The 72,089-nt window shown below is 41.5% G+C and overlaps 1 protein-coding gene across 1 annotated transcript; it reads left to right on the top strand.

Annotated features, from left to right (window-relative positions):
* Positions 1-45,833: 45,833 nt before the first annotated feature.
* On the top strand, positions 45,834-49,985 carry pim1 (Pim-1 proto-oncogene, serine/threonine kinase). Its single transcript, XM_073470636.1, has 6 exons — positions 45,834-46,251; positions 46,516-46,622; positions 46,734-46,784; positions 46,954-47,320; positions 47,937-48,113; positions 48,222-49,985. Exons 1-6 carry the CDS (start codon positions 46,173-46,175, stop codon positions 48,434-48,436), a joined length of 996 nt encoding a protein of 331 aa, XP_073326737.1. The 5' UTR covers positions 45,834-46,172; the 3' UTR covers positions 48,437-49,985.
* Positions 49,986-72,089: the final 22,104 nt, after the last annotated feature.

The raw sequence follows: 72,089 nt of genomic DNA, 5'->3' as shown, positions 1-72,089 counted from the left end.
GACCCAACAACTGCACCCGAGCCACAGGTAAGTGTCGCCACGTTTTGATAGTATTTACAGTTGCCTACGAGTATGGTGACGTCAGCTTGAAATTGGCTAACTAGTTAGCTCCACTTCAGTCCGCTATGCAGTGGCGTTTGAAGCGAGTTTAATGTTAATAATATCACGAGGGAGCTTGGTTGTCACAGTAAAAAGTCTGGAAACATGTGCAGACTGGAGACAGAGACTATGCAAACAGTGTCCAAGAGTTTGGAGACTGTGTTGGAGACAAACACAGCTTTCGCTAGCTGTTTTTAGATGTTACCTGTTGCAGGTCAGTGCGGGATGGGAGCCGGGTGGTTGTGTTGGGGAGTGTTGGCTTATTAAGCTTATACAACTAGTTGAACGACAGCATCTCGGCGAGCCATAGCGATACATCCACCGTAAACATTAGCGCATGCTACCGCTAGCGTAAGCGGCATCCTCTCCCTGAGAGGGGCGTGTAGCAGGCAGGGCAGGCGTTGACAGACGGAGCTCATTAGCATTAAAGGTGCAGGCACAGAAACAGCCTGCTCTCAGTAGAGCTCACTTGAGCGACTTTTAGACAGCTGAAGTTCAGGACCAGATGGGTTTGGGTCAGTACATTTCGAATACAGTGTTGTTGGACCTCTGACAGCTGTGTGAAATTGATGAAAAACAGTATAATATGGGACCTTTAACTCTTACATGACACTGTGATAGTGAAACTGTCTATCAAATGGCACATTTGAAACACTTAACCCCAAAACACAATGATTCTAAAAAGCATAAAGGAAAAGTTCACCCAAAAATGAAAATTCAGTTATGATCTACTCACCCTGATGCCGATGGAAAGTCAGGTGAAGACATTTCTGGAGCTTCACAGAAACAACCGAAGTAGAAAAGTACATACAAAAAAAAACATAAAATTGCTCCACACAGCTTTTCCGGCATAATCCAAGTCTGCAGAAACCCTGAGATCCAAAATTGTTATTTACACAAGCAGTCACTTCAGACAAGGTGAACACTAATGCTTTAGCTTAGATTTCAGTGTGACAAAGGGTCTTTTCAAATCAGTTTGGGATCTCAGAGCTTCTGGAGACATTGATCACGCCCAATGAGCTGTATTTAGCCGTTTTATGTTTTTTGGGGGGGTTCCGTCTTGATGTTTTAAAACAAGTCCCCAGCCACTTCAGTTGTTTAGGAGAATGCTACAATGTTGTTTTCAAGCTCCTGAAATGTTTGTGGACTACAAAATTTACCTGACTTTCCATTGGCATGAGGTTGAGTTGATAATAACTGAATTTTCTTTTTTAGGTGATTTTCCTTTAAGCTTTTTAGAATCATTGTGTTTTGGGGTCAACTCTTTCTTGTAGACAGTTTCTCTATTACAGTGTCGTGTAAGACTTCATGTTCGTGCAGACAGCACCATGAGAATCACAGCTCTTTCCTCTAAACTAAAACAGAATCAAAAACAACTTGGACTTGCTGTCTGGGCTTTTTTCATCGCACGGAAGGTCAACAAAGCATGCCATGTGGTCCTGGAAGCCGTCCACTGCAGCTCTTCTCTTCCTGCGTGAGCCTGAATGGGCAAAAGAAAATGCAAGAGCAGCACAGGAAACGAAGCCTGCTGCACAGCTGCTGATTTCACTACATATCAGTTCTGAAATGATTTGTCCCTCATCGCAGTAGAACAGCCTGAATTTACAGCTGTAGCGTGGTGCTGATTGAGTTGGTTTCTCTGCAGCACACTGTCTTCAAAAGTTGAACACAAACTGTTCTTTGAGTGTAATTTTCTGTCCTTTTACTTCTATGGGTACACTGAAGATTGGAGCCAGAGTGTTCTGAGAACAAGCTCACCTCATCAGATTGCAGTTTTGTTTCAAATTTAAAACACCCTAAGTGCTACAAATCACTGCATTAAAAAAAGGGCTGCTGCTGAAACGGTGTCTGAACACTGTACCAAATGGAGAGTAGCAAGTTGCACAGCTGTTTACAGTCGCTCCCGCCCCGACATATTTCTCAGGCAGAGTCACCGACGGCCTATTTGTGCCAAGCCTTTGTAGGCAGAATATTTGTGGTTTTCAGACCGAGTAGCAACACATCGTTTCCATCCCTGCTGGTAGTTTTTAAGTCTGTCTGAAAAACCACGTCTGGCCCTGCGTGTCACATCATCCTGACCTAGATCTATTCCTCCTCTCCCTCCGTCTTCCTGCCTATGAGTGTGTTCATGTGGGGGGGGAATGAGTTCATTCTCCGACCACGAGACAATACCTCACCCTTCCTCTCCAGCCCTCTATCTGAATCACAGACTGGAAAACATCTCCATCTCCCCTCCTCTCCTAATCTGTCCAAAACAAACAGCTGTGGTTTAGTGTAAGTGTGTGTGTGTGTGTGTGTGTGTGTGTGTGTGTGTGTGTGTGTGTGTGTGTGTCTGTGTCTGTGTGCGTCTGTGTGTCTGTGAATTAGCCGATCAGGTCTGTGGTGTTCCGACAGGTTTCCAGTAGCCTGCTGTCAGGTGGGCCATGCAGATATCTTCCTGCAGGGAGAGGCAGAGAGGGACAGTTACAGCTCCACCAGGGTCTCTGTGGACTGAGGGCTGACTGGATAAAAGGTTGGGCTGACACACTGAATAGACAGACTGAGTGACTGGCTCACCAGATGAATGACTGACTTGTTAAAACAGAGTGGGTTGGAAAGGTTGAGGAGTGGCTGAGGTTTGAGTCACATCTGGGCAGTTCAGATCAGAGACATGCAGTAAACATCCAGCTGTTTAGCTGTGTTTATTGTTCCAGATCAGTAAATGCATCAACATCAACGTCGCAGAATAGCATTTTCTCTTACACCCGACCTCAGACAGTATCCAAACTCACACACAGCACTTTGATAAGTTAACAACAATGGTAAACAAACTGGTTGGTCTCTGTATGGATGCTCAGTTCAAGTCATGTGTTCAGTGAGTGTGTTCAGTGCTAATTAGTCAGTGCCAGCATGCTAACACCCTTAACTAAGGCGATGAACATATGCTGTGTCTCCATTCGGGGGCTGCATCCTTCGAAGGACGCGGTCTACGAAGGTTTGGCCTTCCTAGACCACGAAGGTCAAACTGAGCATTAAATGAGATGGTCTCACCAACGTGGAATCTCCTACATACATCACCAGCTTCCCCAAATTTACCCGAGCATCACAAGGCGTGACAAATAATGATATGTTCTATTTGAACTGGGAAGTTTCCGAATTCCCCGTCAGCAATTTCAACTGCAACACCCCCTGAGGTCGAATTTTTCGACTCAGGAAGTCAGACACACCTCACCAACCAACCTTAAAATCCAAGATGGCTGCTCTGCACATCAGCCGCTATGAAAGCTGAAGGATATACCGTTTATTAGCCCCTCTGTCTTATTTGTGTCTCATTAATTGAGTCTTAGACAGAGTACCATCCACTTCTATCTGTATACATGTTGCTTTTGTATGCTGTGTAATGTGTTGTAACTGATATTGCTAACAGTGTCTAACAATGGCTAACCAGCTACGACTTCCACCTTCCGAGGTAAATGGAACACATTATAAGTCTTGGTAACACGCTTCACGGCCACATCATGATTTATTCGCTGTTTATTTTCATTTTTATTGAAAGGCCTTTTCCATCTCAGTGTAAAACATTTTTGAGATATTAAGTTTGTTTTTTGTTTTGTTTTTTCCAAATTTCATGCGTTTCCACTCTGGTTTGTTTATGCGCACACTGAAAATGTAAAAACAGGTGAAATGAAACAGACCCACACTGAAGTCCTCCGTTACCAGTAGCAGATCATTTCAGATCATCAGCCAAAACAAATGGCAAAACAGTTCAATCTTCTCTATGTCCTCTTTCAGTTGGGAGATGACAAAATTCAGCATAATTCAGACCATTTGGGAAACAGTACATCGCAATGAATTGCCCAGTTTGCCAGACACATCCGTTTTGAGCTCAGAAGGTTGAACTTGACTAATGTTATCACAGTGTTTCCATCCATTCATCCAGTCAAGATTATCCTTTGGAAGGTCGTGGAGAACTGGATCAGATACCAGCTGGCGGTGGGCAGGAGGCAGGATACGGCCTGGACAGATCATAGTGTTTCCATGTAAAGCCCAAATTATGGGCATGATTTATACTTAACGGAATTAAATATCTATCTGGTTGCTAAGGGTAAGGGTGGTGTTATTTTATATATTTCTAATACTGGTCAAATCCTGTTAAATGACAGAAACCATTAGTACACATTTCTGTTCCCAGTACTTCCTAATATTATTTAATTTTTCAAAACACTCACTAATTTCCTCACGTGGCTAGTTGTTAAAGAATATTACTCAAGCAGGGGTGATCAGGGCATCTCTGGAGCTCTTTGGCACAAAGGAATAAGATATATAGAATATCTGGTGTTAGAGAAACACACAGTACTTGTTAACAGGATCAGTTCATTGTTCATTTTTGTGTTTTTATGGGATTTATTGACACTAAAGTAAATCAGAGTTTCTCTCACCCAGACTACAATGCAACATGAGTGTATTTTACTGAACATGTGTCAAAGAGTGGTTTGAAAAGCATCATTTCTGAGCGTTGAACCACCATGTGTATGATTGGCATTAACGGAGAGAGGCACTTATCTGCTTGTTACCTGCTTGCTATATGGCCAGTTGGATTGAATTATCACTGTGCTGGGCTGCCTGTTTGTATTCTGCATGGTTGGATAACTGATTTGTTGGCTGACTTGCCGACTGAAAAGCTGAGATAAATGAATCCTCGGTCGGAGCTGGACGGAGGCATCCATGCTCAGCAGGAGGCTGAGATATAGGAGGAGAGAGCAGCGGGGGAGCTGGAACACGTGAGGGAGGAGAAGAGGAAGATAAATGAGGTGCATAAGAGAGTGAGAGAGAGGATAGAGTACTGACAATCCAATATTGTTCTATTAGAAGTGATTAGGTTTTGAAGACGGCTCTGAGATCCAGTGGGATTATGGGTAGAGCTCCAGCTTTGATGCTGACCTCAGATGAACTGAACTGGCTCAGTAACCCATTGGCCCTGTTGACTTTTTTGGGCACAGAGCTCTTCTGACTGAAAACGTGTATTTGTCGTGAGTGATGTTCTGATTAACGGAGCCTTTGATGAAGTTCCACTGTCTTTATCAAGCCACTGTCACTGCACTCATTCTCTCTGATGCTTTATCAGATGTGTTTGGGGGGGAAAACCTGCAGTGTTGATGAAGGATAGATGGAAAGTGGAGCAGCTGTATTGTATCTACCACTGTGAATCATAGTACACAGGGTTTTGAAATCAACAACTCGTTTCCATGGAGCTTCCCACAACTTAAACTTTTAAGAAGCTGCAAGGCTTTGGTTCCAAGTTCTGCCTTGTATTTCCACCGAGACAAATGTTGTACAACCCTGATTCTAATAAGTTAGGACGCTGTGTAAAACATAAATTTTGAAGTTAGGAAGTGTTCCTGAGCCCATGGAGTAATATTCTTTATACAGTCATGTGTTTGATGAAGGTTTTTGCGGATGCTCCTTTCATATATTTTCATTATTGTCATATATTAACATCATATAAAACAAAAAAAAGCAGTTGATGCAGTTGTTACTATTACTACTTATAATTTTCTGTATATTTCTGAGATGGTTTTCCTTAAAGATATGTGAAAGATAGCACTACTTTAAACCCTACAAGTCTTTTCTGTTTTTTTTTTTTTTTAGCCTTTATTTAACCAGGTTAGTCCCATTAAAGTCACACACCTCTTTTTACAAGGGAGACCTGGCCAATGGCAGCAGCACAGGATTACAGCAGCAAATGAAGAGAAAAATCACAACTCAAATAATCACATCAAACATTTGCACACAGACAACCTGGACTCCATTGATTTCGCCGTAGTTTTAAAGCTGTACAATATTCAGAAGTTTAACTTCAGTCTGTAGATTGTTCCATGCAGCAGGTGCAGAAAAGCTTCTTTCTCAAGTCAGTTTGGACTTTGTGACAACAGATCGTAAAATTTAAAAGGAGGATGACTGTGATTTTCATATTTCAAGTTTAAAAGAGAAGGTAAGTAAATAAGAAGTTTGCCAAGAATGGCTTTGTAAATAAAAACATACCAGTGGCTGAGGCGGCGTGCTCCTAAAGCAACGTTTTACTCAAAGTGTGTTTCTTTTGTTCTCCTGTCGCTTTCATTTCTGGGAGAGCTTTAGAGACTCCCAGTCAAGAAAACACTTTACCTCGTCCATGAACATTTGCCCTCGTCTCATAGATAGATTTGCATCTGCAGTGGTGGTTGTTAAATGGTCTGTTCGACACCACAAAGCAATTTTCTTCCTGACATAAGTCATCAGGGTTTGACCGCGGGATCATTTGTGTTTGGTTTTCTTTTAATTGCGTGTGTTTATTCGCCCCAAACAGATCACTGTACATAAGCTGTAAGGTAGCCAGCAATGGCACGCACCAAGAGTGTGTGTGTCTGTGTGTGTTTGAATTCAGGTCAACCTCTCACTAAACTCAGCACTCACCAGAGACTCCAGTTCTCTCTCTTCTTTTTCCCCTTTTTTTCTGTTCATTCATATAATAAAATATATTTCCCCTCCAGCTCCAGTCATCAGTCAGGCCTACATAAGTACAGAACAATGTCAGTCAGGTTAATAAACAGTGAAGATACATCTCCAAATGTTCAAAAGTAATCTCTGAGCTCTCCTCACGTCAGCTAAACAGCTCCAGATCAGAGCAGAATCTGAGACTGACTCCCTCAACCAGAGATGGTCCGCTCTGTTTTGTTTTTAAAGAGGCCCTTGGAGGCAGAAATTACATATTGGGCATTTAACAGAAAATAAACTGCACAGATGTAGCGTTTGGTGCCATAAACTTACAATTGTAAATGTAGCATTGATCTAAGCACATTACTGGGAAATGAAGTTAAACTAGCAGCCTGACGGATACTGTCCATGCAAAGTACATGACAGTGGAAACTAAAGACAAACCTTTGACAAACGCTACATCTTAAGTTACAGGCAGTTAGGTTTGTGTAGAAGAGAAGGCTGGTGTGTGACTGTGACACCTGACACTGTCGTCCCACCTGATTCTTCCTTGGAAGGTTGGCTTCTTCTTAACACGTCTGTGATCTTTCCCTAGTTTAGAGCCTAAATCTAACATGGCAGACCAGATGACACTCAGGTGAGTCATTTCTATAAAGGTCATGTGTGTTTTGAAAGGCACAGTCAGACAATGTCTTCCTCCTGATATCGGCACCAGATCAGGAAACACACATGTGACATTTTAAAAAGGCAGCCTATTGTGTCATTTAGTTTGGAGAACATGTGTACTGAGTGTGATGATATTGCTAAATAATGTGACCTATTTATAAGTGATCAGGTCAGTGGTCAGGCTTTACACAGTTCTTGTTTCTGAAGAAATGACAGCAACATGAGCGGGCTGTTAATGCATATACATACTCAGGGCCGGATTAAATGGACAGTTACTCTGGGCAGACTTTGTTCAGGGCCCCCCTATACACACATCAAAATTATGTAAAAGCCACATGATTGTTAGTATACTCATTTATTATTATAGTACACTCGATTTACACAGTATTCATACGCAATTGGTAGATCACATTAAAAAAAGTATAGCTAACGTTGTGTATGCTTAAAGATCAATAAATAAATATATAAACGTTGAAATAAGGTTTAAGAATGGAGATTTTTATATTTTTATGTTGAATATGCATGTAAATAAGTATGTTAAACATTATAAAGTAGGTTTTTTTTCTTCTGTTTGGGCCACCTAGTGGCAATATGGCCCAAGGCCTTCGTGCCTAGCACCAAGAATGCCTATGCCCAGATCCTGCCCAGTACATACTGATGTCTTTACATGTAATATTTAATATGTGTATGGTTGACTGTTACATCACATGGGTACTGTATGTGATCCTTGGAGCAGGTACTTAAGAGTGCCATTCACGGATAAAAGTCCCTAACAGATAGGCTCTTACATGAAACCAAGCACTGGAAAATCAAAGGTATTTGCAGCTAATGCTTACAACCGAGCCAAACGCTCTCTTTCAATGGCTCTGGCTCTGAGTGGAGAGCTAAATCTGTTCAGGGAATCTGTTCCCGTGGTTCCTGATGCTGTACTGCTGCCATGCTGGCTCCGGTCCCACTACTATCCTCTCCTCTTCCAGGAAGCAGCAGGGAGACGCTGGGCGCCATGGCAACGCCTGTACGCCAGATCTGGAGTCATATTTGCGGTTATTGTTATATCATGTCTGTTTCACAATGGAACATTGGGGACAACAGATTTTGTAATGTTTGTGTGTGTGTGTGTGTGTGTAGGTGTGTGTCAGACGCAGCCAAACACAATTATAATCACAAAGCCCTGACGCCCAGAGCTCATTAGCTATTCAGAAAACATTAAAGTTGTGTCTTCACAACCTGCTGCATTCCTTTGGTCACCTTCTGTAGAGAAAAATATTCAACACTTTGACTTGACCTGACTTATCTTTTACACGTGCGCATTCAAAATCAACATGTGCACGTCTGCACTGTTTTCTAAGTATTTGGTTACATTGAAGTCTCTGCTTCAACGTGCTATTGTGCTCGTCGGTATCACCGTTCCCATAGTCGGGTTCCTGTGTGGTTTATAGTCGCAGGGGTTAATCTGGGTGACTCTGAGGTGGAGTCGCTCATCATGCACCCATCAATTATGCACGTCTCGGAATGTATTGCATCTGTAAAATGTCTCCAGCCGTATACTATTAACCTCATCCAAACTCCGAGGCTCGGGCATCTCGCCACATCAATAAGTCAGCAAACATGCTCGTAGCTTTCTGAAAACATACATGTTTAAATCGACATCGCCTCAGTTCATTTCAAAGCGGCGGGTATGTATAAAAAGTTTGTCTCACAGAGGAATGCATGTATACGATACGGTGGAGTAACTGGAGCAAACATAGCGAGTGGCCTGAACACTCCGGCAGTGAACACGAAAGAGGACTGCTCACTTTACTTTAAAAAAAAAAAAAGGAAGGCGAGCAGATGGTGATGGCAGAAGAAGAGAGGAAGACAAACAGAGAGGTGAATCCACAGCACTAGACGCGCTAGCAGATGGAGACAGAAGAGAGAAAGACGAGTCATTTAGGGACTGCGAGGAGCAGAGGGAGATGAGGAGAGGCAGAGAGCGAGTGAGCAGATGAGTGTGTTAGAAAACCACTCAGCCGCTTTAGACAGCTTGAGAAAATAGACCACAGAAACCCAGAGTGAGGTTCATCTGAGGTAACGGCTGCTGTGTTCATCCATAGAGCTGATAATAAGACAACAACGCAGTGGAAAGCACGGCTGTTAGTTATCTTGATGAATGATCAGCATCTCTAAAATCGCATTGTCGACTGAGTACTGAGTTGTCTCATCATCTGATTTCATTTATTGCAATATGAGTAATAGGTTTTAAAGGGCGGGTTGGTTGTCTTCAGTGGTTTATATCACATTTTCTTAAACAAATTGTTACAGAAATAGTTCAACAGTTTTGGCAATTTGCCTTTTTTTTGCATACTTCCGAAAGTTAGATGAGATAACGGATTCCACACTTTACATTAAATATAAAGCTAGAGCCAGGAGCCAATTAGCTTAGCTGTAGCATAAAGACACTGTCCAAGGGTAGAAAAATCAACATCTATATTATTTTCAAGTGTTTAATTCATACAAAAACAAACTGAAAAAGCTACAAAGTGACTGTTGTCTTGTTGTCACCATGTGGTTGCCGGGCAATCAGGGGAGACCCCAGGGAGTCACAGCACCCGCTCAGGCTTTAAGGTGTGTTCATGCAGAAAGCGTTTCTGTGCCCTGCATTATTCATTGCTTTTATTATCACCAAATAGCCAATATACCAATTACATGTTAGCTGTAAACTAGCTTGACACACTGGCTGTTAACTCTACAAACACTCTGCTTCTTTCTGTTATTTCTTTCCAGTCTCTCAATTTTCTTCACATGCCAGTATGTTTATGAAGCAAGCCCTGGGATTTGCTCACATTTGTCACTTGAGTTGAATATTTTCGGACCCGCAAATTATTTCACATCAAATTGCGTCTTTTCATTTTACCTCTAAGGTTTGCTTTGCATTCTGTCTTTATACACTTAGAGCTTTACACTGTATGTAGGTCTATACACGACGCAAAATGTGAGCAGCAAGTCAGCAGGGCAGCAGCTTCACTCCTTTGTGTCTGCGTCTGCTCAGCATGTGTTCAGGAACAGTACTGAGTGTTGGTCAGCTGTGTTTTGGCCAGCCTGTTTCCACTCCAGCGGCCTGGTCAGTGGCTCTGTCTTGTGTGGTAGTATGAAGAGCGGAGAGGTCTGAGTCAGGGGGAGCTGCATGTCAAAGCTATTCCTTTGCAATAACAGAAGCATGGTGGCCGAAGTAGTTGGCAAATGGCCAGGCTGCTGCTGGTCAAGAAACAGCTTCCAAACGTTACTCAAATTAAATAAAATATACAGAACATCTGACATTTTTAGAGATGTTATAAGTTGAACTTAATAATGGCCCTGCCTTCAGTCTATTTGCTTTAGGCTAAGCTAGGCTAACCATGTCCTGTCTCCAGCTCTGTACTTAAAGCACAGACATGACATTTATATCAGTCTTCTCATTTCATTCAGAAATTTAATAACTATATTGAAAATACTGAAATATAAGTGGAGTCTAATTAAGTGTGATGCTACAAAATTAATAAGAAAGTAGATGCATTTCACTCCAATGCAGACACTCGGACATAATGTGAAACTGTTGTACTTTTCTATACTGTCTGCAGAAATTGAATAAAGAAATTTTGAAAAAAAAAAAAAAAAAGAAAGTAGATTCTAATAAATGACTGGACAATCAATCTCTTGGACACAGCTGCAACAAACTTCCCAGCTGCTCTATACGTTGTTAAAGACACCAGCATCCTGTTTGTCCAGCTTTGGCAACACACACACACACACACACACCACACACATATTTACTAGTGTGAGAAACAGCAGCTGTCTGAACTTTTCTCAGCAGGGATAGTTATCATATCATATAAGAGCAGAGTTATAGAGTTCAGGTCATCACAGAAGTTTTTGCATGGTTGCAGCTGCACTGTCACCAGTGTTTAGAAAAAGGCTGCAGTACTAATGCAGCAGAGATGTGGACTTCTAAGATGTACCCTGCCCTGCCTGTGTGTGTGTGTGTGTGTGTGGTGATGCAGTGTGACTAGATACATTTGCTATGAGCTTTCCAAGGACTCATTTGTTGTTTGCGGGTGTGTGTGTCTGGCAGCTTTTTGTGCGTGAAGTCGGGTCGTCTAATCCATCAGGCAGAGCACAGTCAGAGTGAAAGTGAGAGCTGAATCATTTCAGTTCTTCAGCTTGAGTTTCAGAAAACACAAGCGGCCGGCCTTTGATGGGAAGTTGAGTCGTCTTTATCTGAAACAGCTTTCGCTTAGCTTAAGACTTCATTCCCATTACTGCAGCAAGTTCTGTCTGCTCAGAGGCAGCCAAGTACAGTCGGTGAATAATTAACCTTCCTGTCTGTCATCATGATTGTATCAGGGTATGGAGTGAACGATTCTTGAGAACAACACATCCCCATTCCTAAACGACTGACTCAGTCAACTGACAACAACAAATATCAGTCAGTACAGTCATAGCCTGATTAGGCCATTTAGTTGGACTACAGCCATTGTCCCTGTACACAAGCACCAGGGGAGAATCGATTTATTTGACGGAAGTATGTCTGACTCCACCACAGTAGGTGGCGATATGCACCGTTTCAGCTAGTTGCTACTGGACCTTCATCCGGTTGACCTGTTACGTCACAAACCAAACAAGTTAAGGAGCGGCAAACGGGCTGCACGACGCATGGTGAAAACATGGATGACTTTACAGCGCAGCACATTACATAATATATATTGCATTAATACCTTCGTTGTCGTCTTCTTCTTTTGTTTTTCCTGGCTTCTTGCTACGGATTTATGCCATGGATGACTTACCGGGTCAATGCCCCGCATGCGGACTGTTGTGCATGCGCAGGACTTCCAACCGCATTATCTGGGTGCGTTAGTCCGACATTTTCTAACATCATGTAAACGTACTGACTGTTTCCAAAACAACATGGCCGCTGCAGCGTACCAGCGCAGCCCAGTCTCAAGAATAGAATGTTAGCAGTTAACATCTCTGCAAACCACTGATGCGTTCAAATTTGTAGGTGTCATTTCTACAAAACAAGTCATGTCAGATTCACATTTCACGTTTATGACCTGACTATCATGGTGGTGTAGTTACAATGACAAGGCTGCTAAGGAAGTGACCGCAGTTCAAATCTCTGTTTCGACATTAGTAAGTGTGAAACCGCTGGATGGTTTTGACCACTGCTGGATATTTTTAAGGTGACCTAAGGACAATTACCAGCCATGCATTCACAGTCCACCCATTTGGTCATATTTCTGATGAAGACGGCCTGCTGGGAAAGATAGTTGATGACACTGTGGGTTGTGCCTGTTGTTGTGGCTCAGACCAGGCCTCCAGCCCAAAACGTTGTTATTTGACTCAACAATCAACCCTCTTTCTCCTGAATCACTCACCCCACTTTCCGCGATAAAGTTCATTAACTGTGTTGTAGAACCACAGTATCTCAGCTGTGATTCAAAGGAATTTCGGTCAGACTTGAGTCTGGACTGAGATCAGCTCTGCAGCTGTTTTCATTACTTCACCAAATTCTGGGAAGGGACGAGGGGAATCAGCTGCCAGGGGTCAGCGAGTGTACGGACGAGAGAGGAAATATCAGCAGTACAGTAAAAAGGAGGTCACTGAGTTGGTGGAAGGGGCGAGGCAAACTAGCCAGTCTGTCTCTGTGTTTGTGTGTTTGAATCAGCTGTGTATGGAATCAAGGAGGCCCTAAGTGAGGGTGACACAGAGCAGACCAGCAGTATTAACCAGACATGGCCATGAAACAGGCCCACTGCCTTGGAGATGCTGCGTCTTCCTGGAAAGAATGTGACCTGTAGCAACATGCCTCTAACCGTCCGTCTAGCCTTACTGTTGTGGTTTTGGGATAATCTACTGAAAAAAATCAGTCAGAGGAAAAAAATTCAGCAGAATGTGAAACTTGTTTTCAGGAAGACTGAGCTCCAAGTCAACACAATGGAATAAAAGCTTGGTCACAGTGAAGTGCCACGGTGAAATTCATTTTGTCATCGTTGGAAGAACTGACTGCTAACGAGCTAGCCAGCAAAAAAATGGTAGCGCAAGTTGGCGTCACAAGGCGTCCCTGCTGTTTACGCTTCCCTCAAATTAAGAATTTTACATAATTTCATGAAATGAGTCAAAAGTTGTCCAAGGTAACAAGCTTGCTAACTGACAGTTGGCTCGCCAGATTGCTAAACGGGACAATTAGTTCATAGTTTATAAAAAATAATTATTTTTTTTTCCTTTGCTGTTTGTGGAGCAGTTTACTCTCAGACAGGTTGCTCTGGCTGGTAAATTTCACAGACTCGCAGGTCAAAGTTGATAAATATTGAACTTGATGTGAAAAATGTGCACGGATTCACTTCACTCCCACTAATGACAGCAGCTCCACTGGGATGAACTGATTTCTAGGAGACATTTAATTTATTACTTCATCTTAAAAGTTCTGTGAATTATATCTTATCATCCGACTGGATGTTAGATGAAGTATATGCTAACATTGTTTCTCATTTCTGTTTTTTGGTTTGGGGGGTCTTTAAGTTATTCTTGGGGTATTTTTTTGGATTTAACAATAGAGCGGTGACATTGAATTGAAATTGCATGGTCAACGTCTATGAACTCTGTGCCTCCAAGATCACATTTTCCTCTTTACCTCTTCAAATATCACAGAATGTCATGCTGAGTAGACCTAAAAGGACACATAAGTTCAATGTAGTGCCACTACCCCATGTAAAGGGCAATAAATGTTGTATGGTATTGAAAAACTTTAAAGGGGACGTTGAAAAAGGCCTGCTAGTTGGAGTCGGTGCAAATTTTTGTATGCCTCTCTTTACCATTTGGACAGCAGAGGAATGAGAGAAAAACAAGGGGAGGGAGAGAAGGGGAATGCAACAAAGGTCCCTGTCTGGGTCCGATGTTGCAGTTCATGGTTTTTAAGCTCCCTGGTGCTGCCTGGTGAATGTCTCTGAAGCCTGAGGAATGCACTGACATCATTGTTTAGCATTCTGCCAGGACTGAAGAGTTGGGAGTTGTTGGATGTAAAAGGCTGACTGAATCTCCTCAGTGTACTCCCCATGCAAGGTTAAGGCATTCCCATATGTTTTTATAGCACTGCACAGTGTTGATATAGGAGCACAGAGTGATGACACTTTCCTTGGAAATCCAAATGGCTGTAGGCTGGAGGTTTGAACTGATGAGTTTTTTCTGGTGAAATATCTCCTGTACTTGTTACCATGCAGGGCAGCTGGACTCACTTGATCATGTGATCTCACAATTCCATCTTGCCAGGCTTCAAGCTATGTGCTCGGGGCTGAACACACAGTGCTTCGACAAATCAGTGTCCTATGAGAAACTACTGGCAGCTGCAGGCATGGTTTAGGTGTAGCAACCAGGGAGAAAAGCAACTGTTTGTTTGAAAACTGGAGGAACTGGAGAGAATATTTCATTGAAAGAAGATCAAAGAACGACACTGAAGGCTTTCCTCGATGGAAAAGATGTTTTCGCTGCTCTCTCGACCGACCTCGTTAAGAGTTTGATCTACCAACCAGCTCCGCTGGCAGTAGCTCTCTCCTACGGGTGATCTGTTTGATTGATGGTTCTGTTTTACAAACCATCTGGTGTGTCAGGTTACTGCACTAGGAGGTAATTAGTATATATTAATTACATTAGCCAGGGCAGTGGCAAGGCAATGTCGGCAGGGGTGGACTTAGGATTTTTATAAATCAGGGGTCACGGGTGGCTACACAGTGGGGCTCGGTATTATATGGGGGGTCACGGGTCCCCTGCTAGGAAAATTTGAGTATTAGACACTTAATTTCCTGCATTCTGGTGACTCTTTATGCATGTTAATAACCACAAAGCCAAGCAACCCAACTTGGGGTGGAATTATCTATGAAAAGATAAATATATAAGAGGTGCCAGGCAACGATGTAATTTATTGGGAATAAGTCCCCCCATCCCTAAGATCTTAAGCTTTATCTACCACAGCGTACATAGAACACTATGTGTACACTCTAGATAACGTTAACTTCCAACAATGCTTAGCTTTGCCAGATTGTGCTGGCTAGCTAACTAGTAGTAAGTTCAGCAACAGCAGAGGTTAATGCTCAATTGTCATCTAACATTGTGTTATAACTATAACTTATAGCTTTTGTGGTGTCGCCGGTCAAATTAATGTTAGGATGCTCTGTTTGGCTGCATCCAAATCTCCGGACCTCACTGCTCTTGTGGACTTTGGAATAATCTGGTCCACAAGGGGCCTCAAGCATACTTTCTGCAGACTTCCAGAGAGTCTGCTTGGCGTGCAGACTTTAACAGACTTCACTTATTTAATAGCCCATAATTCAATGTGATATGGACATTACATTAAACAACTTATTACGAACGTGTTACAATTATTTTAATAAAACGTTACTTGAATCATGTTGCCGAGAAATAATATTTTCCCACATCACAATACAGAAATATGTAGACGTACAGGTTATAGAGGTAATCATACGCATTTTATAGTTGGTGTCTTTAGGCCTGTCTATCAGCAGCTTATACTGTATATTAGCCGTGCAGTCTCACACCCTTGCAGATTTGATGTGATGACATCGCAGTACGTACGACTTAAGTCCAATAAGGGTCAGTCCACAAATCCAAACAGCAGCAACACGATGAACGTGGTCGGCATCGTCATATCAAAAGTTTGATATCTGGGAAACACAGTCCATCAACTTCGACTGTGTGTGAGCACCAAGCGTCGATGTTATAAACACAGAGTCCACCTCTCCTCGTCCCGCTGTAGTCCTGCATTCGCCCGTCAAGTGCAACAGTTTGATCTGAGATGTCTTGGTGGAGACAGTTCTCAGTGGGCACAATAGTCTCTGATTTCCTGTTGGTTTTACCAGAGTCCCAATTTGTTGGTGTTTCCTTTTCCTGCCACCAGACATTAGCCAGGAGCAGCCTTAAACCAAACTGGATTAGCACGGCTCCTGTTCCGTCTCTCTTCCTCCTTTGGGCGGTCCAGCCAGTCAGGTTCAGATGGTCGAAAGACCCAGTGGGCCGTGATGGTGTCAAAGTCTGCTGCTTAATCCAAAACAACAAAGCAATAAAGACCGAAAAATGACTTCATGCACTGCCAGTTGCCATTTGTAGTTGCTAAAGAAAAATAGATATTTTTGGATTTTGTTTCTCTTCTTGGATAGGTCACTGATGATGATCAAAAAATGTAGGTAATATCTCTCCACCAAATACTGCCATGAGCTGAACTGCGTGGTGACACCAATTTAGTTCATGAATTTACTCTGCATTACATATTCGACACATTAGTTGCAATCTGGTTGTTTCAGAAATATTACATTATAAACATGTAAATAACTTGTTTATGCCTCTGGCTCGCCTGTTATTTGGGATCTAAAATGATTTTCCTCTCTTATGCATTATAGATGTAGCTTGTGCTACTGTTTAATCAAAGGATTGGCACCGGGGCTCAGAGAGGGACTCATCACTTGCAATCTAGCAAACATGCTAGTGGCGTGAACATGGACATGTTGCAGGGGCTGTCATGCTCTTCCAGGAAACGTCTGCTGACTACAGGCCACCAGAACCAATGCTGCCATATTATAAACAAACAGACGAGGATGTGCAATATCAGTAGCCCGTACCACCCCTCCCACCCTGTGTACACACACAAGCAGGCACTCAAACACGCACAGAAACGAGTATGCAGTAGAGCATGTGCACGTGCATGCGCAGGAATAAACACACACACACACACACACACACACACACACAGAATGCACATGTCTGAGTGGAGGGTTGGGTGTGTGTTGGTTTCTCTGGAAGAGGGAGGGTGAGATAAGAATGGGCCGGGCCTTCCACAGAACAAGTAGGAGGCAGCAGCAACATGACAGCTGAAAGACAGAGAGAGTGCACAGTAAGGGGGGTTGGATGTGAACAAACCCCTGGAGGACCTGGAGTGAATGAGTGTCACTGTTGCTTTGTTTCTGTGGAAACATTCGTACACTGTTTGCTGAGCACATACAGATGAGTCACAGTGATGAAGAGGAAGAGTTTGCCAGCAGGTTCACTGAAGCTTCCTTATGGTTTGTTTAACCTGCTCTCTGTCTCCATTATTGGTCACACTCACACTTTACAGCCACAAGATTTAAATGAGTGCAAAAAAAAAGTAAGCTATGGTTTCGGCTCAATCCCTTTTTTTCCAATTTGGACCCTTACCAGTGGTTGAAATCTCCCCTATGACTTGATTATTATTTATTAATAAGTCAGAAAAGTTTTGTGTGTGCGTGTGTGTGTGTGTGTGTTTGTGTGTGTGTGGCTGAGGGGATAACAGCAAAAATGTCATTATACAATCTTGCATTGCATAAGGACAAATTAAATCAATCTTTTAATCTTGTGTTCCACATCTGCAGGCTGTGGTCATGTCGGCATGCCAGATCTGTGGCACCCACGCTGCAACTCCCTGTCCTTGTTATTCCCTCCTGGAGTCACACCCAGAGAGACGCTGCCAGTGACTCCTTGGTATTACACTGATAACCTTTCACTCGGGTTATTGGGTTCGGACAATATAAATAGGCTTCTTTCAACTGGCTGACAGTTAATGAGGAGGGATTACCCCAGAATCTCCTTTAAGAATGCAGTGAAATAACCTGCAGACTGGTGGATATGCTCTGTGGCATAGGAGATGGAATAGCTTGCTGTGCATCCAATCTAATGCATTCATTAAAGGTGTGATATGGACCAGAGCTTATATCACCTCAGGTGTCACAGTCCCTCCTCTCAGGTATCCAGCAAGTCAGTTAGCAAACAGCTGCGACCTAGCACCCTCGCATTATCATGGCTGCACACATGCTTAGCCCCAATGCATGTAACCCCCACCGTGCCTTACTCATCGTGCACAAGCTCTTCTTTCTCTCTGTTTGCTTTGTTAAAGGTTTTGAGTTTGAATATCTTATTGGAAATGTTGTTGTACCGACTGCTCAATGATGTTAGACTGCAAAACAATCAACAACTTGTCAATTTGCAGGCTGCATCATCTATATCACCATCTACTTCTTGGCCAGGTGCAGTAATTTCCTGAGTCTTATCATCACATTCGTCTCCAGGAAATTACTGCACACAGTCAAAAAATAGTCAGCCACACTTGTGAAACCACATCTAGTTAAACACTTTTTTGTGGGGATGTTTGCACAAACAAAACAAACAAGTCATAAGGTGTCAGCTTTAGATGTGCTGGTGGAGCAATTGAGTTATCTTCAGACGGAGCCAGGTTAGCTGTTTCACCCAGCTCCTCCTGCCCAGTGAAGCTACATTTCTACTGAAAGCATCATAGTAACCATCATCATTAAATGGTAAATTTAAAGTTGATTGAAAAAAAACTTAAAACTTAATAGTTATTTCACCATTAACAAACAGTGAAATTCTTCTCCACCTGTCGAATTCATACTCAAATAGATAGGAGGCAGCATATCACCAGAGTAACGGCCAACTGCTGCCAACTGTAGCTGCCATTAGCTCGTTAGCTCAGTTAGCCATGCAGCTAGCAGTACGGACTGGGAGTTTGGAGCACTGGGGGAGTGTTGGTGTTGAAACTGCTACCACAGGAGCTTGAACCGGAACGAGCTGGGGCTAGCTGGTTAGCATGCTAACTTCAGTTGATACATTCACAATACATAGAAGACATAACTGTTATTTCTTCACATTCTGTTGATAATCTTAAGCTTTTTAAATGTTTTCAACTAAAACTCTTACATATTGCACCTTTAAGCAGGTGTTAAAGTTTAAAAACATCAGTTGGAACTTTATGTCCATCAAAGTAATGTTTATCAGTGACCTACACAGTATTAATTAACCATTTACAAAGTATTATACACGTCATTTGCTACTTTACAATAAACGGTTGCTTGATAAATGGTTAAAGCATTTTATTGTTTATCACAGTGAAATAAACATCAAACAGTGAAATAAACATGATGGTTGTTGTAGTTTTCCCGCTTCATGTTTAACAAACAGATGTGAGAGTGGGACAGATGTTCTGCTCAACAGAAGGATGCTATTATATCTTTTTATGACGAAGCTGGAAAATGCTCTGCTGTTTAGTTTTCAGATCATAATCAGTGCAATACATCTCATGTTTATTATATATTTGCTGACATTATTTTGCATTTTCATTTCAGTATGACTTCTGGACATTTTCTGGGTGTTTTCCATGATATCACAGTCACTTTTTGGGTGAATCTGCTGCTGATATTGGTAATAATGACAAAGAGTAATAACAGAGCCAGATTTAAGATTTAAAATAAGATTGGATCAAGCAAAAAACATCAACGTATAGGACAGAATACGGGAAGACTATTGCTGCAACCATTGTTATGGAATAACTTTCAAACTAAAGTCAGGCTTTCTTCTGGTGTTTTTAAATAGCTGGTGGCTCAGCTGCTCAAAGAAAATACCTGCAGTTGTTTTTTTATGGTGCACATGTGTTGACTTTTGGACGTGACTGTGTATGTAAATATGTATAACTGTTATATATTTTGATTTTCTTTTTATATGTTGTTGCAGCCCCCCCTGGAAAAGAGACCTCAGTCTCAGTGGGTCCTCCCTGCTAAAAGAAAAGACAAACATCGACCACCCTACCCTGATCACCAGGGGGATTGTAACTTCTAACTGAAAGGTGTCCACATTGAAGTGTATAGGAAATACTGTCTTTTAGATTTCTGGTGTTTTGAGTAGACGTCTGGAGGAAACTAACAAGAAGAGGATCCAGCACCCAAAAATCTGTTGAGGTATTCCACCAAAAAACTCATGAACAGGTCTCAACTAGTTCAATGACGATTTGCACTGCATCTGACTTTTACAACACTGTTGTTAGACTTATGTATTTTGTATCGTTTCTCAAGCTTTGCATATGTATTTTCTTTCACTTGAATGGTGACAAACACATGCAAATTTTTTACAATTGCTACAACCCCATGACACACTTTGAATGGCAGCACCTTAATTTCCATAATAAGGCAGAAATGCATAAAGAAACTGCCAATGAAAGCACAGACATACATCTGTGGAAATAAATAGGGGAATGTCAGATTATACATAAATTGATATGTAAATACATAAATACATGTAGGAATGAATACATTAACAAATTAAATTGCAATTGCATGTGTTTGTTTGTTTTTGATATGTTTCAGTCCTCCACATAAATGGACATCTGAGGTGTTTGGCAGAGGGTCACAATGAAACAAAACTGCGTGGCTTGCTAAAGATCATATATATTTTTTGTTGGTCGTATCTGGGTCAGACCCTGACAGTGTTAAAATTCTGGGGTTAACCGACTAAAGGTCCAAAAGGCTTATTTCTATCTCTAAAATTTCAAGCACACTGAATTCCTTGATATTACCACAGCTGGATACAAAAGCTGTGATATTTGTTGTGTTCTTCACCAGTATATCTTAACCTTTACTGAATGAATGTATCCCGCAGTAGTCATGCAGCATCCAATCACGCACGAGTCTATCCTGCAGTTGTTTTCTCACGGTGTGAACTACACCTCTGCTTCCATCTAAATACTTACACAAACAAAAAAGGCTTAAAAGAAACGTGCTTATCCAAACTGCCAAAAAAATGTGCCACACCCTCCCTGCCCTTTGACACCCCACCCATCCCACACACAACAAACACACCCCAGGTGAGGTATGCTCTCATGTAACCCACGGCCTTTGTTTCTCTCTGCGTTCTGTTCACGTGGTGAACGCTGCAGATCTATTGTTAACCGGTGCTTTACTTTCACACTTGCACTCTGACTCAGAAACGGAAAGAGGTGTGTGTGTGTGTGTGTGTGTGTGTGTGTGCTTGCGTGTTTGTGTGTGCGTGGCAGTTGCTGGTTTTGTACTCGTGGCTGTACATGAGTCACATCCTCTTTGTTTTACTATGTTTAAGTGGACGCTCCAGTGAGGTAGAGTGTATTTGTGGGTGTAAATACATGAATTTGAAGCTCTCGTCGAGGTCCACTTCTCTATTCCAGCTTTCTCTACGTCTGAAAAACCATCCGTCTCGTCTGTCCGTCTGTCCGTGCCTCTCTTTCTGCCTGCCTTCCCCTCCTTCACATGTGTTTACTTTATGATTGTGGGAAATTCTCAGTCAGATTTTCCCCAAACGACTCTTCTCATCCTGCAGGTGCTTCGGTTTCCCGGTTTTAAAATCTGCATCTGTGTTCAAAGGCCTTTTCTACATGTTTGTAATGATATTATGTAATTGTGTTCTAGTTATTAATTTCCCTCTTTTATTGGCAGGGATAAAAGTGCACAGCATGTTCTCTCTCTCCTCACTTTATCATGAGCCATCATTTATACCTGCGCCCCTCCAGGCAAAGTGCAAATGATGTGATCATTTTTGACAATGAGGCTTTTGTTCTTACGGCGCCAGGCTTCTCCTATTGGTCTGCACTGTTTCTAACAGGGTCTAAAAGTTGAGATTAGTAAATGTTGAATAAAATATACAAGAAGCTTGTACTGAATTCCTGTCCTTGGTCTGATCCTGTTGAGTAACACCGATTGTTGATACACCTGTGTTTATCTGGTTGGATGCAGATTTGACCTCAATACAAGCATCACTGTCACACCTGATAATACCAACTTCCCTTTAGCAGTACACCGCACCTCATTGCTGAGAAAATGGAAACTAGGTTGAAAGAAATCCCCATTGACAGCTGATTTCCAGTTCCCTTCCCGCAACGTCAGAGTCACTTCCTCATACTGGGCCCTTCTTGGATGGCCAGTGACCAACCAGTGGGGGAGTTGCTGTTGACTGGGAGGCAGCTGCTCTGCATTGTTCCCCTGTGTCACCACCACTTGTTCCCTAATGTGACGCATATGGAAAGAATGTCAGTGTTTCGGATGTGTTTCATATGTCTAATATCAGGGATATAATGACGCTTTGATTTAATAATATATTTCATTTAAATGTTAGAAAACACTATATAGCGTTAGACTCATATTGCAGTGAGTGTGAGAGTGAGTGTGCAGTCACAACAATAACATGTAACTACTTAGTGACATTCTTTAATATTCTACACTTAAAGGCGTTATTAACAACATTCAGCCACTCAGTGCATTGCATTCATGTTACAACACTGCTGTTGTTGAATCATCGCCAGTTTTTGCAATAGCATATACTGCTGATGTTAGCTAATGTTGCTAACTAAAAATGGTTAGCGTTGCTACCATTCGCTAGCAAACATTGAGTAATGTTGGTAAAGCTAGTGAGCAAATGTTAACGTTGCTAATGCTAGCTAGCTTTAATGTTCCTAACTCTAGCTAGCTAGCTAACTTTAGGGCAGTACAATTTGCTGGGTGCCTACTGTAGAACTTAGCCATTCTTACTTTTTTCCCACAAACTGGCAACTACCAACACTGTTGATTGCTGACATAACACAGATGCCACGTGATACCGATGGTTTTATTTTATTAGCTGACAAACCTTGTTAGATGCTGGGACCAACCGTCATATTCTTACACAGAGATAAACACAACGAGCCATATGTGTTTCTAGTAGGTAGAGACCAAAAACAGAGCTAAAAGATCGGGAATATTGGAATGATATTCACCAGGTGGCCAAAAAACACAGCTCCAAACTAATGATTATGTTGCTCTGGATTTGTAAATAATCAACTTAGCTAACAAGTTCACAATATCAACTGTAACAGTGCAATATGTAAGAATTGGCCACCTGTCAAATTCCTACAATTAGGGGGCAGCATACTGCCAGAGTTACCGCTAACAGGGTTTAGTGTTTAGTGTTTACATAGCTCAGCAGCTTTGGACCAGGATGGGCCAGGCTAGCTCATTAACATTAATTTAACATAATGTCAAAACTGCTATTTATTTACATTCCACTGATCATTTTAATTCATTTTGAAACATTTTTAACTAAAATTCATAAATATTGCCCCTTTAAGAATGTCTGTGTTGTGTTTCTTGTTTGTTTTCACTGTCCCCCAGTGGCTCAAAAAATAAGAAACTTCAGGGTTTAATGTGCTTACCAGAGTTGTTAAAATAAAAACGGAAATTAATTTCTTATTACATATCATTGAGCCTGTCAACTCTTTATTGGATGAAAATGAGACATTGTCATATACCAAGCGGCCAGTCTACAGTTTGGAGGTTTATTACAGACCATCAGTAGCTAGCCTATTAGTTCCTCCCTTATAAAAATGTGACATGTGAAGTTTGTCTTTTCACATGTGAAAATCACAATTTGAAGTTTCACGTGAATTAAATTTTTCAAATGTGAATGGAACCTTTCCCATAAGAAACTAACATTTTCACATGAGAATAATGTGATTGGTCTTTTTTTTTTTTTACATGTGAATTAGGGATTCTGAGACCTTCCAACAATCCTACGTTGTTCCTGAATGTTGGCTCACCGGTGGCTACTGTTAGCAAGCTAAGATAAGAAGACAACTTGTATAACGACTTTGGAGCTACCAGGACGCACAAATCTAGCTTCTGCGCAAACCTAATGGGACCAGTCCGTCCACAGAACACAAGGAGAGCAAACCAGTTATCAATCATGATCAAAGATACTGACCCCCAAATTGTAGAAGTAACGGATAAGTGACTATAATTGCTGAATTTACAGTACTTGTCATTGGAAAAAAAGTAACTACACTCATATAACTGTTATAGGTTTGTTAAGTAACAGTACTAAATATATTACTAAGAAATGTGTTACTGCCCAACATTACAACATCACTACCAACATCACTGTGGTGCTTGTTAAGAACAAATAAATTGCCTTAATTAAATACACTTAAATCAATAAATGCAAACTTAAAGGTCCAGTTTGTAAAAAAGTTATAAAGTCTCACGGCCGAACCGACCAACCAACCCAAACTGTCAGTATTTGACAACTTGGGAATGACTTACAAACTTGACCTTTGATCTAAAAGTTATTCTGCACTGTCTCTTTATTTTCTCCAGTTTAACACAGGTTGAACTTTAAGACCACAGGAATGTGTGAGCGTAAATGTGCCTTTATAGCAGATACATTTAAAGAAAACATCTTTCTTTACATTAATTAAAGACACTTGGATTGTAGGAAATAAAAGCAGGCACTCAGATAACTACGTGTGTTAAATATATGTATATGCATTTTGTGTCTGCACATGATTTGAAGGGATTTGTGGTTGTTCCTTGCTCACCCTGACTCTCCGAAACTATTAATTCTCAGTGACAAACAATACAAAATATTTATTCAGCTCGACTCTGTTTCACATTCTGTATTCAGTTCAAGTTACAAATCTCCCATCACAGAGCCAAATATTCCACTCCCCTGGTGTTTCAGCGTTGCCGTCATTACATGATTGCCATTAAAGTAATTGTTGCAAAAGCATCATTAATTGATGAGTTGCACAAGCGACCTGATTCCCAAGTAGCTAAATGAGCTCAGCAGGGCGCCGCGGCAGCCAGTAGCGCTGCGGCTTCTGCACAGATCAGCATGGAGGCATTGTGGTGCTAACTGTCTGTGATCCTCTATTGTTGCTAAATGGCCGCTGTAACAATAGGTCACATTCCAGTCCTGCTGGGCCCTGCAGCCGCAGCCAGCTACTGTATCTGTGCGGGCAGATGAGAGGTGTGTGCATCTGTGTGTCAGGTTTGTGAGTCTGCCTGCAGTGTGCGTTGGTCTGTGTGTGGCCTGGCTGTGCGCTGTGACCACTCTGTCACCAGAGGAACTTGTCAGAGCTTCACGTGGGTGAACTCACCCTTGATGACACTGTTATGGCTCCATGCTGGGCAGCCCCTTCATCTGCTGCCATACTGGTTGGCCTCTATCGACCGCCCACGTAGAGAATAGATGGGGAAAAGATAAATTACAGGACAAACATCCAAGTGGTGCGAGGGAAGCAGGAAAAAAATGCTGTCAACGGAAGGATGATTTTTTTGTTGTCATATAAAAGGTTCATAAAGTTTTACTGTCCTAAAGAAAAATACATATATATACAGATGGTTGTGTTGCTGATCAGAGACAGAGTTTCAGTAGTAGATCAAAGTAGAGTAATAGATTACCTAATGCTCCGTTAAGCACTTGCCTCCTAAATCTAAAATTTAATCTCTTGCCCTGGGACCCATGCTCATTAAAACATATTACCATGAGGGGATCCATCAGTAATAGGCCCACAACCTATTTAGAGTCCTGACCCACAGGAGGCAATCCAGAAGGAATTTCCCCAGAGAAAAGCTTCATTTCCATGAAGAAACACCCCCAACTCATTTATTTTTTTGTGATATTCTATTGATCTCTGAAGGAGAAATCTTCCCTTCACTTATTTTCTTTCACAGGGTGGTCAGAGGTCAGGGTCGGCTACAGAGGAGCGCTGAAGATAGAAGGGATTCAGTATCTAGTGAAGGACACTTCTGCAGGTGTTCGCTGCCTCACAGGCCTCGACACTGGGTGAAGGACAGGCTCCCTCCTCTCAGTGACATTCCCCTGCTTCTGCGTGTCCACAGTAAGGCAGATAAAACAATATATAGTGTTCCTGTTGATGTATTTTGTCTGTTTCTGCTTTATTATACTGCCACAGAGCATTCGGTCTTGTCTGTGAAGGCTTGTGTCACTATTTTGGAAACACTGACAACCTTAGACTTACTGTAACAGCACACACCCTCAGGCCACTTTACATGCTAATGTGTCCACTCTGAGGCCAGTTCCTCCTCCGTCCTGTGAAAATCAACATTTCAACACAGCAGAATTTCCAGTGTCTGGTAGTGATGGCTATTTTAGGTTGACCAGAACTTTAGTGATATTTCTATGGACAAATGTTACCAAAGTTTAAAGCTGTAATGTAATTGTATTATTTACAATATTAATGAGGTAATAATACAAACTCTGAAATATTTATATTTCCATAAGTGAGTAAACAAGCTGTTCTCAGAGGAAAATAAGGTCCCAGAACACTGTTTGAAGCTAGAAAGGTGGCAGGGTCCGCCACATATAAACAAAGTAAAACAGTTTGAAACTGTGTTGTCCTTTAAGGTCAGTTTGTTTGTTCAGTTCATTCAGTCATGAGAACAAAGATAGTTTGATTATTTAGTTTGTTGAGGTATAAAAATCAGTCAATGAAGATCTTTCTCTTCTGATTCATTTTCTTCCTCAAAACTACAGAGTGCACCTTTAAATGAACACTTGTGACTTCTGCTTAGTGTCAAAGTGTCACTGGGACGCAGACAATTCTGTGGTAAATAGATATGTGAGGGTGGTGAAAAAAACATGATGATTCATTAAAAGACTGAACACTAAATCATGTGTTTCACCTGCTGACACAGACACAAAAAGAAAAATGTATGTCTATTAGTAAACAATGCACCACGACAAGACAACCCTGCTCTACAGGCTGACTGTGAGCTGATCATCGACTGCAGAGAAACCAACTTTCACTTTCACAGAAATCACCTTTAAAGGTGCTCGGTATGAGAGGTAGTTTCAGGGAAGAAATTTTAATGAGAAGAGAAAGATCCTCATTGACTGACTTCTTCTGCCTAAACAAACTAAATAAACAAACTCTTTGTTTTCATGACTGAATAAACTGAATAAACAAACTGACCTTAAAGGACAACACAGTTTTTGTTTTACTTTGTTTATATGTGGCGGACCCTGCCACCTTTCTAGCTTCAAACAGTGTTCTGTTCTTATTTCCTCTGAGAACAGCTTGTTTATTCACTTATGGAAAAGATAAATAGTTCTGAGTTTGTATTATTACCTCATTAATATGTAAAAATTAAAATTCAGAGTTTTATTTTCTTCTCTAAACTACATACTGCCCCTTTAAGATAATTTCCAACTGCTGGAGGAGCACCTGAACAGCAGTCCCACCTGCCTCAAAGTTGATTTCTGATTCTTGACTTCTTGATTTCAGTTTCTCATTCAGGTTTTCACCTTTTTGATTTTGAGCTGCTCATTTCATTTCATGTGTTCTGTTTCAGCCCTGCTTCTCCCCTTCACTCTCATTGTTGCACTTCTTCTTCTCTTTTAACATTGTTCTCAGACTGTCCTGCCACCACAGTCTCCATGAGATCTGAGTTATTAAAAAACGTTGAACACACTCAGCTGAGTTGCTTCCAGTTATGACTGAACACACAAACAATGAGCTTAACGATCGGATGCTTTCTGCACTGGGATTCACCTCTCAGGCTACAGCACATACCAGCTGCCTTACCTCACTGATAAAGGTTGATGGGGCTGTATGCAGCCTGAGGCAAAGACCTCATAAAGGCACTTGCAAATAGTTTTCAGATTAAAAAGAATAAAAATGAAGCAAGAAACCTCTGTGTTATACTGGATTTTAAGAGTTTCAGTAAATCAATTACAAAATCACCTCAAAAATATTGCAAGGATCACAGATGAAAACATGATCTGGAGAAACGCATACATGCTTTTATCTCTAGCAGGCTGGACTACTGCACTGACTATTCACAGGTCTGTCTTAGACAACATCAGACAGCTCCAGCTGACCCAGAATGCGGATGCCAGGGTTCTAACAAGAACCAAATAAGCTCAGCATATAGCTCCAGTTCTCAGATCACTGCATTGACTACCAGTTTCTCACAGCAGTTCTATTGCTTGTCCATAAATCAATATTTGTCAGATCTCCTGACCCAGTACGAACCTCGCAGACCTCTCAGGTCGGCCGGTTCTGGATTGCTGGCTGTTCCCAGAGTGAGAACTAAACATGGTGGAGCTGCCTTTAGCTTATATGCCTCTCAAACTGCTGGAAGAGCTAAGACTTGAGACAGTGTTAACTACTTTTAAATCCAACCTAAAGACCTGACTGTTTATGACCACCTTTAATTATTCTATTCTGTGTTAAATTATATGTTAGTTTGTCTTATTGTTTTTATACTGTGTGCTTTTTATTGGTTGCCTTTATTGTACCTTTATCTATCAATTATTTCTTGTGCTTTCGCCTGTGTCATCTGTGAAGTGCTTTGCCTTTGGGTGTCTGATATATAAATCAATATGCCCTGTCTTGAAAATAAATAATACAAGAAAATAAATAAAATGCATGTCTCTTCCAACATAATGTATTCGGGAGTATCAGTTATTTATGCAGAAAATATACTCATGTCTAGAAATGTTACTTTTTACACAGTGTATTTTAACTTGCATGTATCATTGTGTCATTTGCTGACAGCTTCACTTGAACTTAAGTAAAATTTGACTAAACCAGTGGTGCTTGAATAGAATATTTGACTTCTTTCATTCCTGCTGGACCAGGCTATGTGAGAACATCTTGGCTCACTTATATTGCACATGTCGTTTTATCCATTAACTACAGTCCTCCTAAATGCCTGTCTAGAACACTCTGCACACTGACAGGGATCATGTTCTTCCATCCTCCTGCCTATCTTATCCAGCTAAGTGTCTCTGTTTCAATACTCTAACAGTGGGAAATGGACACACTGTTCTACACAATGGAAGCTGTCTGTGAAGACATGAGGTTATAAAGAACAACGAGTTTCAGAAAGAAAAACAGGAGAGAGGTTTCATCAAGGTTAGGGAGTGATGGATGATGTGTTACTCTCTCATATCATCTATGACAAAGACAAATATGCAGGGACAATAGCAGAAGTCACATAGCAGTCTGTACTTGAGAACATCTGTCTCCTTAACTGATTATGTGGAAAAGGTTGCATACGTGAGGATTTTCGTGGAAAAACAGTTTAAATTTAGCTGTTTATTATATTTTGTCCTAATGTGTCCTTTGAAAATAACATCGTATTCCTTCTAAAATGGGTTTGTCCGACTAATACACTGCAAGTCAACATAACAACACATCATTAAGAACTGAGCGTTCAGTTCTGTTTCCATAATAGAACTATATCTGAGATATGTTGATGCTGCTCTGCAGAGAACAACTTAAGGACAGTGGTGGAAAGCAACTTACATTTAGGATATAGTATTTTTCATTCATTCATTCATTTTCATCATTTTTTTGGAGATGAAATTAAGTATTTTTTACTCCAATACATTCATCTGACATTCATAGTTAAAAGTTACAGAGCAGACCAGTCGCCAGGATCAAACGTGGGCAGTTAACATTTCTTCAAACCTAAGATCACATCTGTACATGTCATAGACTACATACTATACTGTCACTTCTACAAAATGCGTGATATCATGTTCACATTACATGTTCATGACCTGAATGTCGTATCAATAGGTAGGAGGAATGGAGTGACAGAAGAGAAGGCTGCCAAGCCAGTGACCATGGTTCAAGACTGTGTTTCAACATTAGTAAGCATGACATTACTATATATTTTTAAGGCGACTTCCAGCTGTGTTTGTGGCAACCAAAACAGGTATTTTAAGACAAAACATGATGTATTCCTAACCCTAACCAGGGCCAGATTAACATGGACAGATTAATCCGGGCAGATTTTTATCAGGGACTACGTAACATAAACTAACAAAAAAGTATAACTGACAGTATGTATGTTTAAAAATGAATACATAAATATTTAAACTATATATTTAAACTATGTTTACAATATTCTAATGTTGATTATGTATGTAAATAAGTATGTTAAACATAATTGTATTATTATTATATTAATTATATTATATATAACAATATTATTAAAGTAGGCAGTCTTTTCTCCTCTGTCTGTGACCCATTGTGACAATAAGACCTGAGTCATGCGCCCAGAATCCCTCTGCATAGATCCTGCCCAGACCCTATCCAAGTGTTTTTTGTGCCTAAACCTAACCAGAGAAAAAGCACAACCTTGTCACAACATCAAACTGAAAACTAAACCTGAAGAAGATTTTTTTCAACATGTTCGTGGTTCCAGGAACGTACATTTCCAACATTTATTCTGGCGATTGGTCGAGAGCAAATCAGTCCCTCATTGCTAAAGGTTGACTTAAAGGGTAGGCTCACATTTTTTCCATTGTGTCTTAAAACAGCTCTGAGCATTCAAACAGGTTCTGCTTGCAGTAATCATTGCCCCTCTGCAGTCAGAGACCCTAATTAGAAATGGCATCACAGTCCCTCTGTGCAATTGAATTCCAAACTAGTGTGACTGTGGAGGATAATGGGTGTAAGACAGCATCCATGCCTGCAGTGCGAACAGGCTGTTCTAAGGCAAGCTGACAAGATAATAAGCAACCCATCATGTGCTACACACTGAGTACCAGCTACTGCCATCAGAGAGGAGGCTGAGAGTACCACACTGTCAACTGAATAGATTTAAAATCTTTGCTGTTCCTCATATAATACACAATATGAACATTACTTTACTTATATATTGATTTCTCTACTTTTCATTTTTTATATTTTATGTTCTTAGATATGTTTCTCATCCCCTGTTGCTGTCTTACCATTGTGTTTTATATATCTGGAATGTTTTTAATGGATCTTGATATGGGTGGAAGCCTGATCCACGTCTTTTTAATTTGGGACAAGAAAGTGAATCTTCAACCTTGTTCATACTGACAGTCAGTGATGAGTACTTTTATGGAAAATGGTAATACATTTTCCTGATAAAATTTGTTTGATTTTACCTGTCAGATGAATGTACTGGTATTTTTATTTGGCAAAGGTTCTGAGTACCATGGCTGCTTGAATGTGGAGACTAGTGGAGAAAAACCTGCAAAATTATCGTCCCATTAAAGGTGCAATATGTACAAATTTTTGTTGAAAACATTCAAATTTTGACAAAACATATTAACAGTGTGGTTTATGATGGCTACTTACGTTAGCATGCTAACCAACTAGCTTGGCCTGGCCCAAATCTCATGTGCTAGTGGTGTAAACATCAACCCCGCAGCTAACTTAGCCTATGAGCTCACATCAGCTAGTTAGCAGCAGTTAGTGGTTACTCTGGTGATGTGATGTGATTTGTTTTGAATTCAAATGGTGGCAAATTATTACATATTACACCTTTATTTTAAGACAAGATCTTATCACTTTCTTTACCTAAGCAGTGCATGTACAACAGTGTCAGAATATATCACAGCCAAGTGATCTAACTTTCGTTTTTTGTGTATTTACTGTTCAGCCTGTGGCTGAAATTGTTCCTCAGATCTGCAGATCACTGGTGCAGAAGCTGTCACACACAGATCTCCTACTTCACCTGACTGAAGTTGCATAAGCAGACGGATGATCAGCTCCAGGGCCTGGAGTTGTGAAAGCAGGCTCAACTGTGGAGAGATTAGCATTGGCAGTGTTACTACAGTTCAGGAGGCTGTCTCCACCTGCCTGCACAGGATTCCTTTTGAAACTCTGACATGACAATGCACGACTGATAATGCATGACTGATAGCATTAAGACGCACACATGAAATGAATGGAATCTGACTGAATTAAAGCTGTGGGGAAAGTGAAGAGTTTGGGTGTGACTGGTGAGTGAAGTCCGTTCATTCCTTCACGGCTCATCTGCAGTAAAAGTTAAAGGTAAACCCGAGTGAGATGAGGCTCCTGTCATGAGAACCAGGAGCAGGGCTGTCTTTCCACTGCGCCCTGAGGGCAATACCTTCAACCGAATCACAAATGTCACATTTGTCATGAATACTGATGGCTCGGCTGCAGGGCTGCAGGATAGACAAGGCCAGAGTGAAAAAGTGTCAAGACTGCCGCTGCTCCCAGGCTTGAATCTGAATGAATGATCGAAGAGGGATGACAGATGAGAATAGGGATGTTTGAGAGGGCAAAATATCAATATGTGTGCATGAATAAAGACAGGAAACATAGAGTGATATAGAGCACACAGACGAGAAGTGAGAACCGAAGTGAGTGAAGGGTGATTAACCAAGCCTGAAGTTTCGAAATGGAAATCTCTTGTGTCAGCGGCTGACGTCTGACAGTGTCTCAGGTTACAAGCTTCACTTGGACTGACGGGACTTGATGCTTATACTGTAGGTTGTATCTCTCTCTGCTGCTCTGGTTTTTCCCTAGATTTCTCTCCCTTTCTTTTTCCAAACTCTTTCTTTTCTTTGTTCCTGTCACCACCAAAAGTTTCCAATCAATGTATTCTCCCCCTGTGCCTTTCTGTTCCCCTCCACCATCTTGTCTGTTTGCCTAAGATGTAGTTGAGTCATACAGTAATTCTCCCAGGTAAGTAAACAGGACTCTCCCGTATGGCCACTGTTGATCCACCAAGCCCTCGGCTCTGGGCTGACGTAAGAGCCGGAGAATGTAAACAGAGGCTGGGACTCCGGGCCGTGCCTCTCCCACGTTTCCCTCACATTAATGGCCAGTGTTTATAGTAGGCTTCCCCGCTGCACAAGTGGCCACGATGGCGTGTGAGGAGAGTGAAAGGAAAGTTACACATCCGTGTGTGTTGTTAAGACTTGGCTGTGGCTGGCGTAGCTTTTGTTTGACCTGTCCACATTCTGAAGCCCTGTGAGTTTAGCAGGCGGTCAACTGAGGGAGAGGAGCAAAGTAAACAGCTTCTTTGACGTAAAACTAAGGACGTCCTCATCAAATAAAGAGTAGTTTACATAGCAATGGATCATTTCTGTAATAGCAGAACTGAAATCTTGATTTTACACATATCAGTTTTTACATATCATCAATCATTGGGGGAATTTATACTTCCAGTTTACATTTCTGAAGCCAAATATTGCTCATTTTACTCCACTATGTTCATTTAACAGCTGAGGCTACTTTACATTATTTTGCTGATTAAGATTTTAGATACAATCCATTGATCCATTAATAAAATATAATATTTTGATATGAAATTTTATATATTTACAGATTGTATATTGTTTACTGACAATACCCCTGTACTTTTACTCAAGTAAGATTTTGAATGCAGGACTCCTAAATGCTGGATAACTTGTAAACTGTTTCAGTACTACTCTTATTTTGAAAGGTCTGAATATTTATTTCATTACTGTGCCAGCCCATTGTGTGTTTTTAAGCTATTCCTAAACCTAACCAAGTCATTTTTGGTGCCTAAACCTAACCAAACGCAACTGTTTTATGACAATGTAACGACAGACCTAAAGTCATAATACGTCATAATATGTGAACTGGTGGCCAGGAAGCTTTCTTTTGAAAGTCTAACTGATGTTGTATATTACGCATTATCGCTAACTTGACCACAGAGCCCCTCACCTGCAAATTTTTCCAGTAGGTTTCTAATTCTGTTTCTGACATTTTATTTCCTAAATCTTTGTTTTCCATCATGACAATTAAATCAGCTAGATCAATTCTGGCCTCAGGTGCCTGTAAGCTATAACATGGTGGGAAAGTTATCCAGATCATGATTACAACCACGATAGTGGCGTGTCCTCCATCTCATGCAAGTCTAAACAAAACAAACATTTTAAGTGGCAGCCGCTTCCATCATTCATCCAACCAAACAGCTGCTGTAAACTCATTGGATTGCACTGGCAATATGTGCTGCACCATGTGCTCCCTCTATCATTAACTTCCACGGTGACCCACAAGGTTACCAGAGTCATAAAGAGGCAGGTCACCGGCTGAGAGTTGAGAGTGAAGGCCACACACTGCAGAAAGAAAGAAAGAAAGAAAGAAAGAAAGAAAGAAAGAAAGAAAGAAAGAAAGAAAGAAAACATGGAGAACTGAAATAATTTTATTTGATTCATGATTATCTGAGAAAAACACAAAAGCATTTCAATCTTTTGAGAGAATCAGGAGCAAAATCTTCACGTCCTCAACAGTTTGTATACTTGTATAGGAGACAGGACAACATGTCCTTCGTGGCCAGCTCTAAGTAGCTTGAGATGTTTATTTACAAGATTTCCATCAAGTGGGTGGTATTTTCATTCATTCTTTCCCGAACCTCAGACATGAGGAATGCAGGGTATGTGTCATCCTGTGATGGCATGGAGACAGGATGTAATCATTAACAGATAGAGGGGAAGGAGATAGGAGAGGAGGAGAAAGGGTTAAAAGTGAGAAGGAATGGGACGAGGAGGTGAGGAGCAAAAGGAATTTTTTCTCTGCATTCCCGCCCTTCCCTCCAGGGACAGCAAGGCCAGACGACTCCTCGTGCTTCCTCCAGCAAAGCCACTACACACACACACACACACACACACACGTATTAGGCTGAAATTGCCATGCTGAGAGGCCCCTCAGCAGCATGTGCTGTCCGCACGTGTAGAGGGCCAGCAGAGAAAGGAGGCTGGGGCCACAGTGGGTGAGGCCAGCAGAGTGATGTTTTGTGCTCCAGCCATTCAAAGGTTAATCCACTCATCAGGAATCAGAAAGGGATACTGTAGATACACAAACGTAGCCTCTTCAATGTGAATGGGACTTGGCTAGTGACTTGAAGAGAGAACCTGAATATTCAACACTGTCAGCACGAATGACCATGAGTACCTCGGATAAGGAGCTCTGAGATTAAATGATACTGCTTGTAGTTAGGTATCAGTGAGGTTTCACTCATGGAAGCATTTGACTGTAACCTGCTTATCATTTAAAAAAAAAAACCTTTATTTAAACCGGTAATCACAATTTCTGGAACATTCAGCTGGCTGTGCAAAATTCACAAACATGAAAATCTACCCATATGTCATGGCCTCAAAACTTCTAAAGTAGTGTCTATTTCTGCTAACAATCCCACAATGCAATGGGGTTTTACAGATTTGAAAATGAGACCCTACAGCCATCAGTGATGAAGACAAATGGTGAAGATTAGTGTCTAAAACCTCAAATTTGCAGCTGACTATTGAGTAAACTATTGAGTTATTCAGGGAGGAGTGAGTGAGTGAACGAGGGAGTGATTTGGAACACATCCACGGTCTTTATCAGCGTGTGGCATATGAGCTCAGTTGCTCTTATGATTTCATCTGCATCATGGCCAGGACCTCTCTAACAGCACCCTGACCTCACATCAGGGGGACATTAAAATTAAGTTTTAGAAGAAAAAGTAAATAAATAAATACGTAACTTAGGGTTTATTTACATAATTTTGTACAGGGGCAACTACGTGGTTTGGCACTAACAGTGTAAATATTAGTCATTTGTTTGGTGCAGTGTGGGCAGGCTCTGCCAGTGGATTGTAGTAGCCTATTGCTTGAAAAAAAATGGTTGCCAGCAGTTACAATAAAAGTACTGTTGTCAGCTATAGACTTGTACTTAAGGGGGTTTACACACAGGAAATTACACTTCCTAGTTTATGCTTCTGATTCCTGTTGATAACAACACTGTTTACGGAAGTGATTACATGTAAATTAAAACAACAAAGTTTCATCATCTTCCATTCCTTAAAGAGTTAATACAGCGATATTGTGAAATAAACAAATGAACTGCCATTAGTATTGGAGAAAGCATTGTAGTGGACAGCCTGTATTCATTGGTGGTGCCCATTAGACGGCTCATTAAACCCCTCCCCTGAGCCGCGATTGAATTAGCACGTTAGGCTAACTAACTCCTACTTTCCACTAAAAAGTGAACAGCAGGATGTTGAATAACATAAAGGGACAGATGTGCTAAATTATTAAAAGCTGATAACCAGTGCAATGTGGGCTTGTTTTTAGGCTACAGAGCCAAACCCTGCCAAGTCTGAGACTGAGAGAGTAGAGTTTGTATCACCCTATCACTCAGAGTCACACGTGAATGTTTGCCGCCTGGAAATGAACAAATAGCCTCTGTGTTGCTTTCAAATGTTGTCACGTAAATAACAAAACCCGGCTCTTAACAGGACACAGACAGTGGGTCCATCCCCTATTATCCGTTATCGCTTGATATCAGTTATCACTTATTTATTTTAAACTATATTTTCACTAAGAGAACTTGAAAGCAGCATGTCAATGGACAGGACTGAACCCAACCAGAACCTGGACATTATGTCAAAATTCTCTCCTGAACCCAGCCCGGCCCCCCCACTGGTTTGGGTTGTGTTTTCATATTCTAATAGACTATATCATGTGTTCCATTTGAAGTCGGAATTTCCGAGTTCCCAGTCGGCATCTCCAACTGGAACTACCCCCGAAGTCAGATTTCCAACTCGGAAAGTCGGTCACCTCACCAACCTCAACCTCAAAATCCAAGATGGCTGTAGAATATACTGTTTATTAGCACTTCCTTCTTATTTGTATCTCATTAAATCAGTCTTACAAACAGTTCCGTCCAACTTCTATCTGTGGACGTTCAAAATACTATGTCATGCATTGTTAATTTAACTGGTATTGTCTCTCACCTGGATAGAAGTGGTATTCCAACTAGTTGTACTGGAACGCAGTCAACTCGGGTAGGATGTCATTCCGGGCTCCGACTTCCAAATTTCCAGGTAAATGGAACGCACTAATAGAGGGCACCAGTCAGTAGCACACCACTACAGTCAACTGCTGTCAGGGAAACACCCACCCAAAGGTGGCTCCACAGATGCATCCAAACAGACAACAGACAAACAACATCGTCATGGGAAAACCCTTCTACACAGGAATTCTGGTAATCTGAAATAAATATTTCCAACCATTTGATACCAGCTAACATTTTTTTTTCCTGCTGTCATGCTGGAAATGAAACATTAGGCATGCAGAACTTTAAGCAGAAGGATATTATACTATATGACACATTTACAGCTCTATATCCTCACTGATTGTTGCCAAGGCTGTACACAAATGCAGAAAAAAGCAAAGCAAACACTGACTCATAAGTATTGGCAACAGTAACACATTTTTTAGTAGAAACTACAACAATGTGGATACAACCCCTGCATATCCTCATTGAAGCAGTTTTTCAAAGTGTTTGTTCAGCGAAAATGACCTGTTTTTTTCTAAAACAAAGCAATGAAGAAATCAGGGCAGCTGAATGGGTTGAGCTCAGTTGTTTGAGTTCAGCGGGTTCACGTTGGCCATCTCAACCGGCACTGTATGGGAACCTAATCAGAAACCTCACAGTCTCTTCCAAGCTGCTCTGCTATAACAATCAAGGAGGGGGGGAAAAAATCGTCTGGACTTCCTGATATGGGGTTTCCCAGGGAAGCAGCTTTGAGTAGTTTCTGGGCCATGACATCACCGGCAGCAACACAGAGGTGTTTTGATTCAAGCGGAGGAGAGGGAAGAGCTGGTGGGAAAACCCCTCTGCCATCACGACAACAACAATGACTGCCTGCCCCGTTCGCTGGGCCACAATGCAAATCAACTGTAAACAGTGCGGGGAGGGTGGGGGGAGTGAGAAAGAGGGGGAGAGAGTTGGGTGGGGGCTGAACCGAGAGGCAGAAACAAAACAGAGCAGTTGAAAAACTTGAAATGGAAAGAAAAGGGCAAAACAAGCCATAACTTCTCAAAAGTCATGGGGGATTTTTGAATGTTCCACAACCTGACCGAGGAGTCTCATTCGTTTGGGACGGGCCTATTTATAGACCAGTATCTGTGTAACCTGTCTCTGATGTTGTTTCTCACGTGAATAAGTGGCTCATTCAAGCTGCCTCCATCCTGCTCAAAACAAAAACACACCAGCTGATTGCCAAACGTAAAGAAAGGGCAAAGGCAAAACCCCCTCTTCTACTACTGTGGGAAGTTTGAAATAATCCCACGGCCAACATTCTTCAGCAGTGACTGGCAACAGTGTCACAGGGCTGTTTGTGTGACGGCAGTTTAATATGTCACTACTGTCTGTTTCCCACGTGGATAAATGTGTACAGCCCCCACCAAGCAACAACCCCACCCCCCACCCGTGTGTCCTCTTAACCTCCGTGGGAAGGTGACACCAGCAGCCTTCTTCCTGGTTCAGCACATTCCTCCCATCTCTTATTCGTCTTCCAAAGGCACATGGCGCACTCCAATCCACTCGCTTCTCTCTGTGACCCGTAAATCCATTACAGCACCGTTGGAAGGGCAGTGCCGAGGGTGATGTTTTGGTGCAAAGCCAAGGTGGTGCTGCAAATCAACAGACATCATCCCGGGGCCGGGTTTGGTTAGCAGAAATGGTAGATCATCAGATTCTTCGCTAAGCCCCTTCCCCCTTAGCATCTGCTACACCTGTCAAGCTTTCCATCTTAGCATAGCATGTGTGCAATCTACAATTATAAATTTGGTATTTTTAGCCCACTCTTAAAATATTTTCTAATTTTACAAAAACAGTGGCTCATGTTTACTATGTCTCTACCAGGTTTTATCAGCTGTGGCTAATCAATGTTAGCCCCATGATCTTGTTGAAAGCACTGTTTCAAACTGTGTTGTTTTAAAACAATTATCTTGTAAAATGGTCTGAAACATGCTGATGATGGCTATTATATATTATGACATGGTATCATGCTAAAAGACTGAGGCTAAAGCTACATGTCCCAGGCAAACAGTCAGCTCACTTGTCAATGAAATGGAAATTAAAACACAACATTGTTTATTGCAGGTCAGCTAGTTAGCCCCAGTTTTGTAGTAGGCAGTGTTATAAAAAAAACATGTATGTGTAACATTGTTGTTCATATTTTCAAAAATTATGTTTTATTTTGAGTAATGAAGTGCCATCTTAAATAACACATTTGGCAGTGTTTGCTTAAGGGTAAACTTCCCCAGGTCTATTATGGGCTAGAGCAGGGCACAGCCACTAATGTACGTCTAAACTAGCATCTAGGACCAGCTCCTGGCTTTATAACATAAGCAACAGCCCACAACATGTAGGTCATATGCTAGTTAACCAGGAATTAGCAGCATATAGTTTTGAGTTGGGGTCGATAGATATTGAGAAAATGCCGACTGTTACTAGCACATTTTATCACCTGTAGCTGGCTAGTTAACCTTAGCGCCATGAGCTTGTTGAAAGCTTTGTTTCTGGCTAACTTTTTAATGCTTCCTTTTTAATTTATGTAGGCAATATTGGATGTAGAAAAATGTTTGTAAAGATGTAACATTGTCGTTTTATTTTCAAGAATGATAACATAACGAGTTTGGTTGTGTTTCCTTAAGTTTCCCAGATCTAATAAGGAGCAGACCACAACCACTAATGTTAGCCATAACTAAAGTAGCATCTAGGGCCTTTATAATGTAACTATAATGTACTGTAAACTAATGTAATGTATATTGTAGCTGATGAAGGAATGTTAGGTTATTAGCTTGTTAGCCAGGAGTGCTAGTTTGCAGCTTATATTTTTATATTTGTCCTTGTCTGGAGCACACAGACCTGCCTACTTGTTATGAACAACAATCGCTGTTCAGGGGGATAGCTCTTTATTGGATGGATATTTTGGATATTTTTTATTTATAGCTCATCATTTCTGTCAACAGGAATCAGAGGGATAAACTAGGAAGTGTTATTTCCTGGGATGGACAAGTTTAAAGCTGTCAACAGTGCTATTATTGTAGCTGCTGGCAACCTTAGAAGCATCCTGCCCTTTTTACACACAGATTATACCCTCCTCTTTAACAAGTACAACAATAGCCATAAACAAACCTAACATGGACCCTTCAGTAGCTCAACCCCCTAACTGAGACAAGTGGGGATAATTTCCTGGAAGAACAGTCTGCTTGGCGCTGGACAGGTATGCCAATAACCTCTGACCCCGAATCAGGCCTGTGCTGACATGAAAGTTGACCCGTGGTGACCTTTAGGGTTCTCTACAGGCCCTCTGTGGTGCTTTCCCACATAGGCCTGCCTTTGATGTCCACTGGAGCCTTTTCCCATGGCCCTGCCAGTCAAGACCTCTCAGGACCTGATGAGAGGAGGGGTTAAGAGGCTACCTGAGGAGAGGTCAGGCCACACCGGAGGCTACCCACCACACAGGTAGTCCCTCTTCCTTTAAGACACCTCTAAAAATAATTCACCCTCCCTTTTATGCCCCCTCCACCCCCCACCCCACGCACCCACACAAACTTTCACACATGCTGATGTGTTCCTTATTTGGGGAGAGTGAAAAAGCCTCTGCAGCTAATTTGGAAGCATGACAGATAATGTTTCAGCGTTTGTGTTTATTTGTGTATGTGTGTGTTTAAGTGTGCATCACCGTGGGGTGGTCTTGCAGGTCCCACGTTCTCAGAGTGGGCAGCTGCCATCCATAACTTTCTCCTCAGACATGTTTATGCAGTGAGATCAGTGTTGAGAGGGTAGAAGAGGTAACAATTAGTGACAGGTCAATACAAAACCAGGGACCTAAACAGGTTACTCTGCTTGTGTGATATCTCTCTCTCTTTGATATGTTCATAAGCCTGCATGTACATATCTTATTTACCATCAAGTCGAATGAAAATATACCCCTGAACTGTCTCATTGTCTGGCAACCCAATCAACATAACAGACATGGGCAGGCTTTGTTTGTCTGCTCCTCCTGCTGAGCTGCAGGGCAGTGTTGCGACTCTCCTCTAATTATGGGGTTATCTTTGTCAATCACTGTCAAGGCACACACACAACACACAACACCACAAGACACCTGGCTTCATTCCACTCCTGCACACCGCACTGTCCATCACATATCCAGGATGGCGGGCTGTCGGTGAAGAGCATACAAATGACTTTTCGGGTGCTCTGAGTGATTTAACATTAGTGCTTCAGACGATGATGGCTTAATGGTCCCATTTATTATGCCTGTGTGAAATAGCCTTTTCACAGACATAAAAGCTTCACTATGAAGTATATAACCTATTTAATAGATTATATTTCTATCAAGAATCCATGCATATGTTGTTACATATGTGCAATAACTCTACTGCATATATGAGGGCTAATTACTGCAATAAAATGGTGCAAAAATGGTTGTCATTCAAACCTATCTATTAAGGGAATGTAAATTATCTGCACTGCCATCATCACAGTTGAAACATTATTCCAGTCCATTGAAGGTTCACGCACCCGCAAGCAATTATAACATAAAAACAGCAATTATCCTATAGTTGGGAATATTTACACATCTGCAGCCCTGAGTTGTATTGTGTGCTTTGAAGTTACCCTCATGAATGACAAGGCTGAGCGTGAAGTATTAAAAGCATAACTGGGGAAAATTAAAGAGCTAGTCCATTAACCCTTAACACAGCAATCACTATATGTTTTTGAGCGATCGTTGCAAAAATGTGTTCATGGAAATATTCTGTGTATTACTCCCTAATATTGGTATTGGCATCAGCCCCAAAAATCCAATATTGGCCCGGATGCGTGAACTAGGGGTGCTGAGGGGGCTGCAGCACCCCCTAAAACGAGGCTTAAACATATGCTGAATTTACAAGAAGTCCAATATTATTAAGAATTTCTCATTGACAGCGTTACACATAGTTAATAAAGTTTCTCCTAACGCAACAACTTACAAAACTGAGCAATTTTTTAAGGGAGTCTGGGGACTTTCTCTCTGTCTTCATCTTCTTGCTGCTGTTGACTGTGGCTGCTTTGACCTGTAATATGTTGATGTTCAAGTTTGTTGTCTGCTGTAGTGCAAAACATTCTCAAAATGTTGTAAATTATTGTCAATAATGACATTCAAATTAATGAAATCATCCATCTATTATTAATTTTAAAAAAACATGAATGTTGCTATGATGTCAGTATCCCCAACTGTGACTGGTCAGGCTTTACAGCAGTTGTTTTCAATAATTACAAGTCTCATTTCAAAACAGAGAGTTGAAGCATAAAATACAACTAAATCAACATATATCATAATTATATATCCCTCCATAGCAGGATGCTATGTGAATATCTCTGCTTGCACATGACATGCACGTCTCCATGTGAGTGACCAAACATTGCCATGTTCTCTACATTATCTATTGTTCAACACTCTGACGGTATCGAGAGCCATCAAACGCCTCGTGCAAGCCCACACTTGTCTCGTCCACCTCCATAATTATTTTTCCTGCCGCTTACAGAGTGGCGGCAGGTGGGATCTGCGGACAGCTGGAGAGGTGATTGGCTGGCCATCATGACCGATGAATGAACAAGTGTTTTAAGTGCAGACAAGTGGCTAAGCCCTTTACGACATCCAGTGAAGGAGAGAGGCAGAGGAACGAAGAGGCAGGAGGAGTCTTCAGCAGAATCTGTGTGGTCACATGGGGGAAAGTGAATCATCTCTATGCTCAGTTAATATGTTACATAGGAAAATGTCATAAGTTTTTGATAAAAGGAGGAGGCTGAGTACTGGGGTCAAAGGTGCACTGAAGGGTCAAAGACCGACAACCGAGTTAGTGGGTCTCTTCACTTTGCAACATCATTTAAGGCGGAACGTTGCAGAAAAAGGAAACAAACTTACAGTATCAAGATCAAGTGAAACGTGTGCTGCACACAGCTGATAATGTGTCATCGACATCAAGTCACAATTTATTCAACCATCAAATTTTAGTTCTTCTATTTTTAAAACTCCAACACCCAACAGAGTATTAACAAATATTACATAGAAGCATTCCTTTTACTGCTCTAAAGATGCATAAATAGTAACATATAGTGCGCTCATACTCATTGTCAATAAAGGGGCACTGTGTAGTTTTGGAGAAGAAACTCAAACTTAGAATTTTAATATGTACAATATTAATGGGATAATAATACAAACTCAGAAATATTTATATTTCCATTCGTGAATAAACAAGCTGTTCTCAGAGGAAAATAAGGTCCCAGAACACAGTTTGAAACTAGAAAGGTGGCAGGGTCCGCCACATATAAACAAAGTAAAACAGTATAAATTGTGTTGTCCTTTAAGGTCAGTTTGTTTATTCAGTTTATTCAGTCATGAAAACAAAGAGTTTTTTTATTTAGTTTGTTTAGGCATAAAAAAAATCAGCCAGTGAAGATCTTTCTCTTCTGATTAAAATTTCTTCCCAGAAACTACAAAGTGCATCTTTAATATCAAAATGTCCCAAAATATATCTCTGAATGAAAAATCAGATTCAGAAATTCCAGTGTATTGTGTGTATATAGATGAGCCTATTAGTTGAACATGCTACGTAGAGAGATATTATGTGGCGTGTTGAAACCTTCCTGAGGGCAGGGTTTCTATTTATCTAGAAAGAGGAAGTAATTCATAGAAGTATTATGTAAGCCAAGTCTTCTGCCACAGTGCTGTTTCCCTTGTGACCTCTAAAGTGTCAGTGAGCAGTGCACCAATATGTGGAAAAAACCTGGCAGAAATTTGAGTGACAGTGACAAAAGCCCATCAGATACGGGGCTATGTATCTGGTGCTCACTGACATAAAAACTGGGATGCCCTGCTTTACTGTAAGAACCTGTTGCCCTCTCCTCAGGGGACACTGAGACTTCCAGAGATGGGGCTGAGCAGCTGGCCTCAAAGTGAGCGGTGCAACTAATAATCTGTCCCTCTGACGGATAAGGTTAGATGGCTGTCATCTGATCCCTGCTGATCATGCAGGCAGGGGTATATCTGCAGCCCTGGAGAGATGCGTCACTGGTGGCATTTCATAGGCCTGCGGTCACTGTCACATTCATTGCTTTTGACCGCTCCCCTTTCACACACCTCTCCAGTGCCCCTGACTGAGCATGAACTCGCGCTCCTCTCTGCACCTTTCAGGACACTAAAAAACCACTGGTGCTTAAAGGATTAATTCACCCAAAAATGTAAATCTGATCATTATCTGCTGTTAGGTTTATGTGCACAAAACCTTTCTGGAGCTTCATAGCAAAATAGCATTGCAGCATTCTGCCAAACAACTGAAGTAGATGGGGACCTGTTTTAAAACATAAAAAAACAAAATAAAAACATAAAATGGCTCGATACAACTCATCTGGCATAATCCGAGTCTCTGGAAGCCCCGAGATCCCAAACTGATTAGTAAATATGTTATTAACACCCTTTGTTAAGCCAGAAATCTTCACTGTAGCTGCTAAGCTGAAATCATTGGGTGCATGAGCTTGACCGTATGTTGAGGGTGTAAATTAACATCTTTTCAAATCAATTTGGGTTCCAAAGACTTGGATTACCCTGGACGAGCTGTATGGAGCCATTTTATGTTTATTTACGGTTGTTTTTTTACATTTTAAAACAAATCCCTGTCTACTTCAGCTGTTTAGGAGAATGCTGCAACGCTGGTTTGCTGAATTTGACTGAATTTTCATTTGTTGGTGAACTGTTCCTTTAAACTACCTTTACCAGAGTGTTAGTACTGTAGCTTAACAATATCAGATGTTTCACATGTCCAGCTGTCTTCATTAAAGAACTAGAAAGAGGGTTATTTTACTCAGCAGGGTATATGTATTATTTTATCACCACCTTCAAATGTGTTGATTGATTGCTGGCAGTCAGGATTTCAGGTGTAGAGTCTTCACACATTCCAGAGGAATTAAAGGAATTTGCCCTGGGCATCCCAAAAGCAAGTATGGACTCCACCATGCACTCATTTTCATTCCAGTGAGCCAGGGTGACCTTTGCACACTCTGTGAAACCATCCACTAACAGGTTTTTACAAGTACTTTATGACCAAGATGATATAGGTCCATATTAAACTTACATTTTTGTGTGCACATGTCCCTATGTGGGCCCGTGTGACACAGTCAACACAGTTGAATAAACAATTGCTCATGCATGCAAAGACTTGGATGACGATCAGCCTTTATTAGCAAACAGTACAGCTGCCAAAAGTCCATTAAAATAAATAAAAATTAAACATTTCTTCCTCTTTAATTCTTATTTTCCTGCGGTTTGATGGAGGGATCCTGTTATTGCTTATTTGTGGAATACAATGCATCAACATTGTGAATTTTTTGTACAACTTAGCATGAAATTTCAAAGGAAAACAACTTAGGGAGGGGGAGGGAGGGAGGGAGAGAGCATGCTTTCCACACAATAGCGTGCGCGGGAAAAGGAGGGCGGAGAGAGGAGGAGCAGAGAGAGGAGGAGGAGGAGGAGGAGGTGGAGGAAGGGGGGGTAAATGGAAGTCTTTTTATCTCTAGTTTCCCACATCCTGTGAACGGCTGCAAACGCGGCCACCCAATTTGAAAGAATGAGTGGAATGCGCCTCTTCTGCCCCGCGCGCTTTGATGCGCAGCCAGTTGAGAGGCATTGTCAGGCAACTCAAACACAGACCACAGTCCTGGACTTCACTGCGGCCGTAAACCTCAGTGTTTAATGTGAAAATAATCAGGTAAATGGCAGGGCTTTAGAATAGCTGGAATGCGGTTGATGAACTGCTCTCAGGTTGCGTGGAGCCGCATGTGTCTCCTCGTGCAAAAAGCCTTTATTAAGCCATGTGGATGCTTCAGTGCAGCCAGCAGCAACAGTCTGCTGCTGTCCTCAGACACAACAAGTGGAGCAGAGGGGACAGTTATACACAGGAACAGAGACTTTGATATCAGATATGTTGGTATTATATTTATTTGAGAGGAGAATAAAATACACATCCAGTTTATTCACTTCTTGCGAAGCCTATTAATAACAGTATAATAATAGTCTGTTCATATGGTCTATTCACTGTGTCGAGTTCCCGCGAAAGGAGAGACGGGGGGAGTACTTGGCTTTGAATTTGCATCTCCCTCCAACCTGAATTCATAATTATACTTTAGTCTCCCCCCCTTTTAGCGCGTTTTTATTCCCGCCACGTCTGTGTCTGGCCCAGCCGGTTATGAGTTCGGCTTTATTTTCATTTGGTGATTGACGTGCGTTTGGAACGCGTACTCGCGCTCTCATTGGTGCAGAGAGCGGAAGTGGGCGGCGACACGGCGACGTCGGGGCGTTCCGCGACGCCCTCTTACTACTGCCTTATAACCGTCCTCCCCCCAGCTCGTTGTTTCCAAGAGCCGGTGTCTGACGGAGGCATTGGTCGCTACACCGTCTTATCTGTGTATATCCTCAATTTTACTCAGCTGTTTACAAAACATTGCCGGAGCTGCCGCGGTGTATACATCCGTACACCGGGACCAAGTTTCGGGCTTTACTTTTCCTGGACCACATGCGGGTTTTTCTTCTATCCGGATGAGAGGACCCCGACCGCATTTGTGTTGCTGCAACGTGGACCTACAGCTCTAACGGGAGCCGGGAGAGTCGCACTATCGGAATAAAATAACTGCTTTCGACCAAAACAAACGAGCACACTCTCTCCGACCTGTGGTGGATATCCTTAAAGGAATGCTGCTGTCCAAGCTCAATTCTCTGGCCCACATTTCCACCGACATGCCGGCGAAAATCCAGCTCCAAGTTCATCAAGGTTAGACGCCCTTTTTCCACCGTGTTGTCATGGAGGACGGAGCTGCAGTAATGGCTGGCAGCCCGCTTATCGCGGCTCCGCTCACTCATGCTGCCACTTGATCATTTTCAAGGACGGCAGTTATTTTAAGCCACAATTCAATGTATTTACAACATAGTGTGTGTGTGTATTATGTTGTGGTATGTTGAGAGAGCCTAGCTGCCGGTGTCTTCAGAGTGTACGGTGGCTCCCTGTGCTCACCGGCTGTGTTTATGTCTGTTGCAGTGAAGGAGAAGGAGCCTTTCGAGAAGCTGTATCAGGTCGGAGCCGTGCTGGGAAGCGGCGGGTTCGGCACTGTCTACTCCGGTACGAGGGTAGCGGACGGAGCTCCGGTTAGTATTGTGTTGTTATGTTGTTGTATACGACGTGTTGTGTTCTGAAGCAGCTGCTTTATATTTTGCCGTACACGACGTTTGACGCGGTCTTTGCTTCTTCTCTGCTAGGTTGCTGTCAAACATGTGGCCAAGGACAGAGTCTCCGAGTGGGGAGAGCTGGTAAGAAACCATTTATACAACTGTTTTAATGCTAATATCGACTTAATTAACATGATATTATATAATAATGACCTACATTGCGTTTTAAAAATGTTATATTCAAAGTATTTGATTGAAATATGTCGTGTTTACATGCAACAAATACTGATGTTTATCATGGTCTCTTCAGCCTAACGGCTCCCGGGTCCCGATGGAGATCGTGTTGTTGAAGAAAGTCGGGACGGGCTTCCGAGGCGTTATCAAAATGCTGGACTGGTTCGAGCGGCCGGACAGCTTCATCATCGTGATGGAGAGACCCGAGAACGTCAAGGACCTGTTTGACTTCATCACGGAGAAAGGTGCCTTACCGGAGGAGCTGGCGCGGAGCTTTTTCCGCCAGGTGCTGGAGGCCGTGCGGCACTGCCACAGCTGCGGGGTGGTGCACCGGGACATCAAGGACGAGAACATCCTCATCGACCTCCGCACCGGAGAGATGAAGCTCATCGACTTCGGATCTGGAGCCTTACTGAAAGACACCATCTACACAGACTTTGATGGTGAGTCATCAACACGATGCATTTGAAAATGGCTTTATTGTCATTTTAAGCTTTTTTATTTTTATTGGATGTTAGGGTATTTTTTAAGTCAAAGCCATTTGAGCAGCCCCTCTGTGCGCCTCTTTAGTCTTATGATTCGTGCCCGCGGACCCCAGCAGGAATTCCTGGGTTGTGTCATCTCTGACATCCCCCCCACACACACACACACACACACAGCAGCCTAATACATACCAGCAGAATCGCCTTTGCTTTGGCGCCCCCCATCGGAGGGAAGTGGCATTTTTACAACTCAAAGTTTGTAAACAAAGTCACATGTCTGCTCACCCCTCCCACACACACTGCTCCCTCACACACAAGCCTGTCACACTCCCTGGCACCTGAGCCCAGATAATACCCTCAGAAACAGGCTCAGCTGATAAATCTGCATACTTTTGTTAATCATTTAACTTCCTACCCAATGCTTCTGTTTTCAGATTGACAAAATGATATGTGGTTATCAGTTAGAGGAGGCTGCATCATTGCTTAGATATTTCTTTCTTGTGATTGTGTGTGTTGTAGATAAATGGGTTTACAGTTTCTAAAGGTGTTTTTCTTTTTCTTTCCTCCTCCCTGACAGGCACAAGAGTGTACAGCCCGCCAGAGTGGATCAAATATCATCGTTATCACGGTCGCTCTGCCACAGTTTGGTCCCTGGGTGTCCTGCTGTACGATATGGTTTGTGGTGACATCCCATTCGAACACGATGAGGAGATCACAAGAGGGCAGGTCCTCTTCCGGAGGAGAGTCTCCACAGGTAAATTCACATTACAGTGCATATTTTAAGTTTTTCTCCAAGTGTGTAATATTTCATAATCAGTTTAGTGCTCCAGACTTATTGGTTCTCCTCCTCCTCCTCCTCCAGAATGTCAGCAGCTGATCAAGTGGTGTCTGTCCCTGCGGCCAGCTGACCGTCCATCCTTTGAGGACATTATCAACCACTCGTGGATGCAGAGCACGTCCTCCTCTGTAGTCCCAACCACAGTGCAGACGGAGAAGACGACCACAGAGATCAGGCTGCACAGCATCGGCCACGAGCCCACAGCCTTCATCCCCACCCCCGTGGCCGCGGCTCGATGATGGAGATTCGCTCCAGTCTGAACCAGACTGCACCAACATAAGAGACTATTACAGAAAGACTTATGTAACAGACTTGAAGCAGGGAGGAGGAGGGGTGGGCCCTGCACCAAGGTGTAAAGGACTACACACAGAGGATGTCGATGTCATGAAAAAACATCTCATGGCTTAAACCTGGCAGGCCACACCCTCTCCACCCTCATCACCCCAACTACTTGATTCTCCCAGCCGCCGACATGGTCGGTGTCAGATCATCATCCTCGCTGGACTCTGATCTAGGCAACGGGTGTTAATCAGCGCGTGGTGGGGTGGTGCTCTGTGTGCACAGACACCTGCGTTGAGCAAATACAGAACGTGCTCTCACTGTTCTGCTGAATGGCCAGCGGACAGTCTGAGTTATGTAACCTCTCGCTACACTGTACTCTACTCTCCCTCCATTCTGTTTGAGTCGGAAGAGCAGAGGCGTTGGCGAACAGGGAGGTGATTTTCAAAAAGTGCCTTCTGTGAGATTGTTGGGGGAACCTGAAAATACTTGAATTTGTGAAAGCGAAAAAGGCACTAGATCTCAACTGCCTTTCTGCTCCTTACTCTGTACAAGGCTTTATATTCTTTATCGCTGTTTTATTTTCCTCTCATGGGCCTAGATCAGTAAAGCCTATGCCATTTACAACCACTACTATCACTACTACTACTCCAATGTCATTAGCAACCAGACAACCTCATAGCTCCGGCAGCAACCTGTGCAAACAAATCATAAAGACAGAAACACTGGACTTACCTCGCTCTCTTTACTACAGCATCCACCTCTACTCTACAACCTCCGCTTCCTCCTCTTCTCGTGTTGTACTGTAAACAAACACAAGGCTTAGGCAACTGCCTCTTTCACACCCACCTGAATGCACACCACAATGCAAACCATACCGAAATACAACATCCTCTGCTCTTCTTTTTTTTGTTTTTTTTGTTATGTAAACAGTGCCTCACACAGGTCTTAAAATTTGGTGGAGACAAGAATTGTAAATAATATTTATTATTGCTGTGGCTTCTTTCTCACACTCAGTGAGCACAGAATTTATTTATTTATTTATGAGAGAATTTTGGCTGTATGTATTTCATTCCACAGTCACTGAAGGGCCCACAGATTATTTAAAAGACAAACAAAGACAAGATGATTTTTTTTTTTTACCATATTTATGGCTTGAAATTTAAAAAAAAGAGCAGATGTGTGTGTGTATGTTTGTGTATGTAATGTAAATAACATTGTAAATAGTCCCAAAAGCACTTCCATCTTAATGTATGTAAACATTGAACGTCTACTGATGGTAACTGGTTTTGTTACGCTGTCGTCTGCTGTGGGAGCAAGTGAATTCTGAATGTTGGATGTTTGTGTGTGTGAATGTATTTGTGTGTGAGTGTGTGTGAGAATGAGAAACTCTTCTGGTTTCATGATTGCAGCTTGGATTGTTGGTTTCCTCATCCATTCAGATTAGAATTGTAAATTATGTTCGAAACTATTTTTATACAATTTCAATAAATATTTTTTTAACTATGACACTTGACTCCTTCGTATTGCTTCAACACAGTCATGTTGTTGATGCTACAACACACTTTATATCAAGGTGAAGCCAAATGTCCTACATCTATCAGAACAGACAATAGGTGTGCTAGGATACAGAATTTATTGATAAAAAGATTTGGCACTATTTTCACACATGTATAGACTTTAGTGGGTCAGAGGGAGCAGGTTTCCTGTTTGCCGCCTCTGTAGAAAAGCAGCACATACGGAGAGAATAGATGAAGAGATAAGACACGCTGGTATCTACTCTTTTCATCTACTCTGTTTCTGCAGAGTGCTTTCACATATAGAGGAGAAAACAAGTTCAGAAATATTTCCCAGCACTGACTTTCTACTTTGAACTGATATATTTAAGAATGGCAAACAAATAGCTTCATTACTCACATTCTTACATTATATGATCTCTTGTATTATTTGTCAGCGGAGGCATTTGATTTAGAGGTGAATAAAAGTTGTTGATTTATGTGAAAATACACACATGCAGGAACAGAGGACAGAGCACATCGTCACAAACCTAAATGAGACATATCAGGATTTCAGCTTTGTTAAACCACTGCTGAGTGTTTGAATGTGTCCCTGAATTATTAACATATAGCCGTACACTGTATATTTTGTATTATTGTATCATCATTTATGAAGCACTGGTTGCTCCTCATCAGCAGTGTTTGGCAAGTTACTCAGGGATTGTAATATGTTACTCTTTACTTATTGCTCCATAAAAAGTAATGTTATTACTTTACTTATCACTTGGCATCAAAAGTCATTAGTTACTTGTTATATTACTCTATGACTTTTACATCTGTAACATCTCCACATTACAACTTACCCTGCAACAAGCTTCTATTAGACCTTAACACTGCCTGGCACTGGCAGTAGAGGACTCAGGCTGTATTACTTAATATAGTAATATTACACTTAGTTAGCATAGCAACTGTAATATTATTACTGATTTAACTTTAATATATTATTGAGTGATGCATCATTGTGGAAAGTGACTACATTTCTCAAGTTATTTATTTAAGTACAATCTTGAGTTACATGTGATGCTAGTTGATTCTACTGAACTACTTTTCAGAGGGCAATACTGTACTTTTCACTCTACTTCATTTACAGTACGTGACACATATATGATAGTTATGTGTAAAATCTTTATTTTACATTCAAAACATATAATCTTTAAAAAAATGTATATGGTTTATTATTAATCCTTTAAATAACCCAGCAGCACAGTTGGATTGACCTGTTAGAGGTCCACAATGCAAAGAGTAGTTCTGTTCCCCTGGTCCTGCTCTCCATTGAGTACCCAAGACCCAGACACCTAAGCCAGCCTATGTACTGCAAATATCTCTATCTTGTCCAATTACAATATTAAAATCCTGCATCAGCAAAAGTAATCCAATATTGCATACAAGAAACTGAAAGAAAGTCCAGTTGCCTACGATACAGCACCTAGATTTACCATGACCTGGATGACTGAGAACCTTCATCAACATTGCATACAAAGTACTTTTATTTTTGATACGTTAAGTACATATTGTAGTAAAATGTTTCAATGCAAGACATTTACTTGTTCTTGTTTAATAGGTGACAGTGTAAGAACTTCTACACTGTATTTCTACACTGATAATAGCAATACTTTTACTTAAACATACTACTACTCAGTTTATTACCTCTGCCAAGGAGGTTGTGTTCTTACCTGTGTTTGTTGGTTGGTTTGTTTGTCAGCAGGTTGACACAAAAACTACTGACCGATTTCCACAAGACTTGGATGGAGGGTGGATCTCAGTCCAGATGAGATACCACTAACTTCTGGTGCGGATCCTGATAAGGGGACGGATCCAGGAATGTTTTATCACTTTCTTTAACACTGTGAGGCAGGGCGTTCTTCAACATTTTTGTTAATTTCTCAGGGAATAATGCATGGATTTTGATGGCGTGTTTAGCTGGCTGGTATCCATGAGTGAGTACAATAGGGGACTGATGGGCCTTGGCAGAGGTATGCACTCTATATGATGCCTCTATATGGCCTACATGACCAGCAATGAGAAGATTGGCTATTTCTGTGGAAGGATAGTAATTCTTATTACCTGTCAGCAGGTTGGATTAGGATTTATGTGGGTTGGATAAGTCATATAATTTAAATTATTTTTCATGACTAGTGCTGAGGATGAATTGAGGAGTCTCTGAGCCTAAGGAAAGAAGTTGCTTTATAGTCTGGTGGTACAGATTTAACAAAGTTGACTTTGTTTCGCTTTGCCTTCTTCCACCACTGCTCTCCGCAGCATTAGTTATAAGCTATATAGTAATCACCCTCTGCCAATTCACAGCTGTAATGTTGCCACTGCTTGTCTTCATGGGTTTAATCCAACTAACAGGCTGCTGATGCTCCTGTGGGTTAATCTAGACATTGATAGTGAGCAGCAGGCAGCAGCCTATCACAGATCTGCTCCTTTGGACAGATAAGAGTTGTAGGTTTAATCAGTTGTGAAGCTCCCATGGGACCCCTGGCCTCACCGCTATCTTCCTTCCAGACAGCGCTGCTGGGATCCCACCTACAGCAAAACGATTTACACAACAGCAAATTACATGGAGGTTGGAAGCACCGCTGCTCCCATCAGCCCCAGTTAGTGCCTGTCATGTGAAGACAATGTGTGTTTACCCACTGTGATTTGAATGGATGGATGGGTATGGAAATAAAAGGATGGTAGCCATAATGCTTCCATTGTACCATATCTCTATAGCATCTGCAGGTCCCCTCACCTCTATTTTAGCAGCTTTTAGCACATTAATTAAGTTTCACAGCCTGTAATTTTACTGTTTTGATTCACGCTCTCAGCTGTCATTGTGTTGTTTTTTCAGACGCAACAGGCAGCTTTCAGTGACAAGCTCTAAAAACTTGCTGCACACTACCTGCCTGGCAACAAACAGCTTGCTACAGCTAGCTACTAGCTGGCAACACCGGGGAGCATTGAAGGGAATATCAGAGCCAGATATTTCTGTTGAGAGTTGGTGGAGACCAAAACAGAGCCAAAAGAAGAGTGAATATTGGACTTAAATTTGTTGGGAGGACAAACAAAACTCCAAAATAAATGTTAATGTAGCGCAGTTTTTGCTAGGTGACCACTTACTTAAGTAAGTAAGTAAGGTAGAGACTAGAGTTGCCTAGTAATCGGAAGGTCGCTGGTTCGAATCCCCAGCTCCCCCAGCCTTGAGCAAGATACTGAACCACAAATTACTCCTGATGAGCAGTTGGCACCTTGCAACTGTAAGAATGTGTGTGTGTGTGTGTGTGAATGGGTGAATTCACACAAGTGTTGTAAAGCACTTGAGCAGTCAGTAGACTGGAAAAGCTCTATAGAAATGCAAGTCCATTTACCATTCCATTCGATAGATACACTGTGTGCACAATTATTAGGCAAGTCAGTATATTGACCATTTCATCATTATTATGCAAATATTCCAATTCCAAGCTGTATAAACTGGAATGCTTATTGGATTTAAGCATATCAGGTGGTGTGTATTTGTGTAATGAGGGAGGGAGTGGCCTAAGAAGATCAACACCCTATATCAAGGTGTGCATAATTATTAGGTATCTTCTTTTCCTCAGGCAAAATGGGCCAAAAAAAGAGATTTAACTGACTCTGAAAAGTCAAAAATTGTAAAAAGTCTTTCAGAGGGATGCAGCACTCTTGAAATTGCTAAAATATTGGGGCGTGATCACAGAACCATCAAACGTTTTGTTGCAAATAGTCAACAGGGTCACAAGAAACGTGTTGAGAAAAAAAGACACAATTAACTGCCAAAGATTTGAGAAGAATCAAACGTGAAGCTACCAGGAACCCATTATCCTCCAGTGCTGTCACATTCCAGAACTGCAGCCTACCTGGAGTGGCCAGAAGTACAAGGTGTTCAGACATGGCCAAGGTAAGGAAGGCTGAAACCCGACCACCACTGAACAAGACACATAAGTTCAAACGTCAAGACTGATTTTTCAAAGATTTTATGGACTGATGAGATGAGAGTGACTCTTGACGGACCAGATGGATGGGCCCGTGGCTGGATCAGTAACGGGCACAGAGCTCAGAGCTTTGGGTTGAAGATGGACTCAAACTCAACTCCTAAACCTACTGCCAGTTTTTAGAGGACACTTTCTTCAAGCAGTGGTATTGGAAAAAGTCTGCATCTTTCAAGAAGACCATGATTTTTATGCAGGACAATGCTCCATCGCATGCATCGAAGTACTCCACTGCGTAGCTAGATAGATAGACAACAGCCACCCCAGCCACAGCCTGTTCACCCTGCTGCCATCTGCCAAGAGACACAGCACTATCCGCTACTGTACCACCAGACTCCTGAATTCATCCTCAACACTCCACCATGAATATTTCTCACTTTCACTTTTGTTGTTTTGTTGTTGACATTTTTGCTAAGGGAAGTGGAATAATGCATGGAAATTGATGAAAATATCGGGTGTGTTAAGTTGGCTGGTATCAATGATTAAGTACAATTTGATGCAGATTCAAATACAAATCCAGATCTAGTGGTCTGTATAGTTATAATATATGTTTGTGTGTGTGTGTGTGTGTGTGTGTGTGTGTGTGTGTGTGTGTGCGTGTGAGTGAGTGTGTGTGTAGCTCAGGAAATTACAAAAAAATCGTATTATACAATCTTGCATTGCATCTTGAATGTCGTGAGATTCTTTTTGTGTCACATTCATGGTCCCCAGAGGATGAATCACACTGTTGTGGTTTTGAGTTAAATGTGTCGATAGCCATTGGATGAATTGTCATAAGATTTACATCATACAGTCATGCTTCCTTTCAGGTGATATATTTTGTGATCACTTTTTTTTTTTTTTTTTTTTAAATCTGGCACCACCAGCAGGTCATAATTTTCTCTTGCTCCCATACTTTGGTTATGAGCAAGTACCTGCAAAACTAATGACATTCCCATCAGCATCTGATGTACTTCTAGGTTTTGCACTACCTAGCAAATGTTACTATATGACAACTCTCTAAGATGGTTATCTTACGGTTGGTTAACATTTCCTGCAAAACATCATTATGCTAAATTTACACTTGTGTCTGTGAGCATGTGTCTGTGCCTCAGTGCAGCCTCACAGAGCAGCTAGTGTGCTCATAGACTCTTGTTAGAACACAAAGGGGTTCTCCTTCTGCACTTATTTCAAGTGATCTTTCTCTTTTTGTGCACTTAATCTTAAAGAACCAAAGACATAATGAGCAAATGTTTTTAATTACTTCTCTGTCTTGTTATGTTGCAGAAGCGTTAAGGCCAAGCTGCATGAGTGACACATGGGTAATTAAGGCTTACACACAACATCACTCTTTTGTGATAAAGGGTTTAAGTAAAGATCATCCCAAGGGTTTTACCAATGCCACTCCACCGGTGCACACACACTCGCACAGTCAACCTCCGAGGGTCACACTCCTTCAGACCCTTCTAATTCCAGGCCTATCCCCGATATCTGTTTCCCCAATCAACTTCTGCAAGCCTTTGGACTGTCTGTAAACCTTTATCCTTCAAAGATTCAAAGATATCTATGTTTCAGCTGACAGATATAGCAAATCAGAGTCCTGCAGTGGCTCCATTCAACTCACTGTATGCATTTTTGGATCAGATAATAATAGACAGACCATCAAAAGGAAACCAGCCCTAAAAATAAAATGTCATTATGCCAACATGAATTCAAACCATAGTGTCAGTCTTCAGTGATCCTTTTCATCTGCTGCTGGCTTTCTTCTGCAGGTTCTCAGACAACATGCAATTTCCCTGAAGAGATTACAACGTATCGGAGACCACAGGTAGTTTCCGCGAATGACACCGCCATTCATTTCCCCTGTCATTCTAAGAACCACACGCCACATCAAACTCTGCATGTCGCAGCCAAACAGTTCTGTTGTTCGAAAGGTTTTAAGTGTTTTTGGCTGGAAAGTGGGACTTGTTCTTAAAATCACCTTCTTCTTCTGCCTTTATTCATACTGTAGTTATAGTGTAATATGAGATATCCTAGTTATATTTCTACATATAATTGTCATGTGTCACAGTTTAATGCACATTTGTTTACATTTTTATTCTACATTTTTACATTTTTATTTTTGCATATTGTTATTATCTTTTCTCTATTTTATATTTTCGTACAATTTCTCTAAGCTGTAACGTAACCCAATTTCTCCCTCGCAGATCAATACATTATTTCGGATTCGGATTTGGATAATCAGTATTTCTATATTAATGTATTAAACAACAATGTGAAACCGATGTTACAAAGTGGTCAGTCGTAGTGAACCTATAGGTGCACAGAACTGGCACTTGAATCTGCAGCTTCCCTCAGCTTTATGAGACTTTATATTGAGCATCAGCTCATTGTTCAACTGTTTGTCTGCAACTTCACCACAGCAGGCATCTTTTTTAGTTAAAGTGCTAAGAAACCCCACTGTACACTACCTGCAGCACCAAACAGCAGACAGAAAATGTTAGTGACTAACTGAGGTGTCTGTTGAAAATAAAGCCACAGCCAGCAGCCAGTTAGCTGAAACAGGAGGAAACAGTGTAAGCGTAAGTGTAAAAACGAGTTGTGACTTTAGACGGAGCCTGTGTGTTGCACTATTTCTTGGCTGGACGCAGTGACTCGGCGGAGCTTCTGCTGGTTGCCTGTCAACAAAGAACAGTAAGTTAAAAAGTGTTCAGAGGTCCGGTCTATTATAAATATATATTATTATTTACAGTGAGGATTTATGTTGTTCAATTAACGTTGATCCAGGATGATCTTTGCAACTGACCAATCATCATCATTGGTAAAAAAGGCCAGAAAAATGTGAACATTTGCTCACACATGTGAGCAGATATTGTTTGAAACTGGAGGTTAAGGTTGTGAAAGGGTCTATTTAAACACGAACCATGTTTTCCTAAACCTCAGCAAGTATTTTTGTTCAACCAAACAGCGACAGGAAACTGAGAGGAAACAGATAATAGTAAGTGAACAGAATAATAATGGTTTACAAATGGAACTGGAACCCCAGTCTCCTGAGTTAGTCCTATACTTAACTCGTTCACCCATGACAGCCAGCTCCAGATCAGGACTTTTGTGTAGGCTGAACATCAACACGGCGATATCAGTTGATCTAATGGTGATGGAAATTTCAGGAAGTCGTGTCCAGTCAGGCTATAGTGCTGTTTACCTCTGTTTCTAGTCTGTATGCTAACCCATCTGGCAGCTGTAACTGACATGAGACTGGTATTCATCTTTATCTATCTCATCATTCAGTAAAAGTGAATAAGCCTACTCCCCATTCGTCAACTATTATCTTAAATCTTAAACACAAGTATGCATTTGAGGCAGTTGTGTGAGGACACTGTAGTGATGTGTTTTGTCCTATTGTTCATACTACCATTGTTTGTTGACCACAGTTTTCCCTGCACATGGTGAAGGACTAATCATGCAAACTGTCAGTCTGGTATTTGCATGGACCTTCCTGGTGAGTCACTCTCTCCCCCCCAGAGTTCATTTGACTGCCTTAGTTCAACACTGAGTCATCACAAAGCAGGACGGAGTGAAACAGCAACCAGAGAGGTTTTGGAACAACACCGTCTATGTTTAGCTCCCAGAGGAGAAGACACATTGATAACTCACTTGTGTCTCCTTGAGCAGACCTGCTGTGTGATAATGAGTCAGTGAGTGTGTCACTTGTTTTGATCACATTACAGAGGCCGGGCTGCCGTATGTTCTCCTCATCTGTGCTTTGCTCACCCTCAGCAGGTGTTATTGACCAGAGACTTCTACATTACATCACCAATAACAGCTGACTGGCTCGACTTAGTCTGGTTCCCGTAAGGGCTGTACTGCACCTTCTATTGAGAAAGACAGAGAAACCCCGGCTGTTGCATTATGACCCTCTTCCCTGTTCCAACTGTAAGGTACAGCCGGAACTGTTGGGTAACGTTGTCAGGAACTTCCCCCTGCCCTCAATCACAGGGAAATGGGATTATATTATTTTCTGGTTAAAATTCATAATAAAAGCTTTGAGTACACATATATTTATCTTTATTATACTACTGAGGACCTTTCACTGACCTACAATCACTTATGCATCTCTGACCTAAACCTAATCCCGCAGATGGAAAATAATTAAAGGTGCATTATGTAAGAATTAGCCACCTGTTGAATTTAAATGCGACAGAGTGGGCACCTTGAGCCGGCAACTGGGCAATGCAACTGGTAGCCTCCCAGTGAATATGGCTGTAATTGCTCCTTTAAGTACATTTACTCAAGCACTGTACCTAAGTGAGTATTTTATATTTCTCTTGCATCTCAAAGGGGAAATACTGCACAGACACAAAAATACACTCAAATCATATGATTTGATCACAGAATGTGATTCATTACTTTGGTTCCACAGATTTGTACAGTAGTCAATGAGGACAGACAAACACATTTTTGATTCTGTTTGAATTGTGCCACACATTAAACATATCATGTTAGATGATTTAAAAGAAGATTTTTGGAAGACAAGAAGTTGCAGTTTGTAAAAATGCCATTTAATTTGGTACAAAACTGCTCAGTGAACTACATCATGTCATCTACACCAACATGGCCGTCACTTCGTCATATTCACGGTTGTAGTTATGTGAAAATAGAGTTATGTGAGCTTGCTCACATACAGGACCGCTCTACAAGGTTTCAGTTCTGGGTTTTGGTGAGAGAGTATTTAACACTCTTCCTTTTGATACTTTAAGGACATTTTTTAGGAAAGTAAAAAGACTGAATGCTGGATTTTTGCATTTTTTGTAGTATTTTTACATTTTTCTAAAGGATCTAAATTTTTCTTACAACACTGCCTGATCCTTGTTTCAATTTAAAGCTGCAGTATGTAGTTTCGGTAAAAAAAATGTTAAGAGAAAGAGAGACGAAAAACCTTCACTGGCTCATTTTTGTGACTGAATTAACAAGCTGTCTTCAAAGAACAGCCAATTTCATACTGTTTCACTTCGGTTCAATTTGCAGGACCCTCCTAGGTAGCCACCTTTCCGACTTCTTCTAGGGACCTAATTCCCCTCTGAGGACAGCTTGTTTATTCAGAGTTCTAGAAACATAGTTTGTGTTATGACCTAATTAATATTGTAAATATAAACTCTCAAGCTGGGTGATTTTAGACAGACAGATGAAAGAAAGAATGGTGGGAACTGAAGGCACAAGGAGAGTCATCATGACTTTTAGTCACTTATATGAGTCAAGCTCCAAAAAACCCCTGGATCATATGTTTCCCTTAATTCAACTTAATATTGTTCTTCATTGGTTCCTCTCTGACGGCATTTTTCAAACTCCACGTTACCTTGAAGACATTATACAAAAAGTACTCTGATCGTCTTACGTAGAAAAATTGGTGGGCTTCTCCTTTAACTTCACACACAAATATTAACCATAAACTAATCGTCAGTAAAGTGAGGAGCACCAAAATGTCCTCATCTTGGAGAATTTCCCTCATCTGTCTGTCTTCATGAGGTCACTTTAACCTCATAAAGGCAGAAGTACAGGAATACACACAGACTCACACACACACACACACTTTAAGTGAGTAATGGATGGTGGGCAGCCAGTGTCGGTGTCACTTGTTCCAGCACAACGGAGGGTACGATGCTCCAGGAAAAGGTCGAGATGAACTGCCTCCTCATACAGCAACACAGTGTTCCACATGTCACGGCTCGGCTGCGAGCTGGCTCGTCTTCACTGCTTGTCCAACAGTGTATTCACAGTGTGTGTGTGGTCGGTTGTGGGGGGGAATTCGGGCACCAGACTGTCGGGGCAGCCTGACTGCTATTCTCAGTCAAATTTATCCTTTAAGGAGTGTTTGTCTGTTACCAGATTGAAAAAGTGACTTTCCACAGATCAGGAGCTCACAGTTTCCATCTCTTCACAGTGGAGTGAGTCACACATGATGTAGTGGTGGAGGTGGGTAAAACTGTGGCCACCAGCTGCTCATCATCACAGGGAAATTTCAATTCATCCTTTGTCCTTTATGTTATCATGTACACATTCCGTCTTTATTATGGAAGTAACTATTGTTAATTTACAGTACAAACTAATAATATACTTGCCTCCTTCTGGAGCCACTCTGACATCTTATGCATTCACCCCAGATACAGAAATAGCTATGCTACAGTGGGCCGGTCCCCAAATGAGTTAAATTGCAGTAATTCATTGGAATTTAAATCCTGTGTGACTGAAGAAAGTAGCCAGCCCAATCTCACAGCAAAGCGTGTAATAGACCCACCATTCCACAAAGTGTGAAGGTTTAGCTTGCTGAGGCGTAAAAAGTACACGCATAAGACACTGCAGTACCAGCAAGGGGGGCGTATACAACGGGAGCTGTGGACAACTGCAGTTCAAAGAGCTAGAAAGTCAGCATCGGGAGAAGGTTGAAGACGGTTGGATGGCTTATTCATCTTTTATAATAATAATAATAATAATAATAATTGCCAGTGGTGACTGTTTTAAAAAAGCAGTTAATTTAAGCAAAACCATGATCTTTTCCTAAACCTAACCATGTAGTTTTGGTGCCTTTATTTTGAAAATGTTACTGGACGTAGCATGGTTGTTATTGGTAACTTGACCACAGAAGAGAATGTGTTGTTTCCACGGATAGGTGAAGCCAGCAGGTCATTTACTTGGTTTGGTGTGACACTAGGTTGAAGCAGCATGTTTAGAGAAAATGCTCATTACTGAATTGCTGAGGTTTCTTCCATCCCCCCCCAAGTCCCCCCCAATTTCTGAAAAACATGAATTGTCCCCAACCAATAAAAATACCCTAAATTATTCAAAATTGAACAAATGTATTTTCAGACTTCACATTCTTCACATTTTAGATTCACAACTAAAAAGAAATGATTGAAATGGTGGAACAAATAATGTTTGATAAAACATTATTTGTCATCTGTCATTTTCCAGGGAGTCCTGGAAAATGAGTTAGTTAGTTAGTTTACACAACTTGGTTAGGGTTTCATATTTTGATATTCATCCATATCAATTAATCATGCATAAAGTCCCATACACTGGGAGAAAAGGAAGAGGGTGAGAAGACTTGGGGATCTGGGAGGGTTGGAGGGAGGCGAAAGATAAGAACATGAGTAGACATTACATGCCCGAGACCCTTAAAATTATGATTTACTAATATAACAGTTAAGTAAGCAGTGATACACGCTGTTGGCTATTTAGGACAAATAAACAAGAAAGGTAAGCACAATAAATGATTCCCTGTGCAGTACTTTTTGAATGATATGTGAGCCTCTACGAAGTTGTGATTTATGGTGACATGGTATGAGTTGCATACGGGCAAAAAAAAAAATCACTTTTGTGTCCCCCCGAATCCTGACATCGGATCTGCACCCCTGGACTGGAGATATAAATATAACATTCCATTTCTTTATAAAAATGAAATTACATCACTAAGCCTTAGAAAGATGGTTCATGGAACAAACACCATGAAAAAAATTGCTGTAAACATATTTTGCAAGGTGCAAGGTGTTTTTTTAAAAGGAGCCAAAAGCGATTCTGCAGAAAGACAGCTAATTGTTGCGTCTCATTCCCAGGTCATAAAATAGAGACGCTTTTGGTGGGTTAGGCTGGCCACCAACCTGAAGCGTCAGTATATAACGATCTGGGAATGAGACCAAACAATCAACTATTTTACACGCTGCTACTTAAAGGAATTCAAACACTCTCATCACTTTGTCTCTCAACCTTGCAGGACTCTTTCAGAGGGTGTGTATCATTTTACTGGGCAAACAAACTGATACTTAATTAGATCATGGTTCAAAGACAACGCCGCAATAACACACTGTTTTACAATGCTGTGTCAGTTAGTCCCACCCATCTGCTGCTTCAAGCAGGATCAAACAAATGGCCATAAAAAGAAAAGAGCATGTACCGTCAATACAATAGAATGTCATGGGGAAAAAAAAGAAAAAACAGCTGTCCATGTGATTTACAAAAGGTACATAAGGACCTGTCTATATGTCATACTTTATTAATATTGCATTATCCCTGAGGTCTTCATTTAGAGTGTAAGCTACTGCAGAAGTCATCCTAACCATCTATCCTGAGTTGTATAGCTTTGGCACGGAGCAATCAAGTATTCTCAGAGCACCAGTGATGATGATTGTATTTGTATTGTATTCTGCAGGGATCACATCTGTAGATTCACTGCAAATAGGACACAGCAGAGTGTGAAATTAATGAAAGCAAACACGGCAGCAAAGCATTTGTTCATCAGCCGAGGTTCCCATGGCGGTGTTACTCATTGCCTCATTAAGTAAGAACGCTTTTTCTCTGTCTTATGCACAAACTCCTCCTGTTCACTTTAATCTGCATGAGAAGACAGCCGGCAGTCATTCTCTCTCTCTCAACTTGTAGTCACATGAAGGCAGTTATGCTGTTGACGTTGTTTTCACATTTTTATGAATGACTCAGACCCGTAATGAAAGAGGAAGATAGTGGCTCCACGCCCCACCTCAGTACTCTCTCAACAGCTACGCTGGCTCCCACGGGTTGTGGCCATCCACGTTACACCTCCACGATGAACAAGCCTGGACATGGAGGGAGTGAGGAGGTCTCGGCTGACGGTTTGAGGATGGTTGGTTGGGCTACACAAACACCCAGGAACCGCCATATTGTGCAAGTGTTCCTGTTGCAGCCTTTTTCCCATCAAGATTGTCTGTTGAAGTTCCTCACAAAAAGGCCAGAATTACTGACAAGAGATGGGAACAAGAGAGCATGCACTGTCATTTTGACACTTCAGTTTCTACAGGACAGTTTCTGTGTGCATTCTCAATTTCTTTAAAACATTCATGCTCCTGATTAGACAGTCCTCTTTGTCGGTTGTTGGTTTGAATTTAAAAACCTTTGCAAAAAATAGCTGTGTTTATATATTACACTTATAATAATCGCCCAATCAGAATAATCACCTCATCATCATGTATTCACCTCAGTCAGAACAGACTGATCTGATCTGGCCTGATCCCAATGAAGTTTCAATAAGATCACTGGAGAGGGGGTTTAATCAGATCATTTCTCTCTGGTTGGAGAACATACGTATATTGTTTCTGCACATGGTTGCCCCAGTTGGAGGTAAAATTAGGTGACGTCAAACAACTGCAGTGTAGTCAGTTTATAGCCTAACGTCAGCTTTTTCCTTCTGGCGATTTCATTGACGCTTCAAAAATCATAAAAGTGGTGTTCATCTGTGAAGATTATCTTGCTAAACCAAACATGTAAGAATCATAAACTAGTGTTTGCCACAGATCTTATTTTTGGGCAATAATCCAAAATCAACTTTGAAAATCCCTTAGGCTTTTTGTCGAGGGAACCAGGGTGATGCTAAATTCCGGGTACAAAAATACGTTATCGCTACAGCACTCTATACATATACGGTTTATGACAACTTGATTCTTATTTTTGTAGTTTTGGACATCATTTCTATCCATTATGACATCATGCTCACAAAAATAGTAGCTAGCCAGTTTAGATTTGGTAACACAATGACATCGCTGCAACAAAACCTGACGGGGCAAGAAACGAAAGAGGTCAAAAGGTCAGACTAGCTGCTAACAAGCTACTAGTTTATCCATATCAAAACCACATCACTGGGAGAGAAAACTAAAAATGAGTCTATTATCAGACAGTAAAACTGTGTACATTTACAGCTACAGTTAGAGCGGTAACCTAAAAAAGGACCAGGAAGTCAAGCAAACAGTTTAAAAATCTGATCATCTGGTGCCGTGTTTTGAATCATACAAAGTCAAACTGTTTGACTTCCTGGTTCATAGAGCTGAGGGGAAACAACACCTTTCACTTCATATAGTACATGGTCATCTGACCCAGTCTTAATCAATAATATTGATTACAGCAGCTTTAACATATTGACAGGGACTTTACCATGTGGAAGTTCATCGTGATCAGGGCCACAGGGGGAAATAAATATTCAGGCAGCTACAGATGAGCTTAACTCCCCCTCTATTCAACAGAAGAAAACAACAATCAAGCTAAGGAAGAAATTAGGACCTCTGAGCTGACACAGGCCTGTTGAAGCTTCTCACCAAACACACTTGAACAGCCTCTTCTCTTTTATTTGCCTTAGTTAAAACATTTTCAGTGAGTATTTTTCCCAGGCCTGGCTGGGAAGTGTGGGAGTCCAGGAACTGGCTGTGGTAGCTCAGTGGGTCTGTGTTTGTCTCCAGGATGCCTGTTGGGTTTCCACGGTAGTGGGAGTAAGATGTCTGAGCCAGGGGTGACCCTGACTTTCTCTTTGGCCCATTCCCTGAGCAGCTGATAGGCTGTGGGAGGGGGAGGCAGCGGATCCTTGAGTCTGAAAGGTTATGGGAAGGGGAGGTCGAGGAAGCTCGGAAGAATGGATTTGGACAAAATCACCCTAAGAGGGTTCTGCTCTGCATTCATGATGGTATGTGTTTGAGTTTATGTAATGACCCGAGCCATGCATGTTGTCCTCCTTTTTGCTTTTTGTCAAACCATGTCTATTGAACTTCTATATTCCAAAATCATAATTCACTAATTTGCCTCAAAGAGCTTTACATTTTCTACAGCATAGAAGGAGAGGATATAACCGACCACTCTTGTGGCTATACGTTATGTTTGGAGCTGGAGGCAATTAGCTTAGATTAGCATAGACTGGGAGTAAGGCGAAAAGCCCAGTCACCAGGATATAATGTTAGCAGCTAACGTTTCTGTAAACCACAGATACGTCCACGTTTGCGATCTGTACCAAACACAACATATCACGTTGACATTAAATGCTAATTAGCCACACATCAGGAGGTGGAGAGGAAGCCAACAATGCTGCCAAGTGGAGGACCACAGATTGAGTCACACCACTGGATATTTTTAAGGACACAGGGGAATGTTTCCAGATGTTTTTGTGGAATTAAAACCGACTATTATTCACAGGCAGTCGGACCATCTCCATCCGTAATCGTGGTGACCCAAATAGTTATTTCAAGCCAAACCTTGATTTTTTCCCAACCCTAACCAAGTGGTTTTTGTGCCTAAACCTAACCAGAGCATAAGAGAAAAATGGAAATTCCAATCTAAACAAAACATTCAGATTGAATCTATCTATTGAATAAATCGGTTTTGCAGAAATCTACTTAGAAATCTAACATCGATTCTGGTGAAAGGTTGATACCTAAATGATCAACACAGAAACTTCTCCTTTGACTTCTACTGAGTTATTCAGCTCAACAGAAGTACATTTTGCTGTTGGTATTTGGTTCCTGACTAGCACAATGAGGTTAGCTGAGGTAAAGGGAGTGGCAACTGCCAAAGGCCTAAACAAGCAGGCTTGTGACCAGGTCGACCAGGTTGACCAGGTTCAGAAGTCTCATTCAGTTGAGCCAATCTCTGCCAGGCTACTGACTGAGTTCCACCCAAAACACTAATTATGTTAAGCATCATTGAACCAAGTGCCTGATGAACATACAGGAAATAGACTGTGTTTTTTCTTCGAGGAGAGTACACAGAGTGTGTTTGCTAAAGGTGCCTCTTGGTTTTGGGCTATTGCTTATCTCCTGAAAATAGGATTTTAAACAACAACAGAGCAAAAAAGAACTTTTTCGGCCCTTAAGGAAAATGTCACCAGATATGGATCAGCAACAACTGTAAGACTGTAATGCCTCCCAGATATCCCTCTCTGAACTCTCCATCTCTGTGAGGAGAACCTGTGTAACTTATCCAGGAGATGCCAGGGGAGCGCCGCATTCATATTGGCTGACTCATTGGCTTACACAATGTGGCGTTCGCTGCCACGTACTTCAGGGAAAAGGTCAAGCTGCTCTCTATCTCTGCCAGTGAGAAAATAAATACAGTAACACTGTGGACCTGAAAATACAATCACACACACGGTTTAACAATGACGAAACACAGACACACACACATGCACGCAGAGACTTGGTGCACAGATCAATAAGGTGGTGTAAACATGTGAATCCTGCTGGTTCCCACTCATGTTTCTACACAATGTGTTATTTGCTGTGTTTGTCTCCTCACACATTCCTTCAGCTGGAACATATTTTACCAACCTTTCATGACATTATGAAAGAGAACACAGTGTATCGTTGCCCCAAGCTACTATTATTCCCTTTTTGAATAACCCATTGCCAAATCAGATACTGGTTTGAAATTTCCTTTCACAATAACCATCAGGTCTGCCAAAATGTTGCACGCAGTAACACAGTTACACAATGATAATCCAAAGGGCGGGTATGCAGAGACCGACCGCAGTGTGAGTAAGATGAGAAATGTGATTATCCAGCCCCAAATGTAATTAAAGTGTTCCACCTTTGCACTTTGCTTTTCTTGTCCCTTTCTTCCTGTCTGTCTTAACAAATATTTGTCATAACCTCCCCACCCACATGCATTCCCATTAGCCCCTCCCTCTCATACTCACTGCCTTCCCGTAAAGATGCTGCCTCACACACTTCCTCATTCCTGAAAAACCAATAAAGAACACTGATGTGGCAACGCTCAAGCTTCTGCTTGCTAGTACTGGCTCTCGGTGCTTTGATGCTCAGCAAATGAGCGCTGGGAAATGAGACAAGTGACGCCCATTAACCTGCATTTCATAATTATGTTGTTGTTGCAGATTGTCACTCAGGGGTGTTTTATTCTGTGATGATTTATGATTAGCAGTGGTGCATGAAAGTGATCCAGGTGAAGTAAACAGGTTTTATTGAGATACAATCCAATGTGTCATACTTACTTCCTGTCAGCATTGGCCAAGTGGAGGAGGAAACGTAAAGAGGCAGGAGTATGATCTTCACCCAGTGTGTGGCTTATTAACTCAAAACAATCTGTTGTAGTGGGTATATATATATGTATGTATATGTGTATACTGTATATGTTTATATATGTTTATACAGTGTGTGTGTTTGTCTGTGTGTCTGTGTTGTCATATATATATATATATATTTATATATATATATATATATATATATATATATATATATATATATATATATATATATATATATATATATATATATATATATAATATATATATATATATACACATGTGTGTGTGTGTGTGTGTGTGTGTGTGATTGTCAGACAGAGCAATCCACAAAGAAAAAGATCTTGGGTAGGCTACTGAGCATTAGCACATGCTGCCTCCAGTAAAGCGGCAGCTAAACTCACTAAGCTCAACAATGACATGCCGAGAAACTCACTGGACACCCCTCCAACAAGACAAACCACAATTTGTTCGGAAAGCCAGTTGGATTCTCCGACTTCCTGTATGGTAACAACAGTTGGTAATCGAAATGTATTTAATTATTTTGAATGTGTGTGGCCAATGTGCGTGTGGTTATGTCATTAATAGATGTAAATGATGTCAGTATGCATATTGAAAGTAGTACAATTATTTTAGTATTAGCTAGTTAGCATGCTAAACCCCAGCCCTGATGTCACGTTCAGGCCAGCCTGGCTGCAGACAAAATGGTGGATGCCAACCATGATGGCAGCTTATTGAAATAAATAAATGATAATAAAAAATAAAATCTTTCAATGGCAGAATTAGAACAAATTTTCCCATAATTTTTGGTAAACTTTAATACCTTCGCCAACGTCATGTTTTCACCTGTGTCCATTTGCTAGTTGGTTTGTCAGCAGGATTTTACAAAAACTATTGAACAGATTTCCATAAACCTTGGTTGGAGAATGGGTCCAGGCCCAGAATAGACCCCATAAACCTTTGGTGCGGATCCAGAAATAGAGATAGAGCATTTTTCAACATTTTCATTCATTTCTCAGGGAATAATGCATGGATCCTGATGTAAAAAAATCAGACCTCGGCCTGGGCTTTGGTATGTGCTCTCCTGAGAGCCATTAATATTAGTTTAAATATATTACTAATAACAGCTGAAGCCACTGTTGTCTTTCCCATCATATGTGGTTTATTTTTATTTAAACCTTTATTTGAACGGTTGAAATAAAAAAATCAGTCTTGATTTGTACCCACCTTACTGTAAGAGATGGAAAGTTGGTATAACTTTTTTGCCAGTTAGCTTGTTTTTTATTGATATTCAACTTTATTCAATTTGTAATGTTTCAACGACCATACAAGATATTGTATAACTTCACAAGTGGATGTCTAACTTCCACAACCACCAGTAAAATATTGGTAATGGCTCAAATTACAGGAGACAGGAGTGTCTACATCATTTTGGTAATATAGCGTAATCATACCATGATCAAACACATTTGCAAGTACTCCAGCTGACCCTGCTAGTCAGCCGCTCAAATGATGACACTATACCTCAGTAAGAAGGTGTGTAAATTATTAGCTACATCAAAATCCCAATCAAGTTATGTAATAAGTGTATCCAGTGTGCTGAGGCCGGTGTTGACAGGCTGACAGTGCTGTGCCCTTGGAACATGGTCTTGACTCATAAATACATTTATAATCCCTGAAATCACAGATCATTTGCGGTGGTTGCACCTGCTTCACATATATGCTGATCGTACACACTCACTCTGATGAGCATTCCCATTGACCGAGCTGTATGAGCAAGCACATTTAAAACACCTTCTGTTCCACTCTGTAAATGGCTCACTTTCCAGCAGTGAATAAAATAATGTGATGAATTTCCCGCTCTCGCACTGTCGGTGAGTGCAGGCTTTTCCGGCTCCAGCCGGCCTGATAGTAACTGCTGAGTAGGAAGAGCCTGTCGGTCGCCACTGAGCATCAATTATATAAAGCTCCCCTGACTCTACTCCCTGAACTTTCCACTGGGCTGTTTGTTAATCGGTCATTAATAGCAGAGGAAACTGGGGATTATGTGGTCTGCAGTTTATAGTAATGAAGAACTCGAAAACAGGAACTGACCTTGACTCTTCCTGCTGGCTGTTTGTGTGTGTGCGGCTTTACTAGTCTGCTTCCTCTGAGCCAACTCAGGTGGACAAAGCTGTGTGTGTGTGTGTGTGTGTGTGTGTGTGTGTGTGTGTGTGTGTGTGTTGTAATTGGAATGAACATGAGATGGGAGTTCCTATGTGTTGAAGTTGTCTGTCGCTGTCTTGACGGTGACAGGCTCCATTCACAACAGCAGACAGGATATTATCAGCACACAGTGGTGACAGAGCAGGGAGTGATAATTAACTACAAACCATGCAAGTAGGTCGAATGAACACTACGAATATGAATATATGTGCACACGCCCACCACTGTCAGACACCAGTAGCAGTGGATGCAGACACACATACAGTACATGCAGACAGGTATCAAAAACTCAGACCTTCCTCCTGAATGAGCTGTATGAACAGTATCAGCACTCAGTGGTGTCTGCTGTCATATCACTTGGCACATTAACACAACAGTCCATTCTGTTAGGGCACAAGAAGAACACGGTTCAGATTACACGGGAAAAGTGCTGGTTTTCAGGTGAATCAAACCTCTTGCATAATCAAATGCAAATGCTTGTTACCAATAGGGTCAAATGTGAAACAGATATGTGAGCCAGTAACTGGCAGTTTGTGACATTCTGCTTGATATTTGTATTCACGTTTTATAGTTCTGTTACTGTCATATTTTACCATGCAGGTACTGCAGATTTGCCCTCGGATGTGGAAGGTCAAAGTTCAGTGCTGAGTGGTCATGTTTGTGTGTCTGCAGTGAGTCTTTTTTTTCTTTTTCTGGTTTTATTGCTGAAACACGTACTGCTTATGGTAGATATACTGTCATCATCATTGGAGAAGAGAGCAGATGTTTTAGACTAAGAGCAGCAGACTTTGACACCATCACAGCCTTTTCTCTTTTGACCATCCAGCCTGACCGGCCGGACCACCCCAGAGAGGAAGACAGTTGGAATAAGAGTCATGCTAATCCAGCTTGGTTTAAGGCTGCTCCTGGCTGAAGTCCGTTGTAGGAAAAAGAAATGGGCAAAATGGGACTCTGGCAAAACAAATTGAAATTAGAGACTGTTGTCTCCACCACAACATCTCGGATCAGACTTTTGCAATTGATGGTTTGATGAACAAGAGCGCAGACTACAGCGGGACGAGGAGACGTGGACTAACATCGATGCTTGGAGCTCACACAGTCAAAGTGTCACCCAGATGTCAAACGTTTAATATGAAGATGTCGCCCATATATCGTCACCATCTTGTTACTGCTGTTTTCATTCACCCTGACGCAGATTCAAAAGATGCACTACATGTTTTTGTATATTTGTATATTAATAACTGTATATATGTTCTGTAATTTGTGCAGCATGGAGGAGTTTACAATGTGGGTTACTCCAACAATCCAATCATAATCAGAATACTAGTGTACATGTAAACACACCAAAAATATCAACCTCATGGTGGTGCTCGTAGAAAAGTCAGGGGATCGCAAAAGTCAGCACGATTCATCCTCCGGGGAACATGAACGTCCGTCAAATAGGTCCCGAGATATTTCAGTCCGACAATCAACTCACTGACACGACACCAGCAGTGGGTTTCCTCATTGTAATTTAATTTTAGCACACAATCACTTCAATGGGTGACTCAAAGGAGCTTATTTTAGCACAGTTATGAGTGCCATGCCAGTAATTCTGCCTGTTCCTGGACAGAAGGCAAGCCGACGTCAGCTGTTGGCTGAAATCATTGATGTTTGCTTGCATTCAGAGAGGAAAACCAACAAGGACACCACAGTTGGAAAGTGGGAGCTGTGGTCTTCATAGAGGATGTTAAAAGCACAGTACAATGAGAGCCAGGGGGCACATGTTTCAGCCACTGACAGCGCCGCTTTTACTTCCAGCTATTCTTGTTAATAGGATGTAGCAGTGACTGTTGTGTGGCGACAAAACCTCTTAGTAATTCTCTAATGCATTTCTTTTACAAGAAGCTGTGTCTGATTAACACACTCACACACACAGACGAGCAAATATAAATCTTGCTGACGTCGCTGCTCCTGAACTTTCCTCTCTGCTGAGCCGGAGCGCTGTGACCCACTTCCATCCTGCCGTAGCCCACATCGTGACTCTCTTCCCCTGTCCTCTGCCTGTGCAACACACACTCTAATCCACACACTCCCTACTCACACTTAACAGAGAGGTCACTGGCTAAGTGGGCCAGTGCTTGTGTAACTGGCTTATTACGCTGCTCTTAAGTGTTTGGTCTGGAGCTGGATTGTGATCGAGCTGTGCTTTAGGATTGAAAGAGAATAAATAACAGGGTGTTACTGGTTCAACTGAATTTCTGGTGAACTGTCACCTTATCCCGACCATACAAATGTAATTTGTAAATCAGGAGGAGCAGGATTCAGTCCATCAGCAGCCTGTCTGATGACTTATATGTTCCGACTCTCGCAGTCAAAATGAAAACAATAACAGAGGAACAGACACACTGGTTGAAAGTAAAAGTAAAACATGAAGACAGTCACTGAAGTCTGTATTGGCATGAACTTCCCATCATGTGATGGTGCACATAGAAAAAGGACTGAGGCGATCCAAATTTGATGAATCTAGGCTCACAGCCAAACTTCACATCCGTAACCTCACATTCACCCTCTCCCCGGGACAACAGCTTACGGGAACAAAACACAGAGGTATTTTTCTTCTGGCAGTAAAACGGACAATGCTGGAGTGTTTCCTGTGGGAGATTCTACGGTGCTGACGGCCCGCGCTGACAATGACCCATGTCTCTGTTTGATGACCCGGGACACTAACTGGAATGTGTCACACTTGCGAGTCAGCACCAAAGATTTCTTATCGTTCAGAGGAAACAAAAACAGGAGGTGAACAAAAAAACAGGAATACTTTCAGTCAGTGGTAGTGTTTGAAGATGGACTGAAGTGTGTTGAATGTTATGTAAGGGATGGACATACATACACATATATATGTATCTCAGCACCTATACGTATACATACATACAGTATATATGTACTGTATGTATGTATATATATGTGTGTCAGCACCTGTACATATACATGGCATACTTGGCAGCCTTCTTACCTAAGGCCCTGATCACACAGAAACTCGTCACTACAGGCACAGCCGCTTCAAAGCTGCCCTGGAAAA

Source organism: Pagrus major, chromosome 7 (assembly GCF_040436345.1).
Source record: "Pagrus major chromosome 7, Pma_NU_1.0".
Lineage (NCBI taxonomy): Eukaryota > Metazoa > Chordata > Actinopteri > Spariformes > Sparidae > Pagrus > Pagrus major.
This window is presented reverse-complemented; position numbering and strand designations above follow the sequence as displayed.

Bases quoted from the DNA above. Each gene is read 5' to 3' on its own strand.
- pim1 (XM_073470636.1), top strand. From the start codon at position 46,173: ATGCTGCTGTCCAAGCTCAATTCTCTGGCCCACATTTCCACCGACATG. The intron at 46,785-46,953 runs GTAAGAAACCAT...TGGTCTCTTCAG, and splicing joins TCTCCGAGTGGGGAGAGCTG to CCTAACGGCTCCCGGGTCCC. The intron at 48,114-48,221 runs GTAAATTCACAT...CTCCTCCTCCAG, and splicing joins CCGGAGGAGAGTCTCCACAG to AATGTCAGCAGCTGATCAAG.